The sequence below is a fragment of the Lepidochelys olivacea genome, assembly GCF_965140295.1.
Source record: "Lepidochelys olivacea isolate rLepOli2 genome assembly, chromosome: 4".
NCBI classification, from domain to species: domain Eukaryota; kingdom Metazoa; phylum Chordata; order Testudines; family Cheloniidae; genus Lepidochelys; species Lepidochelys olivacea.
Genome location: NC_140414.1, coordinates 101,159,458 through 101,231,546, shown reverse-complemented (window position 1 = coordinate 101,231,546; position 72,089 = coordinate 101,159,458). Strand labels below are relative to the sequence as shown.

The 72,089-nt window shown below is 41.9% G+C and overlaps 1 protein-coding gene across 1 annotated transcript; it reads right to left on the bottom strand.

The window, feature by feature from the left end:
• Nucleotides 1-31,152: 31,152 nt before the first annotated feature.
• On the bottom strand, nucleotides 31,153-68,355 carry YIPF7 (Yip1 domain family member 7; the record flags this gene model as incomplete). Its single annotated transcript, XM_084626950.1, has 6 exons — nucleotides 31,153-31,315; nucleotides 36,043-36,224; nucleotides 44,169-44,314; nucleotides 46,566-46,732; nucleotides 48,265-48,381; nucleotides 68,303-68,355. 6 exons carry the CDS (start codon nucleotides 68,353-68,355, stop codon nucleotides 31,153-31,155), a joined length of 828 nt encoding a protein of 275 aa, XP_084483076.1.
• Nucleotides 68,356-72,089: the final 3,734 nt, after the last annotated feature.

The window sequence follows — 72,089 nt, the reverse complement described above, 5'->3', positions numbered from 1 at the left end:
GTAACCAACAACAACATTTCATTCGTCTTCTAAATAAAAAACAATTGGAGAATTGCTGTAACATTCTCATGTTCCACATTGTCATCTACAAGCTGATGACTCTGAAATCTTCTAATAACGAGGTTGTGATTGTGCTGATCTGCATGTTTTCTGGGTGGGCCCATTTGTTGTTGTGCCTATAAGCTTTGCCTTGAGCCAACAATCCTTTGCATTAAGAGACCATTTCCCACAAGGAAAGCAGACAGTCACTGAAGTGTTGTCCATGTGTTACTTTAAAATGTTCATTAAAATGCAGAAAGTGCTAAGTCATTCAGCCTGACCCATTCAAACATTGTGCAGTCTTCTGCACAGGCCCTGAAGTTTCTACAAAAAGGTTAAAGTCTCATCTCAGATATTTCAGTAAAGATATTGATATCATGCTTTTACCGCTTCTGCTACAGTACTGTAGAGAACACTCTTACAAGTGCAGGGGGGTAAACAAGAACGCCTAATATGTATTTTCCATTTCTTATTTCTATAATTCTCCATCTCTGTGAAATACAGGCTGAAAACGAATTGCTCTCTGAAAATGCACCAGGAAACTCACTTTAAAATTAGCTTTTGTCGGGTCATTTTCTCCTTTAAGGGAAAAAATAAAACAAAACTGTAAAGGCCAGCAGTTAAATTGGCTGCACAATACAGTACCTGCAATTCATTCTTCCCTTTTTGGGAGAAGGATGTGGTGATGAGAAGAAGCAGAAGTTGAGAGTTTACACCTACAAGGAGCCTGAGGCTCCAGAGAGGAATCCCAATGCAAACCCCTCAGATCTTGGGACATCTGTGTGGTAGGTCTGTGTCATAAATACAAAGGGAAGGGTAAACCCCTTTAAAATCTTTCCTGGCCAGAGGAAAAATCCTCTCACCTGTAAAGGGTTAAGAAGCTAAAGGTAACCTCGTTGGCACCTGACCAAAATGACCAATGAGGAGACAAGATACTTTCAAAAGCTGGGAGGAGGGAGAGAAACAAAGGGTCTGGGGCTGTCTGTACGCTGCTTTTGCCAGGGACAGAACAGGAATGGAGTCTTAGAACTTTTAGAGTAACAGCCGTGTTAGTCTGTATTCGCAAAAAGAAAAGGAGTACTTGTGGCACCTTAGAGACTAACCAATTTATTAGAGCATAAGCTTTCGTGAGGAAGTGAGCTGTAGCTCATGAAAGCTTATGCTCTAATAAATTGGTTAGTCTCTAAGGTGCCACAAGTACTCCTTTTCTTTTTTAGAACTTTTAGTAAGTAATCTAGCTAGGTACATGTTAGATTATGATTTCTTTAAATGGCTGAGAAAAGAACTGTGCTGAATAGAATGGCTATCCCTGTCTGTGTGTCTTTTTTTGTAACTTAAGGTTTTGCCTAGAGGGATTCTCTATGTTTTGAATCTAATTACCCTGTAAGGTATCTACCATCCTGATATTAGAGAGGTGATTCCTTTACTTCTATTAAAAGTCTTCTTGTAAGAAAACTGAATGCTTTTTCATTGTTCTAAAATCCAAGGGTTTGGGTCTGTGGTCACCTATGCAAATTGGTGAGGATTTTTACCAAACCTTTCCCAGGAAGTGGGGTGCAAGGGTTGGGAGGATTTTGGGGGGGAAAGACGTGTCCAAACTGTTTCCCAGTAAACCCAGTTAAAGTTTGGTAGTGGCAGTGGAAATTCCAAGGGCAAAGGGTAAAATTAATTTGTACCTTGGGGCAGTTTTAACCTAAGCTGGTAAAAGTAAGCTTAGGAGGTTTTCATGCAGGTCCCCACATCTGTACCCTAGAGTTCAGAGTGGGGGAGGAACCTTGACAGTGTCTTTGACATGAAGTCCTGTTCCCCTCCCTCAAATTTCTAGAAGCATGACTGACATGATAGGCAAGCTGATGCGGGCTCCGTAATCACATCTCTACCGTGCTCTCCTTTCAAAAGAGAAAGCTACTATAAAAGGGGCATTCATGCCGCAGTGAACAGTATTAATTTATGTTACAAACACAAGGATTGTTGCTATGGGAACATGACATCCCCTTTCTGGCTGGCCACTTCCTGCAACAACATAATTTAATATTATGTTGCTACCTTGGAGGGGCTGCTTGTGGCTACATGGCAGGGGGTAGCATGGCACATAGCTGCTGTTCCTTGGGACTGTATTGCTGGGAACAGTGTGTGTACTTGCCCCTGTGCTGTGAAGAAAAGGTGAGCATATGGTCCATTATTTTTAAGTTTCACATTAAGAAAAATCAAGCTGACAGAAATAATTCAAGGCTCATGCTCACTATGGTTGCAGACACAATGAAAGAATTAGTTTTTCCTAAATACAAATATAGGTACAGTATTTTTAAATGGGCTTTGAGTGGTCTATTCCAAATATAGGTATAGTCTTATTTTAAATGGGCTTCCAGCATGGGGCATAGGGGGAGATATGTGGAACCATAGCTGTTGTGTCTGTAAGTCTTTGCACTGATCATTTGCCCCACACAGCCTTTAATAGGAAATAAGGGAACACGTAACGATTCCCTTTGCTTAAATGGATCTGGAAGCCTCTGCCACTAAGACCCCTTACACACAGAAGAGTTCTGAACCCATTTATACAAAAGAATATTAGGCAAGGGAAGGGGTACAGACCAAGACGCCAAAATGGGGATAGGGAACAGCAACAGTGATATAGTGAAACAATAGCACAATCCTTTTTTCCACCTCTGGAGAGGCCCCAAACTCACCACCGACAAGGACTCTGATCCTACCAGTGGCTCACAGAGAGGCGAGATGCACTAGCAAGTGAGGTGGCTGCTCCATCTGGGCCCCTGGCCTGCTGAGGTGCTGCTCCTTGGCCACCTGGCCTTCACCTGCCCTCAGGACACCCACGAGTCTGAGTCCAGAGTACTCACAAATCCCCATCTAGCAATAAGAAAAGGAGGACTTGTGGCACCTTAGAGATGAACAAATTTATTCGAGCATAAGCTTTCGTGAGCTACAGCTCACTTCATCGGATGCTGTAGCTCATGAAAGCTTATGCTCGAATAAATTTGTTAGTCTCTAAGGTGCCACAAGTCCTCCTTTTCTTTTTGCGGATACAGACTAGCACGGATGCTACTTTGAAACCTGTCATCGAGCAATGTCCATCACAGTCCTTTCCCCAGGCTCAGGCACCCCCTCCCCACCCAGAGAGCAACACTGTTCTCCTTCCTTCCACAGAGCCCCACACATCTGTGCACGCTACAGCCAAGATGGCTGGACTCCAACTTCTTGCCCTTCTAGGCTGTTGATCCTCCAGAAATGGGCTGCTCACACTTAGGATCCATCTGCTGGTTTATTACAATATGCTTGTTGCAGAGAAGTAACTAGGAGGTTTTTCAGATCCCTCTTTAAGGAAGATTTTCAATTCCAAGCAGAGTTCTTTGGTAGGTAAAATTACAGCTGCAGCATTTAGCATGCATCTTGTGTAAACTCTCAGTGATGAGAAAGTTTGGTATTGAATAATGAATTCTGCCCAAGTCACAAGCTCTCAGTCTTTTCCCTTTACATTGCTGATAAATTGGTACTACAGTATACTAAACAAATAGACTTAGAAACTGACAGCTTCTCCTCACAGTGCTGACCTCATTTTGCTAAGAATCACAAACTATCCACATATTCTTACTATTTTCATTAGGGACAAACATTGTTTTACGTCTCATTACTATTTATTGGCTTTTCAAGGACCTGCTTGGATTCTAACTCCAAATAAAACCATTTCCCCTAAGGTGCAGTGGTGATTTCTCACCTCAAGAAAGGATAAAAAAAGTGGAGGAGAATATGGTATCAGTTAATTTATTTACAAGTCCCTGCCTCTAGTGATTAATATCTGTCTGAACCACAAGGAATCTGCTTTCAAGCTTTTTTCCATTAAAAATGTGGCAAACTCTCTTTAAACACAAACTCTTGATAAAAACAATGAGGTGTCCTTGTGGCACCTTAGAGACTAACAAATTTATTTGGGCATAAGCTTTTGTGGGCGAAAACCCACTTCATCAGATACATGGAGTGGAACATACAATAGGGAGGTATAAATACACAGCATATGAAAAGATGAGAGTTGCCTTACCAAATGGGGGGTCAGTGCTAACGAGCCAATTCAATTAAGGTGGAAGTGGGCTATTCTCAGCAGTTGACAAGAAGGGGTGGAAACCACTTTTGTAGTGTTAATGAGGCCAGTGTAAACAAGGTGACCCATTTCAAACAGTTGACAAGAAGGTGTGTATCAGCAGAGGGAAATTAGTTTTTGTAGTGACCCATCCACTCCCAGTCTTTATTCAGGCCTAATTTGATGGTTTCCAGTTTGCAAATTAATTCCAGTCCTGCAGTTTCTCATTTTCTTTATTGTATGTTCTATTTTCTCTACTGTAAGTTCCACTCCATGCATCTGATAAAGTGGGTTTTAGCCCACGAAAGCTTATGCCCAAATAAATTTGTTAGTCTCTAAGATGCAACAAGGACTCCTTGTTGTTTTTGCTGATACAGACTAACATGGCTGCCATTCGGAAACTCTTGACAGACATTCACAGTAATTCTTCAGTCTACAGAAAGTTTGAAAGCCAATTTTTTGCTGTCCATAAAATGATATGGCTCTCTCTCGTCCCATTGAAATTGGCTTTGAGCCAAAAACTTCAGTCTTGCAGTTCCAGCCTTAAGATCCAATAGTATGGTTTACTCCCTTAGTTCAAATTTACTCATTTAACAGAGCAAAATCAGGGCCTCATTTCCCTTGTTCAAGCACAAGCAATTGTGTTTAATAGTGTTTACATACGTAGTAGGGAAGAATAATTCTCTCCACTTCAGAAATCACTGAGTGATTTCTAGGGCCTGTGTCATGCAGAGTATCAGACTAAAATGATCACAGGAGTTCTTTTTGTCATTAGAATCTATGTGCCAGATCCTCAGCTGGTGTTGAGTGGCATAGCCCTGTTTGAGTCACAGGAATACACCAGTTTACACAAGCTGAGGCTTTAGCCCTATGAATTTATGTATTGCACAGGTTTTATGGTGAGCGGTCAAGGCCTGACTCAAAAGACCACTGAAGCCAGTGGAAGGATTTCTAGTGACTCTGCTAGGTTCTTGATCAGGACCTAAATGAGAGATCTACCCACTGAACAGAGAGCTTAAAATGAATTACTGAAAAGAGTATCCTTATCCCCTTTTGACTCAATAGCCAAAGTTCAGGGTCCTGAGAGTTGTTTCCATTAGGAGGAGAAATTGATGATCGAGTCAGGTATTGTCTCTGATGTAATCTTGTTTATGTACAAAATATACATAAAGTTTGTTTCCCTGAACATAGTAGGGATTGATCAGCAGCATACAGTTTCTTTGTTTGTGTTTCAAGCCTGCATTTCCAGCCAGCACTCTGTGCCCTAAAAAAACCAAAACCAGCACACTTTCTTGCAGGACCACATTACCACTACTCCTGTTACTGGCTGCTTGGCTTTCTCACCTCTTCAGTCTGTCCAGCCATCCCTCTTCCCACCCCCACACACCCTGAGCCCCAGCCCACAGTGTTCAAATTCATGAGTGGTCCTGGGTGAGACCTTTCTTTTGACCAGAGTCATGGGCTTGTGTTTGGGACGGAGGCCTCTTAACTATTTCAACCACATTATTACATTTGGAATAAATGTAAAAAGCCATAGTAAGTTGGTGGATACATCTGACACATAAGAAGGTTTAACTGAATCCATAACATATTAAAACTTACATTTATGTTTAAGATATGTTTAAAAATAAGTCTATGATCAAATGAGTTTACATAGACAATTTTCTTTTTTTTATCATTTTGGATAGACAGCAAGTGCTTGTGGTTGGGGAGGGGTTCTTTTTTTGGCAGCCTTCCTATTGATTTCAGTTCCTTATTCTTTATGTCCTGTGCAACCTGCACCCTGACTGGGGTGAAGGTTAATGTGGAAATAGTATGCGATATTATTATTAGAGATAGTGGCCCAAATTCTGTGCTGTGTGCATACAAGAGGTGTGGAAGACTGCATTACACATGCAATCTGGAGACTCACTGTGCTAAATTACATAGAGATTCTGCAGTGATCTGGAAAAAATGAAATTAAGTATGTACCCAGGATTCTAGGCAGGCTGGTACACATGCAGAAACTCACACCACCACCTCTTCACTTCTATTTTTAGGGAGCTAGCTAGATGAAAGCTAGCATGGGTATGCGTACATGAACTGCAAGTCACATCTTCAGTGAAAACACAACTATACCTTCATGCCCTCCTTCTGGTTGCCTTGTCCCTCATACTAATGGTTGCCATAGCAGTGCGTGAGGAGTTGAATAGACAGAGGAGCTGTACATTAATGTTGATTTTGTGGTAAAGATGGTCCGCTAGAGACCATAAATGTGTATTAATTACATTTCCATTGTGACAGCAGCATCCAGCCACCAGTAATATGTTAAGGAGAGTGATTTGGAGGATAAATACATAGAATGGCTTTTAGTGTCAGTTATGGTAGTAGCAAATATCAGGCATCTGTAAAACTTTCACACTAGTTCTTAAGCTTTCTGATCTACATATGCATTTGTCAAGGTTCCTTCCCCACTCTGAAGTCTAGGGTACAGATGTGGGGACCTGCATGAAAAACCCCCTAAGCTTATTTTTACCAGCTTAGGTTAAAACTTCCCCAAGGTACAAACTATTTTTCCTTTTGTCCCTGTACTTTACTGCTACCACCACCAAGCATCTAACAAATATAACAGGGAAAGAACCTGCTTGGAAACGTCTTTCCCCCCAAAATCCCCCCCAAGCCCTACACCCCCTTTCCTGCAGAAGGCTTGATAAAAATGCTCACCAATTGGTACAGGTGAACACAGACCCAAACCCTTGGATCTTAAGAACAAGGAAAAAGCAATCAGGTTCTTAAAAGAAGAATTTTAATTTAAGAAAAAGTAAAAGAATCACCTCTGTAAAATCAGGATGGTAAACACCTTACAGGGTAATCAGATTCAAAACAGAGAATCCCACTCGGCAAAACCTTAATATACATTCCATTCAGCACAACTTATTTTATCAGCCATTTAAACACAACAGAAACTAACTAGATTGCTTATTAATCCTTTACAGGAGTTCTGACCTGCATTCCTGCTCTGGTCCCAGCAAAAGCAACACACAGACAGAGAACCCTTTGTTCCCCCTCCCCTTTCAGCTTTGAAAGCATCTTGTCTCCTCATTGGTCATTTTAGTCAGGTGCCGGTGAGGTTCTCTTTAGCTTCTTAACCCTTTACAGGTGAAAGGGTTTTTTCCTCTGGCCAGGAGGGATTTAAAAGGTGGTTAGCCTTCCCTTTATATTTATGACAGCATTTCTCACAGAAACCAAAAAACATGACTGTTGATTAAGTAGGATAATATAAAGCACAACAACATTTAAAGAAGGACAAAATACGCAGAACTAGAGCAGAAAAATGTAAATGAAAACAAACATTTGTCAGAAAATGTCTTGAAAAGTTTTGGGGGTTTTGTTGAAAACTTGAACAATTAAACCCTGCAAATTTTCATTTCTCAGGTTTTGGATGAAAAATGGTGTCAAAAACGGCAATTCTTGCAGAAAGCCATTTTTGGACAAAAAAGTTCCGAAGAAAAATTTCAACCAGCTCTAGCCCAAAGCGAAAATAAGCTCTTTTTTTGGTAAAGGGAAGCAGACTATAAATAATCAGTAATTGTCAGAATATGAACAGTGTATAGTGGATAAATAGCGGTATCAAATTATTGCTGACTATGGACACTGAAAGATGTTAGTTATTGAACCGCAGAGCAAAATTACTAGTAAAAATCTCTTCCTGGTTAAGTCTACAATGCATTGTTACTCAGAGATGTATGCTGATCAACAATAATCAAATGAAAATAACTGTTCCTAATGACAATGCAAACAGTACTAAATATAGTACTCACATTGCCTACATCACAATAATATTTAAGTGTCTTTAATACATTTTCCCTTACAACACCTTTCTGAGGTAAGCAAGTACTATTATCTCTATTTTTATTGGGGGACAGAGGCACAGAGAAAGGAAGCAACTTACCAAAGTCACACAGGAAGTGTGTTGTCCCAGGAAGTCCCAGTTTCAGGCTAGCATGCTAACCACCATACTTTTCCCTTAATAATAAAACCACCTCACTTAATCTATTAATAGTTCCTTAAATGTGACAGGATCTTAATGTTTTGTGAAGTATTGATAAACACCTGTATATAGAATTTTATGTGTGAGCTGATGTCAGTGGCTTCATATCATTCATACCTATATTAAACCATTGTGCATGCCCCTAGAACATTGTCAGTGACACACTTTGACCTGCATATGCAGAGGTGATAAAGCATATGTGTCACTTCCATTAAATTTGTAGAACTGTTTTGTCAGAGTACCACTATCACAGGTATTGCTGGAAAACAATGAAGTAACAACCACAACCAATTCCTTTACCTTAGCTAGTGACATAGCACCATATCCCAAAGATTATTGCCATGTATAACGTTTTCCAAGAGCAGAATCCATGCAAGATGCTTTCCCTGGTGCTTAACCCATGGTACATACAAGAACATATTTGTCATTATTTCATTTACTTGGCACTATAATAGGTTGTGCTTTGCTACAGTAGTTACATCTTGCAAGTGTAAATATCCAGTGTATAAAACAGGCTTTGTAGCTGTCCTCTAGCTTTTCTGTTGTACGATCCTCAATGTCAAATGACTAACCTAACAGCTCAAGAAAAAGACATCAGGCCAATGCTATATATGTAACATCTACACCACCTTTTCCCCTCCCCCCCTCACTTGTCCTTTAAAGGTGAGGAGCATGTCTGCAAGAATGCGTTCCATTGACATATGGGCTAAAATTCCAAAAGAAATCCTTGCTGTGATATCATCCAGCAACGTTCAGAGAGAGACACATCAGGTTTAGTTATCCAGAGGTAGGGGACAGTCTTTGAATCTCCTCATCCATTGTCAGGAACTCAGCTGGCTCTGGATGTGGTTGCCTAGCAACTTAATGAGCTTCACTTGGCCCAATAAGCCCTCACTAAGTGACTGTGTTCCCTGATTGGACAAAAGGACTGACTGATTTCTATTTAAGCCTGGTAGCAACAGCAGCCCAGTGGTTGCTCTATGTGGTCCATGCCCCAGGTCTGAAGCAGCTGTGGTCTTGTCCAGCCATTGCTTCACTCCAGCCCTAGTCCCTGCCTACTTTTGAATCCTCAATTCCTAACTCCTGGCGTTGACCACTGGCTTGTTTCCTGTCCCCACAAGTCCAGCACTGCCATTTGGTCAGACTCAGGAGCCAGAACAGTACCATTGGCTTGTCTCTTGACCGCACCCCAGTTCTGCCCTCCGATTCTACTCTGACCATTAGACAAGACTCCTGCTCCAACCACTAGGTCACATCACCTTCATCTCAGTGTGTGACAGTCTGAGCAGCCCAGTAGAAGGTAAGAAGGGACTCTACCCCGTGGCATGGAGCTCCCCTCTGGAAGGACCCCAAGCAAGAGCCCAACCCACCTTCACATACATTGGGAGTCTATAGGAACTGCAAGCTCATGTTGCCATGCTACGTGACCAGAATGCAGCCCTCCAGGCCCAGGTGCAAGCAGCATCTTCTGTCTGCTCATCTCTTGCATCCACTCTCTGCAAGTCTAAGCTGTCCCTACCTGATAAGTTTGATGGGGATCATGCCAAGTTAACCAATGTTGTCTTCAGTTCCTGTTGTGGCCACAGTCAGGACTCATCCACAGGGTATGAGTGGGGTTAGTACTTATTCTGCTCAATGGAGAGACCTTGAGCATGAGTGTTCCCCATCCCAGATGGGTCTGGTCCTGTCCATGAATAATTTAAGAACTTTGTACAGGCAATGGCAGGCATCTTCAATGTCACTAACTGAACATACTGCAGAAGCTGCTCTCCTCACCCGTAGGCAGGGAGCCAGGTCCATTGCCAAATAAGTGGTGGAATTTCATTGTCTGGCTGCAGACGCTGTACAGCTTCAGTCCAGTGGATGACATCACTTCAGGCAGAGACTCAGTGACCGTATCAAAGATTAAATTAGCACAGGTGGAACCTCTGCCTAGCCTGGGAGCCTTAGCCAATCATCAATCCTACTACAAAATCAACTAATGGAGAAAGCCAAATTAAAAATGACACCACCCAATCCCTGCTGGCCAGAATTCTTCCATCTCCTGAGGCCCCAATTGCCTTACCAGGCCCCAAAGCAATGTAAGTTGACCAAGCCCAGCCAGGCCTCACCTCTCCACTGACAAAGAGAAAACTCTCATTGGGCATTGGGGCTGTGCCTGTACAGTAACATGCTCAGGCACATTGCAGCAGGGTACCCAGCCAAAGACTGGACCAACTCCAAGTCAAGATATGCCAGAGCCCAGTAAGTGGGCTAAGGTTGGTTAGCACTCTATTCCTCCTCACGGCGTACCATGCTGCTTGCTATTTGCCAGAATCTTGGCAATCCCTGTCCAGCACACTGCCCAGCTCTGTCTCCCTCTTCCACTTAGAAGCACTAGAAGATTTGGGTGCCTCCAGCAAGTTCATCAACCTGGAGTTCATTGAAGGGCAGAGATTTCCCATCCTTTGCAAAGACTCCCCTGAACTTGTCAAGTCTATTGATGGGTCACTTCTGTCTTCAAACCCCATCACACAACAGACAGTCCCCCTGGAGGTTGTTACTCTTGGCGGCCACCAAGAGATCTAGCAGTTTGGAGTATCCACACTCGCTGGTTTTCAGGACCCCCAAAGCATCTGGCACTCACTATCTATACTTGTTTCCCACCGTGCCAACAAGCATGCCTCCCCAGTCCCTGACGAATCCAGAGTCACAAACTGAAGATTCATCAGCAATGCCTGGAATCCCTGCAAAGTACCTAGAACATGCCAAGGTATTTGACAAACAGAAGGTGGATGCTCTACCCACTCACAAGTTAATATAGTCCAATTGACCTTCAACCAGATACAGGAGGTCCCTTTTGGATGCATTTATGCCCTATCTGAACTCAAGCTGCAGGCCCTCTGGTAGTACCTTGAAGGAAATCTGCAGAAGGGGTTCATATGCCCTTCAGTGGCCCCAGTGGGAGTGTCTATCTTCTTTATGACTAAGAAGGATGGCTCCTACCAACTTTATGTCAATTGTTGAGCCCTAAACAAGATCACCCTCGGCAACTGGTAGCTTCTTCCGCTCAAACAAACTCCTGGAAAGACTCCATTCAGCTTGGATCTTCACAAAACTAGATGTGAAGCATACAACCTGGTCAGAACCAACAGGGGGATGAATGGAAGACAGTATTTCAAACAAGATAGACATTTTGAATACTTGATCATGCCATTTGGTCTATGTAATGCCCCCTCTACTTTCCAGCATTTAAATGAACAAAGTCTTCAGGGATATCAATCAATTTAGAAATCTACTTAGAAATTATTCTTATTTTTTCAGAAAACCAAGAAGTCCATGACCACCATGTGCTCACCATTCTTGATCAGCTTTGCCAAAATCAACTTTACTCAAATGCAGAGAAATGCAAATCTAACAAGAATTCAATGGAGTTTCTATACTATGTCATCTCTCCGGCAGCACTTGCCATGGACCCCCACAAAGTTACAGGCATCACTGAGTGGAAGGTGTCCTCAAATATACATAGTGTGTAGTGGTTTCTCAGGTTTGCCAATTTTTACTGATGATACATCCAAGGATTCTCTGACCTGGTAGCTCCTATTGCGTTGCTCCTCAAGAAGGGGGATAAGTTCACCTGGTCAATTGACAGGCAGGTGGCTTTCAACCACTGAGAGGGAAAAAAGCATTTATTTCTGCTCCCATTTTGACCCATCTGGACCCCACAAAGGCCTTCACAGTTGAGACAGATGCCTCAGATTTCATTATAGTTGTGATCCTCTCACAATTTACAGGCCCTTGCCAGTTGCTTCATCCCTCTGCTTTCTTCTCTCAGAAATTGACTCCTGCTGAGAGAAATTATGACATATGGGACAAGAAGCACCTGACCATCAAGACTGCCTTTGAGGAGTGGTGTCACCTCCTTTAGGGGCCCATACCCCATCCAAGTCTGGACAGATCAGAAGAATTTGGAGCATCTACAGAAAAACACAATAACACAACCAACATCCAATTCACTGGACCCTTTTCCTCTTTTAATTTGACTTTAGTGTCATGTACATCCTGGGACTAATAACAGAAAGGTGAACACCTTGTTCTGCAAGGACAAGTGCCATGAAGTGGAGCAGGAAGCCCTCACCGCTGTCCTTAATTATTTCCAGTTTGTCTGTGGGACCATCACTTGTCACCTGACGACCACTGTTCATTCTTTGCTTTCAAGTGACCTGTTTTAGGCACCAATCTGTCACACACTAAGAACCACCAATGCTTCCATGAATTTAAGATTTCATCTGCAACAAGACCTCCTTTATCACTGGGATCATCTCTACATTCCCAAGAGCAGCTTCTGGGTTCAGGTGCTAAGGCTGTGTCATGACTCGATCACGGTGGGACGTTTCAGCCAATTTAAAACCTACACCTTATCACTAGATACTTCTGGTGGCCGACCCTATGCACTTATGTTAAAAACTATGTTTGGTCCTGCAGCCTCTGAGTGCTTAGAAAGAACCAGCAAGCTAAGCCTTTGGGCCTTTTTAAGCCCCTACCCACATCTCTGCATCCTTGGTCTACCCTCTTGATTGGCTTTATAGTGGAGTAACTGTGCTCCCAAACACATGCTGTTATCCTGACTGTAGTGGACCTCCTGACCAAGATGGCCCATTATATTCCCACTCCCACTGCTGTGTATGAGAACCTGGCCAAACAACAACTCAACCCACACTTCAACCCAACGGACCCCCATTCTTTGCAAATTTTGGTTTTCACCCCTAATTCCATCCTGGCAGGCACAGACCTGGTCCTCCACCTCCATAAAACACACCAGGAATCCAAGGAGCACTTACTTTGACAGACACTAGAGAAACTTATAAGCATTACATGAACTGAAAGTGACAGGCTGCCTCTCATCTTGCAGTAGAGGTAAAGTTTGGCTCTTGACTCAGAACCTGAGAATGGACCATCCTTCAGCCAGGCTTGACCACCAAGCTTGGGTTCTTTTTATATCATTGAGCAAATAAACCCAGTGGCCTCCAAACTGCAGCTCCCAGAATTTCTCAAGATTTACTCTGTTTTCAATGTTTCTTTCCTCCAAATGTTCATCAACAACCCCTTCCCTGACTGAACAGACCCTCCTCCACCCCAGTAATTGGGCACAGGCAGGAGCAAATTAAAGTCTGTCAGGTCTTCAATTCCCAACAGGTCAGGGAAGTTCCAGTATTTAATTGACTAGAAGGAGTACAGTTCAGAGGAGTGATCCTTGGAACCAGAAGAAAATTTTCATACTCCTGATCTCCTGAGGAAATTTCACCAAAGATACCTTGACAAACCAGGGCCATTGGACCCCTAGGAAGAGTCCTCAAGGGTGGTACTGTCAGGAACTCATCTGGTTCCGGGCATAGTAACCTAGTAACCCAGTGAGCTCAGCTGGGCCCAATAAATCCTCACTAAGTGACTGTGCTCCCCGATTGGATAGAAGGGCCAGAAGATCCTTATTTAAGCCTGGTAGCAACAGCAGCAGAGTGCTGCTCAAAGCATTCCATGCCGTACAGCTGCACAGACCTACTTCCTGTCCAGCCCTTGCACCATCCCTTGACTGATCTGCTCCAGACCTAGTCCCCATCTACCTCTGAAGCCCTTATTCCTGACTCCAGGATCTGATCACTGGTCAGCTTGTCTCCCGCTCTGCCCTTTGGTTCTGTTCTGACTCCTCACTCCAATTGGCTTGGCTCACGGTCATTCCTCCAGTTCTGCTCTGACCACTAAGTTACACCACCTACACATTGGTGCGTGATACCCATATGATAAAATGAATGATCAAGTAATACTTCTGGAGTGTTTATGAAAAACGGCCATTGCGGGAGATGTGGTCATGATGAGAGAAATACAGTTCTTTCAGTAATGAAATACAGCCATGCTGTGTGCACATGTGCCATTTTACATATAACCACCAAGGACAGCTGGGGTAGAGTCAACAGCAATGTAAGTGTTATATGCCTCAGAAAACAGTTTTGCTATTTTCTGCATTTAGCATAAAAAAAACTGATGCTCTGAAGGACACTCCTGTGCATTGTGTCTTTGCCTTTTCACTTTGGGAAACCCTTGAGCGACAACTCACTGCTTGAGACGTAATCTATTCATGGGGGCATTTCTGGACAATTGCTCTTATAGGCTGATTTCTAACTCTACTCCAGCAGGAGCCACTGAATAACTTAACCAGCAACCTGGAAAACAGCAGTGCTAATGCAGAGCCAGCTTGTAAGTAAGTGACCACATTAAGGGACTCAGAGTGGTGTTTAGTGTAGCAACCTGTGAAGTAGTAGACAAAAAAATATATAACCCTCATTGTTGCTCTCATGAATTTGCTATCCTTTAAGATGTACTTATTTTTTTTCAGACAGGTGGTCCTCGCATAGCGCGGGAAGCCTCAGGGGCATTCCAATTTCAGTCATGGGACTACTTATGCAGTGCCAACGATTATTCAGTACACACCTTACTATGGAATTTTAATGCAGGTGGAATGTATCCCTGTGTTGTTACTCTGCAATGCTTTGCAGATTTATATGCACCATTTGCACAAAGATTGAAAAGTAAACAGATGTATACTGTACTCATCCTTTATTGTAGATTAGTGTTATTTAGTAATACCTTCCTCTGGTAAATTGACTCTCTGTGCAAAATGCACAAGAGCATTTTAGAGAAGATCACATTATCGCTCCTACTTCTGAAAACCAAAGTGCTATTCCTGCTTTTCATAAGGGACAACTGCCTGTAGCATTTTCCATTCTGCAGCGTGTCAAAAGTGGACTCCCACCATTAGGTTGGCAATTCAGAAGAGCTAATGAACGTTAATGCATGAACACATACAATCTAGTGCATCAATTTATGACCCCAAATTTTCAGGATATTGTTTCCTGGGACTGTTTCACTTTAATATGCCATTGTACACATCCTGTACAATAGGGGTCCCGATTCTCTTTGGCACCTTTAAGCACTACTGAAATACAAATAGTACTTGTATTCATATTTACAGCTGGGTGAAATTTTTCAACCAACATTTTTTGGTTAAAAATTTTAAATTCAGCATCACAAACATTTTGTGAATTTGGGTGAATTTCATCAAATTATTTTGGTCAAAAATTCTGAAAAAAAATCAAATTTCTGTGACAGATATGGCAATTTCCTACAATATCCTTGAAAAACCTTGATGAATTAAGTTTAATTATCTTTGATGTCCACTGTAATAAATGTCTGTTGTTCCCAGCATCTGAGTATCAAAGGCCTCACCTGAATAAAGGAAAGACCGAACTACTCATGGAGGTGTGAGTTCTGAGTGTAGGTAGGGTTGCCAACTTTCTACTTGCACAAAACTTAACACCCTTCCCCCACCCCCTTCTCTGAGGCCCTGCCCTCGCTCACTCCATCCCCCTCCCTCTGTCGCTTGCTCTCCCCACCCTCACTCAATCATTTTCACTGGGCTGGGGGTTGGAGAGCGGGAGGGGAGAGTGCTCTGGCTGGGGTGCGGACTCTGGGGTGGGACCAGAAAGGATGGTTTCGGAGGCTCTGGGCTGGGGCGCCGAGGGCATGAGGGCTCTGGATGGGGGTACAGGCTCTGGTGTGGGGACAGTGATGAGGGATTTGGAGTGAAGGAGGGGGCTCCAGGCTGGGGCGAGGCTCTGGGCTGGAGTAGGGGCTTGGGAGGGGAGTGTGAGGGCTCTGGCTGGAGGTCCAGACTCTGGGGTGGGGCTGGGGATGAAGGGTTTGGGGGGTAGGAGGGTACTCTGGGCTGGGACCAAGGGGTTTGGAGGGTAGGTGGAGGATCTGGGCTGGGGCCTCCAGCTGGGGGTGCTGGCTCTCATGTGGGGCTGGGGATGAGGGGTTTGGGGCATAGGAGGGTGCTCTGGACTGGGACCGAGGGCAGGAGGGGGATCAGGGCTCTGGGGTGGGGCTGGGGATGAGAGGTTTGGGGTACAGGAGGGGGCTCTGGGCTAAGATGGGGATGGGAGGGGGTTAGGGGTGCAGGCTCCAGGTGGCACTTACCTCTGGCAGTTCCCAGAAGCAGTAGCATATCCCCTCTCCAGCTCCTATGCAGAGGCACAGCCAGGCAGCTCTGCACACTCCCCCATCCACAGGCACCACCCCTGCAGCTCCCATTGACTACAGTTCCTGGCCATTGGGAGCTGCAGAGCTGAGGCTTGGGGCAGGTGCGGTGTGCAGAGCCCTGTGGCTTCCCCTACCTGTAGTAGCTGGAGTGGGGACATGCTGCTGCTTCCGGGAACTGTATGGAGCCAGGGCAGGTAGAGACTAGCCTCCCATAGCCCTGCTTTGCTGCTGACTGGACTTTTAATGGCCCGGTAAAGGCTGACGAGACCTGCTAGGGTCCCTTTTTGACTGAGCATTCCAGTAAAAAACTGGACACCTGACAACCCTAAGCATAGGCTGTTATGAACATGCAGCCATAGAGGAAAAATAGCCAGCACACACATACCCCTTTGCAGTGTTTGAAGAGCCGATTCCTACCAGACCCTTCGTTGGAGGTTGATCTCCGATAAACTCATTACTGTGCATGCAGGTTCTTTTACTATTTAATAGGTTCTCTCTAATGCTTTCACTTTAAGAATAAATGTGCATGTTTATAAGTTACCACACAGCCCTTTATAACTGCTGGCTATTACAGCTGTTCAAAGCCTTCAAAAGATAGGCTAGTGTCTGTGCTTTGCCCTGTTTAGGCTGACTGGCTTGCTGAGGAGATCAGAGTGTTGGCATGGAATTCTGTTAGCTGCACACTGATCAGGTGTTTTCAGAGAACTATCCACGATGATGCCAAGATCTTTCTTGAGTTGTAAGAGCTAATTTAGACCCCATTATTTGGTGTGTATAGTTGGGATTATTTTTTGAACTCTGAATTTCCCAGTTTGTTGCCCCGTCATCCGGTTTTATGAGATCCCTTTTAACTATGCAGTCAGCTTTGGACTTAAGCATCCCAAGTAATTTTGAATAGTCTGCAAATTTTGCCACCTCACTGTTTGTCATTTTCCAGATTATCCATGAATATGTTGAACAGCACTGGTTCTAGTACAGATCCTTGGGGAACCCTATTATTTGCCTCTTTATATTATGACATCTCTCCCTACTGATGGGTTTTGCCAGATCTTGGCTTCAGTACTCAGAATTTCCCTTCAAGTCAATAGGTCTCCTTCTTCCCCTTGGGCAGGAGGCTGTCTCCTGTTCCCTCTCCTCAGCTATATAGGGAGATAATTTGATTCCTCTTGGATACTGTGAGTAGACACACACATCCTCTCCCTATCAAATACTACATTACAAACTGGTAACCAGAGAAAAAGCCCTTGGAGGGATTTGAAGGACTGACTGTGACCAGAGCCCTTGCTGGAGTTAGGAGGTGATCTCTGGTAAGCTAATGCACGTAGGTTTTTATGGTCTTTAATATGTTCTCTCTGTAATGGTTTCACCTTATGAATATATGTGCTTGCTTACAAGGAGTTGTGTGATAACTTAACTAGGGGCAGTTACAGCTTCATAGCCTTCAAAACGAGAGCAAAGGATAGACCGTGGCCAGTATTGGCAGTCTGGCTTGCTGGGGATAGCAGTATAAGAATGAAACCGTATAGCCTGGAAGAAATCACAGTTCGTAGGGAGACAGACATAGGTCTCTAGCCATGAGAGACTACCCATAAGGAGTTAGGAACCTCAAAAGAGTGCCCACTTGGTGGACCTCGGAAGGTGAAAATATAGGTGCAGCTGCCCTGAATTGTGACATTTTCATTTTGATATTTTCAAAACAAAACATTAGGAACCCTTTAACTCTGAAGTTTCCCTTAATTTTAAAAAAATTAAATATTCAAAATAAAAATGTTTAGCTTCAGTTTTAACAAAAACATTTCATTCAACTGAAGCTTTTTGATTTGCCAAAACTTAACTTTTGGGAAAATGTGTTTGACAAACATTTTTCCAGAAATCCCAGGAACTGAAAAATCCCTTATTCACCCAGCTGTCTTCAGAGCACCCTTTAGAGGCTCTCCAGACCAGTGCTATTCGAAACAGTGGTCCATGGACCAGTGCCAGTCTGCAAGCCATCGGCTGCCGGTCTGCATGCACATGTGGGGGAACTGACAATTTTTTTCCCCACATCAGATAGCTTGAGAAGCACTGCTCTAGAGCACTCCTGCTGGTCCCCTCTGCATTCCTAAGTGGGGTGAGAGAACCTGGATTTGTGCAGGAAATGGCCCAACTTTATTATCATGCACATTGTGTAAAGAGTTGTCACTTTGGATGGGCTATCACCAGCAGGAGAGTGAATTTGTGTGGGGGGTGAGAAAACCTGGATTTGTGCTGGAAATGGCCCACCTGATGATCACTTTAGATAAGCTATTACCAGCTGGACAGTGGGGTGGGAGGAGGTATTCTTTCATATTCTCTGTGTATATATAAAGTCTGCTACAGTTTCTACGGCATGCATCCGATGAAGTGAGCTGTAGCTCACGAAAGCTCATGCTCAAATAAATTGGTTAGTCTCTAAGGTGCCACAAGTACTCCTTTTCTTTTATCTGACTAGAAGAACAGCCTCTCTGCCAGCCTCAGGATCAACTGAAAACTAAGAGATGCAACTGCTAAGCATTGGCAGGGATTTTCATTTGATAACAATGTCTATTTCTCTGAATATTAGCTTTGCTACAAATTAGCGGAGGTGTATTAAAAAGCTCAGAGGCATTACAGTCGCACCTCCCAGCAGCTCTCACTAGTATTTAGGCACTTAGCTGCCCTGTGCCTTTGAAAATCTGCCCTTGGCTGCTACAAAAAGAACTTTATTTACTGCCACTCTTATTATTGTGTTTTAAAAGTGTGTTTTGTTTTTCTGTGTTCACTTCTTGCTCAATATCATTATATTTGGAATTATGGCAAAATAAGTGATTGTTTTCTTTAATTACAGATAAAGTCTTTCTGTTGCAGTGTGTGTTGTTCACAATTTTTTATTACTGCAACAGTGTAGCAATCACTATGAATTGCATTGTTCATTTGGTTCAGTGATGCAGCACCAAGGTCACTGGGTTTCTTTAAGCTAATGATGGACTATAACTCTAGAAAATGTGCATGGAAATCACAGGGCCACAGTGAGCATATTGTCATGGTCACAGATGTTATTCTTCTGAAATCACTTAGGGGCATCCAATATAGATAAACTACAACCATTGTGCACCTCACTGACTTCTAAAGATGGGCTAGCAGGAATCTCATGCGGGTAGAATACTGTTTAAACAGTTAAATCAAGGCTTGTAAGTAGAAAATCAATTATTGGCCATTGTTGGCTCTCCCTTCCTGCACAGCATTTCTAGCACCGTTTATCTAGCATCACTGGTGAGAACCTGTACATCACTGATGCTAAAGAGGTAACAGGAGCTCCTGTGAGCCTTCAGTTAGAAGGCAAGAAAGTGGGAGAAGTCAGCACATCAGCAGTCATTTAGCATTAGTTATCTGAGATTATAGCTATTTAGGGTAGCAAACAGTTATAGAATATGTTAGTGTAGCCAGGTTGCTACTCACTGCTAATATAACTCCTTGTGTTTCAGGCTAGGAATGCAGCTCTTGTTGCATTAGGTGCCCCCAGCAGCTCACTCTGCAATTGTCTTTTTTCTGGTAACTTGGCCCTCCAGCCAGGTTACCACATAGTTCACCCCTTCTGGTATTACAAAAGTGCTGTTGCCAGACAGCATTCACCTCCTCAGGCTGTGTAACACTATACCAGTGCTTGGCAGGGGAATCCAGGCCTACCTGCTACATCAGGCCTTAGCCCAGGGACCCTACAGCCAGCAATCCATGCCCTCAGTCCCCATGTAAGCGGGGGAATAGTCCAGCTACTGTGGGGAACTTTCCTGGCTTCTGCACTACCCCGGTGAAGTGGGCTAGCAAAAGGATCAGAGTCCTTGCTCCCACTTCCTTTACCCAGTGGCCTCCCTGCCCTTGAGGGCTCCCCTTCCACTCTGTCTGGCAGAGTCCTCATAACCCCAACAAGGCTGGGCCCAGGATTCCTGGGGGCTTGACCCCCAACCCTGCTGTGGACACCTAGGACAGGGGCTAAGGTGTCCCCACTGCGGGGTACTCTCTCTGCACTGGGCACTTCTCTGATCCACTGACCATTACATACAATTTAAAGCAAATGCCCGTTATTTAATCAATTAATTTTAAAAATAAGGAAAAATGGAAGAGGTTAAAGGAGACATCAACCTGCTCTGTGGCAGGGAACATCACAAACAGTGTCTCTGGAATGTCATGGCAGTTCATAGTCTGTTCCTTGTAAGTCCCAGGCCTTCTTCTCAGGCCCTGGCTGTGCTACAGGTTGGACACTTGCTCTGGTGGTGGCCACACGCTCTCAGTAGTAGGACCCTTCTTCCCAGTGTCGCCCCTGCCCTGTTGGGGTTATGATCCAAGCCTGGCCGCAGAGCCTCTTGGCTGAGGCATCTCCCTGTGCTGGGCCCACTGCCCAGGGTCCCCCTCGCTCTCCGCAACTGCTTACTGCACCCAGCTCTGGACTGCTAAAGCCCCAGCTCCACCACTCTGTCTCAGCACTGCTGCTGCTCTGCCTCCAGATCCCTGGGCTCCTTCTTTGGCTCCTCTGCTTCTGGTTGCTACAGCTCTGCTCCCAAGACAGGTCTGCTCTGCAGGCTGCTTCTATGACTCTGCTCCCAGCACTGACCTGCTTCCTGGGCTGCTTTTCTGGCCCCCCTGGATCTGGTTGCTGCAGCTCTGCGCCCAGGGCAAGTCCTAGAATATCAGGGTTGGAAGGGACCTCAGGAGGTCATCTAGTCCAACCCCCTGCTCAAAGCAGGACCAATCCCCAATTAAAGTCCACTCTCTCTGGGCTGTGCCTCTAGCTTTAAGGCTGCAGCTCTGCTCCCAGGACAGGGTCTGCTCTCTGGGCTGCTTTTCTGGTCCCTCTGGATCTGGCACAGCTCTGTTCCCCAGCTTAGCTCAGGCCCCTGCTTGCTCCTTAGCTCAGCCCCACTCTGACTCAGGCAATTCCAGCTCACAGGGAAGACGGGACCCTCCTGGCCTCTTGACTCCCCAATTAGCCTGCCCACCCTGTCATTCAGGCTCACCTGAAGCACTGGGCTCTCCCCATTGTTCCAAGGGACTGGAAGTCTCAGTGTCCCAATTCCCCATTGACCCATCCCCCTTTTAGTACTGGGAGCTAGCAACTAAAACACCCCCACTGAATGTTAGTAAGGGGCAACAGTCCCCTTACATCCATTCCTGTTGCTATTTCTCTGTGCTCCTTCTTTCCATCCCTCCCTAGCTTCTCTCTCCTGGCTCTGGGTTTACCATTGGAGCCTATGGTGCTCCCTGTGGCTACTTCACCTCTCCTCGTCTCTTGCCAGACTCCATACTGCAGGGAACGATTCCAGTGCTTACGCTCCCCTGGGCTTGCTCCTGACAACCACTCTCCTTCCAGGGACTCACCATAGACTCCTTCCTCTATAGCCCCCTTCAACTGTCAGTCTCTTGGCTTGACAGTGCTGGCCCAGCTCTTCCCAGATGGGCAGCACTCTCAATTAACTCTAGCCCTCCTCTCAGGTGATGCTGGGTGACCTAATTGGCCTCTCAGGCCCTCATTACCCCCATCAGGGCTGGCCAGAGTGGTGCACACCCCATCACAGCTAAGTCAAGTATTTAACATATATTTAACACAGTACAGTGGTGATCTGGGCTGGCTGCTTTCTGATAAGCATAAATGCTCTAGTTCTGCAGTTACATCAACATTCATATTTTTCCATACATTGTGTGCTTTACAAACTCAATAATTAGAAAACAAATGCAGTTTTCTTGGAAGAGACATGCAAGAGGTCGAATTAGCATGGAGTAAATGGGAGATTTGCAATGCACTTTGCCCTACTAGTCAGTGTATGCTGATCCAGGACATTTAACAGGATACTTTATCCTTTGTAACCCTGATGCATGTAAGGTGACTTAAGTGTGTGACATACAGGTGCTCATTACAAGGACCATGGTAGTACCACAGATTTCCACAGACCTGTTTTCAGAGCATCATTCTTGCACCAATGCTTCCCCTTTTGCGTGGAACAGCCACATATGCTTAGACCACCACAATACAGTATTTAAGCCAGGATTGTTTTGAACAAGAGGGCAAAGGGTGCCCGTACAAACTTAACTTTGGCATGTTTTGATTTTGGGGTTCTTAACTTTGCAACCTTAGCATTTCCTTAATGTAGATTTTTTTGTATCTCTATTCAGGGCTTTTGCTAGAGCCTTTACACTTTTTTTAATGCCCTTTAGTAGATAATCTGGCTAGACAGCCTTGGGAAGTCAAAACTGGAACTGGCTTTATTTACCATCACACTGAAAATAGTATCTGTCTTATGCTCAAAACTGATAGCAGTGCCAGGCTCCCATTACTTCATGTGGAAAACTTTGTGAAGGAAGCAAGGGCTCCTCCTTTAGAGAGTGTGCACCTAACTACACAGTGCAAGAGATAAAGGCCTGGCTTTGCAAAGGTACTTACGCACTTAAAACTGAAACTTAGGGACCTAACCCACAGACTTAGGTGTCACGGTGATCTGCCCAACTCCCACTTGGCTGCCTCTTAAGACTGTAGGCACCTAAACTCACTCAGCACCTATATTTTTGAAGTAAAAGTTTCATCACCACCCTGGGCATGTGCACTCTAGGTATCCAGGCACCTATCTTCTGCCTAAGGCCCAGAGCAATCCACAAACAATGGGGAAGAGAGGTGTTCATCTGCATAACTCATGTGTGGGACCCAACCCAGTAGGGGTGGTCAGAGGCCACCGAACTCCAAACAAAATAGCCAGAGGGTGAAAGCCCTCCCTTATAAACTTTAGTCAAGCGATTAGCACCTTCCTACAGGAGGTGGGAGACCCCTAGTTCAATTTCCCCCTCTTCCTGAGGAGTAGAAAGGGATTGGACTAAGGGGTCTCCCACCCTTTAGGGAAGTGTCCTAATCACTTGGCTATGGAATGCTCTGATATGGGGTTCCCCCAATCTCTCCTATTGAGGTTGTTGCATTGTAATCAAATAATTGAATAATTAAATCATAATTTGATCAGACAAAGACTGAGAATGACTTTATAGTCCTCTGGTTAGGGAGCTCACTTTAGAGGTAGCAGATTAGATTCTAATCTCTTCTGATCATCAAGAAGGGGGGCTTGAAATGGGGGTCTCCCACATCCTGGGTAAGTGCCCTTACTGCTGAGAAAGATGGTTATTAAATCCTTGTCCTCCTCCAGCTGTGTTGCATGGAGTTAGATGGCCTCTAAGCACACCTACTGTATTGGTCCTAGGGTCCTAGCACATGACATAGGTAGCAGAACGCCCAGCTTCTCCCAGTTTGTGGGTTGCTAGCAGAGACAGGTGCCTCCCTGTAGCCTGGGCATAAGCCCCTATCTCTAGGGAGGGGATGGAGCTTAGGACATATCCCTCTCCTCTGCATCTCTCATTGGCTAGCATGCTGGCTTTGTGGATCACATTCCAAGATGCCCTTCTCTCCCTATTCACTTTACCTGGAGTGAAGGCACCTTACTTAGGCTTTGTGGTTTGTAGTGTTGTTCCTGTGGTTTTGCTAAGCACCTAAATATTAGGCAGTGTAACATCTAAGCCCCTTTTGTGGAGCTGGGCCAATGGCTACTGCAGAGCTCTTGCCTCATTCATAGAGTGCACTTATTGTGCATTTAAAAGTCCTAGAAATGTGTAGTGAGTAGTATGGAGCAATTACTGATCCACACCTGCACAGTAACCAAAAGTTGCACTTATCCAGATTTTTTTAATATGCAAAAAAGATCTGACATGCCCATTGCAACACTGTTGGTATTGGCAGTTATTAAAAAGTGCTATTATCTTTAATCTACTGCAGATGTGCCATTCAAACCCTCCTAATTTAGCAAAGTCAAATGGGTTTTCATTACAAAATGAAAGGCATCTTCCACCTCATTTCAACTTTTTGTCCCCAACTGGTTCAAAGCTAGAAGTATTAAAAAGGTTGCAAATTTGTTTTCGAGTGGAAGAGTGTGTTTTTTTACTCTGTGTGCTCCAAAAGAGCCGAACAGTTCGTCAAACTTGGAAAAAGTAAAATCACACGACACTGTTGTACCAATAAAATAAAAACCAGCAGGATCTTATTAAAGGGAAAAGGCAAAATGCCACATTTATTGTAAATATAATAAAGAAATATAAAACTCACACTGTCCTATCGTTACTTATTCCTTCCTTCATTATATATATATATATATATATATTCATACCAGTTCTGCATAGGGGTTTATAGTTACCAGCCTAGAGGTTGCTCGTGACAGGGTACTGGCCAGGTAACCTGTACACGAGAGTGGAGCGGAGTCCGTGTCAGATGCGCATCCGATGCTCCTGAAGGGTAGTGGCAGAACTGGAGACTCCAAGTTCTCAGCCCTTAGTGTCCATTTTTATAGGACTTTCTTCCTATGCCAGTCCGTGGAATTTCTTCATCATGCTGTTGCTGAATCAATCAGCAGATAGCACATTCCTGACGGCTCCAAGATGTTATCTTGTTCTTTGGTTCTCCCATCCTTGAGGCTGTTGGGTGGATTCCAGTCTGCCCTCCGGGGGGGGGGGGGTCGTCTGGTTATTTCCACTTGATGCCTTCTTCAGCCGATGGACACTGGATTCTTAGGCTGGCACCTCCCTGATCATTCAGTTATTATCCACACCAAGCATCCATCCACATACATCCTCTATCTCTATTTTAATCACAATTGTTAATACAACAAAAGGGTGGGGAGTCTCTGGGTGCTGTTTCTGTTGTTAGAGTATTGCTTTGAGTCTCTCTCTCTTGTGAATTGCTTTGAGAATAGACTCTGTCTTAGAATGTACTAACACAGTTAGCAGCTTGCAAGTTTCACACATAGAGGGAGAGAAACAATACCAAAAACCAAGAGACCTCTTAATTAGTAATACCCTGGAATTGAAACTATGGGGAATCAAACTCATTTGTGATTTTAATACAGAACTTCTTTAATATGATCCAACAACACCAAGGACCTTTTTTCCTACCACCAGTCTGGTAGTATTTTACACTCACTTTGCTATCGTCACTTTACACAGGTGTAATTAACCACACAAGGCTCAAGACAGTGGAGAAGCAGGCCCAAACCCTGGACAATTCAGCACAACAGGTAAAGTTTCAGAAAATTATAAGCAACTGAAAAAGGGGTCTTAGAATGAAAATGCTTAGGCAACCTTAGCTAAACCTGTTGCTCCAACTGTTATTTTTATCTCTCTCTCCATTACACACACATCCCCCCCAATAAACAAACAGGTCAATAAGAACAAAGGGCATGTTCTATTCCAGAAGCAATTAGAACACAGAAGCTTAGGACTTCAATTTAAGAGCTTATTACAGAGGCACAGTAAAACCTCTATATTATTTAAAAACTAATTATGCTTTATGAGTTTGCAGAAGTTCACTGAGAGTATGCAGGCAAATTAACATTACCTATACAGTAAAATATTATGGGCCAGATTTTGTGCTGGTATAAGCTGACAGATTCTTTGAAGTCAGTGATGTTTTCTCAAGTTACAAAAGCAGAAAATTTGGCTCTATCTACAGAAGGACTAGAAAACAATTCAGGTCAATATCAGCACATCTCACTCTCTCTACTGTGGGCAAGTAGTCTGACTTTCATTAGCCTCTTGTAAATAAAACCATAGTCACTGTGATCTTAAACAGGATGAGACAAACTTCTTCTCTCAGGGGCTTCCCTTGTTCACTCTCTGAGCGGTTCTCTGGATTCTCTTTACACTCCATTCTATTTTAGAGGAGTCTCAGAATCATTTAGGGGAAAAGTAAATCAACATGCGCTTTTTGGACAGCAGGACACTCTAAAATATTCTTGGGCAGCATCAGCTGTAACAAACCTTTCAGTTTCTGGCAACAGCATCATTCACTTAATAGTCTGGTCTGAAGCCTCACAAGTACATGATAATTTCTCAGTCTAGTTGACCATACCTTCTACAGAATCTTCTGGAACCTTTCCTCCATATCCCTGTAACATGACTGCCAATTTGCCTCTTGTACACCATATGTGCCCTGTTGAAATCATTGTTTGAAATGAGAGAAGAGAGGCTAAATAACCATGCTTTTTGTGTGTGTGCAGTTTGTAAATGTAGTAGGATGGCCACCACTCCTGCCTCTAAGGGCCTAAAACAGCCCTGGGAGAGGGCTGGGGCAAAGCTGGGCTGATTGGCAGAGCAGCCACAGCTGGGGCCACACCCTAAACAGACCCAGCAGGCCTTATAAAAGCCAGGAGTAGAAGAACTCTCTCTAGCCCCGAGAGGGAGGGACCTGGCTGCAGAGACCTGAATACAGGATCCAGTTTGGAGCAGGGCTGAGGAAAGGCCAAGGGAGCCAGGGAGCTCCAGCTTAGGAAAGCCCCAGGCTGCAGGCCTGGGAAGGCCTATTAGGTACAGGGGTTGCAGGGGCAGCCATGGATAGGCAGAGGCAGCAGTCCCTTGCCTATGATGAGTGGCTTATACTGCAGTCTGCCCCAGGGAGTGGAGGCTAGTTGGTGCCTCAGTCTTAGGCTACTGCCAGTCAAGGTGAGGCTAGTTGGTGCAGTGGTTCCCCTGGGAAGGGGGAGACCCAGAACTGTGGGGTACTGCCAGGGGCAAGCACCCAGTAAAAGGGGCACCAGGGTCCTGGGAGGGACACAGGAGCCAGCAGCAAGGTGAGACACCAGCCGACAGAGGGCACTCCAGAGGCTGGAAAGCTAATTCCCTGAGACAGCCAGCAGGAGGCACTGCCAGAGAGTCTGTGCCCAGTTACAGTAAATATTCAAGCTTGAATTTTCACATTCATAGTGAGGTGTGGCAGGTCTGGCACCACAGCACCCCTTTGTGGTAGGTGTGGGTGAGGTGTCGGTACCTCACCACTCGAGTTCCCACACCCACCCTTAAAAGGGTATCCTGTTGTGGTCTAATAGCCAGTCTCCCCACATTCATCCCTTGGTCAGGGTGGTGGGCCCCAACAGCCAGAATCCATACTACTTCCCTGAGTCATAGGGCAGTGAGTCCCAACAGCCAGAGTCCATACAACTCACCCCACATGTCAGGGAGGTTAGTAGGGGGACCCAGACCCATCCGCTCTACCAGGTCCCACTAGTAGCAGTGTTTCCCTTGCCCCAGCTCAGTGGGAATCCACCCACAACACACCAAGCATCCTTACAGCACCAACACTATTCATCTCTAGAGTTCCCTTGGGGCACTTCTTACCAGAACCACTGGGTTCTCCACTTCAGGGGGTCCTCCCGTCTGCTCTCCTCCCGTGGCATCTTCCATCCGGGCGCATCCTGGCTACTGGATCCAAGAGTACCAGCAGTTGCCCCTCAAGGGCTAGCCACGCACCTCCTTCCCCTCCAGTGGTTAGCCTTGACTGAGGCAGCTCTGCAGGCTTTTATACCTGTTCTCCAGTTGGAGCATGCCCAGCAGGGCTTCCGGGGCATGGCTTCCTCTGCATGGAGGGAAGGGTTAACACCTGCGGTACCAGTGTGGGGCCACTCTGCCCCATCACATGAGGGTAGCGCAGAAATCAGAAGATAGACCATAAAAATGATTTTTGCTACTTTTTAAAAGTTAATGATTTTTAAGCTAATCTAATGAGTGGCTGGGTTCTGACTCATGATTATTGAACTATTAGTGGCAACGCTAAAAAAAACAGTTAAAAATTTGTGTGTGTATATATGAGGAGAGGAGAAAACATGAATTAAAAATCACAGCGTGACCAATTATTATTTTATAATCTTCTCTTTAGCAAGTTGAAACTCATGGCCTACCACACTTTTCTTTAATCTTTCATGCAGGGATGTGAGGAAATGAAATAGCCTGGTACAAATAGTCCAGGGGGGGAAGAGTATGGTGCTGTTGGGTTGGTTTTGGGAGAAGCATGTCCAAAACAAAGCAATGTGATGGTGATATCCTGCCGTCACACATGCGTGTTTTGTAGTGATTTCACTTGAGGCCTGATCCTTTTCAACCTATTGTCTCTTTACATTTCCGTTCCACTACCGTTACATATTGGAGAGTAGCACAGTGATGTTGTTACTAACTAAAGGCCCTTTAGAAGTCACCTTGGTAAAACTGACTAGAGAACCAAAGATGATAAGAGACTAGAGGAATGCTAGCACCTTATAATGCTTCTTTCAGGTGGAAAAGATCTGAGGTATCATGAGTAAATTAGGGGGGTGGTCACCAATTCATGTGTTTTCAGTCCCAGCCTGTCTCAATCTGTAGGAGCCCCCACATCCATGGACTAGTGGCAAAGAAGCTTTTGCAGGTTCAGAGGAAGGGGAGGATTCTACAGAGTCACTGCCCCTACAACACACATTCACTGGCTTCTGGTCACACTGGTAAAGAGGAATATAGACCTAAATCTGCAAAACTTTGAAGCACACTGAGATGTGTAAGAATGAGACACTGCATTATAGACACACTAACTCCTCTAACAACACACTCTATTTCATGTGCTTAGCCAACTGTGATAACAAACACAAGTACAAGCAAATGCCAAGTTATTCTTTCCTTGGGTTCCCATTGTCATCTTCTGCGGGTTTTTCTCTTGGAATTAAGCTATTTGGGTTATGTTTTGTCTTCATTTTGACAAGCACATATTGGCGCTTAATAAGTAGAATTAAATAACAACAATAGTTGCATCACTTCGCATCACACATTTTCTCTTCTCGTTTGCATTTGTTCTGTCAATGGCCGTTTGATGGCAAAGTTGCAAGGTGTCCTTTATTTCCTTAAGTTATGCTTGTTGTTTATTAACATAAAAACATAATATGGAGGGCTTGTTTCACTGCTGCCCTGTACCTTCTGTAGTCATTTACCCTAATGCAGAGTGAGTGGAAAGTGGGTATAAAATGCTGCCAGGTCAGAATAGAACATTTTACACCTCTTTTGCATTGGTGGAAATGGCTATACAATGTGCAGGACAACTGTGAATCAGGCTTTGTTTAATTTTTTAAAATGGAAAACCTCTAAAACTCTCTCAAAACATAAACGCAGCCCTTAATAATTTATTTGAGTTGTCTTCTTGTTGCTGTGTTATGAAAAGTAAGTGAAGCTCTATGTGTATCTTTCCCTCTTGGTGGAGGTGGATGAATACAGCAAATATTTTTCCATAAATAATCAGTGGAATTTTTAAAAGAATTTGGTCAGTTCATGCTTGTGCCCCTTTTGCGTTTGTTCCCTGACAACACTAGTGTGATCAAGGTGTGCTGAAGTTCAGCAAAACCAAATTTCAAAGTTGCCCTCACAAGCATTCACAGCAATCAGCTATTAAATTTTCAAAGGCAAGTATTTGCGCCAGAAGTGGTTGTGGGGCTCCTTCAATAAGGAAGTAGAAACACATAGCATGTGGCTCATCTGAGCAATCACTACTAACCCGGGCCCCAATCCTGCAAAGACCTACAAAGGTGATTAGTTTTACACACTCTGAATAGTTTCACTGAGGTCAGAGGGCCTACTCACCCAGCACAGAGTTAAACGTGTGCATAACTCTTTGCAGGATCGGGGCCCTCGTCAATTCAGATAGTGAACACTGAATACCTACACACAACTATTCACTATCAATCCACAGGAGGTAAAATACTTAGCAGAAAATTCACTGAATAGTTTTCAATAATGAATACACTGGAAAAAATCAATGAATATTCCTCAAAGAAAAAAATGGGTAAAAACATTTATTACAATCTAGTTTATCATTATGTTTATTATTCAGTTCTGCCTTTACAGTGTTGTTTCTGGAGCCTTTTTATGACTGCATTCTTCAGTTTTTTTCACTAATAGAGGATTCTGCCTCTTAAAATGTTAAAACATACCCAAACATTTTATTCTCTTCTGATGGCTTGATACTCCCAATAGTACTTTTTGAAATATTTTATGCATTTTGTGCTCCAGCATTGTTACAAAATTGTTGGGTTGCTGTAATACTAACAGCAGTGAATAGATTTTTTTTTCCTGTATACAAAATGGGTGAGATCTGTACTTTGCTGGCACAAATGCAGTTCTGCCTTTCAGGAGACATATTTAGTAGTTACCTTTGCTTTGAGCAGTGTTTTTTTCTGCAGTGACAGCAGGCAGTGGTTTAGTGGCAATTTTAGACTCTAGCATTACTGTACATTATGTACAGTACAATGAGGCTTTGCAGAGCCACATTTATTTAAAAAAAGAAACCAAACAGAATGAGGTTTCTAGTTTGCTTACTTTGTATTGTAACAACTTTGCTCTTGCTGTCCATCTTTGGCAATTCTTCAACATTATAAACAAAGGCTGTTCAACCTCTTAAGAAAAAGGAAAGACTTTTTTTAATGTTCATGTAAAATGCCAAATTGAACATTACTTACATTAAAACAATGACTTTAAACTTTTCACTTGAGTTACTATGCCTATAAAATACTGCATTGTTATTGCTTTTCACTTACCCCTTCCACAATACGTTATCCCCATCGAAACACTGCAAGTACACAAAAAGAAAAGGAGTACTTGTGGCACCTTAGAGACTAACCAATTTATTTGAGCATGAGCTTTCGTGAGCTACAGTTCACTTGCTGTAGCTCACGAAAGCTCATGCTCAAATAAATTGGTTAGTCTCTAAGGTGCCACAAGTACTCCTTTTCTTTTTGCGAATACAGACTAACACGGCTGTTACTCTGAAACCTGCAAGTACACAATCATTTTTTAAAATGACATTTTATTTTGCAGATTTCCTCCCTAAAATACCTTATTTTTATTAGTATCGGAGCAAAATGTTTAAGATTTGAGACTTTTAGAATGTCATTATTAAAGTTATCACCCTGTTTCTATTTCTTTATCCATCATCCATTAAGAAAATAAAAGGTAAATCACAATCTATTTTTTGTTAATGGAGTTTAATGTGAATCTAGGAGGACTAAAAGTAAAAACACCCACACAGATAGAGTATAATCAGGCTTCCACAAAGTACATTTCAGAAAACAGTCAGAAGTGCAAAGAGTCCATAAAGTAGAGCACAGGGATAAGCCACAAGAAGCTGCTGGCCTTCCATGGCTAATGCAGAGATAAAAATTTTGGAAGCTGACAGACTGCACCATCCAATAATAATCAGAGCTAAGGAAGTTCCAAGTATCCCCCTATGAAGCAAAAATAAAACAAGGGGAATCCACTGGTTAACATGTGCAGAATGAAATCTTATCAGAGTCTAGTTCATGTCTAAGATCTTGTTAATACGGCAGTAGTCACTGGTACAAACAAGGAATGACTTATGTAATGAAAGTCAAGGTTGAGCAGTGAATTAAAACAATAAAACATCAAGCAAAATGGCATTGATCCATTTCAGATGGCAACAACAGCTCTGTCAATGGTATTACTTGGAAGACTAGCAAGCTTCCAACTACTTTGTCCAGGTCTGTAAGCAAAACTGGGCTCTGAGCTTTTAAATTTCAAAGTGAACAGAAGTCCCCAGCAGCTAAAAGCAACATGCACAATATGTTATGATTTAAATGGAGCTATATGGATTTGCACTTTTTACCAAGGCAGCCTCATGGTCTAGAGGCCATGTGTGGTAGGGAATATGAGCTTGAGAAAAGACAATGTCTTGTATCACACACTTGTGATCACTCACACTGGCTCTTACATAATTCCTTCTCTGCCCCACTGGCATAGAGCACATACTAGAAGCATGTCAGGAGAAGGAAAGGATGTAGCAGGTGCACGCTGTGCAGTAGCAATTCCCATCTAGCATAATAGCACTTTGGGGGGCGTTGAGAAATTGGTGCAATTTAGAGTAGAACTGTGGCTGCTCTGCTTTGCACTGGGGTCCAAATTGGCCACTCCAGGCTGGCTCCAGGATTGATAGTGATGGAAAGATGGCATAAAGTCACCGTTTCCCCCAGTCAGCCAAGAGCTGCTTAGCTGCACTTAAAGATTCAGTTCTCAGTCTAACAGCACATTTCTGCTGGAATAAATGGTTTAGCACCAGTATGGCCCTGGTGCCAGTGGTGTCTATGAAGGTCAAATCCTCAGGCACCTTCCAGGAGCACAAAAGTCTCAAAATGCAAGGAAAATGCTGTGCTTATGATGCATTGAAGGACTGGACAACAGAGCCTATTCAGGTAGGCTGCATTTGTGTGCCATGGAGCCAAACTCGGAGGTAGCAATTTGCACAGGAACATGGAAGGGGATTTGTGGTTAGTACCAGGATAGGTGCTTGGAATCTGCACACAGCATGGAGCTACTGACCAGAGCACAAAGTTGGAGAATAATTGCTGACCACGTCTTCACATACCCTGTAGATGGGCCCACATCTGTGCACCAGTTGCTGCAGACTGGGCCCGAGGATTCCATTCTTCAGCCTCATGCTCACTTACCTTAGCACACAGCCCAAATAAATGGGATATTCACTCTGTTCAAGGATTTTGTCTAAAGAAGGGTTTTCGGGGTGGGGATGAGGAAGGGAGATCAGCAAACTGCTTATTTAAATCTATTCTTATCAGACACTATTACCCCTAGAAAATGTAATCAGCTTGTGATTAGGCACATTGCCATCTTAGATTGACATGAGTAGCCCTGTGAAAAACTGAATTTTGTTTCACAAATATTTCCATGAAAATTTTGGCCATTTCTTTTGTGCCATTTTGCACCCTCCTTATCCCAAATTTTATTTCATTCAAAGATAAAATGAAATTGCTAATTTTGCATCAAAAATATGAAAAAATGACAATTTTCATGTTTATGACCTAACAGCTATCTTTGCTAAGAGAATGAGCTCAGTTCCAATTACAGAATTCTCTCTGTAACTTATCTTAGGTAAATTTTCTGTGAAAGAGAGACCAAACTAAAGCTATTCACAAAATTTAAAATTAGAAATTGACAAAATGCTTAATCAAAATTTCAAACTTTGACCAAAGAAGAAAAAAAAAATCACAAAACATATTATAATGTTTTCTCTGATGATTTTGATCAGCTGTATTTAAAAAACAAATAAACGCTTCCTTGAAAACTGTCAGTTGCCTTTAATAGCTTGCAAATGGATGATCTCAGTATTTGTAGTATTGAAGGCATTTCCTATTGTAAGTAAGGACGCACAAGGGAACATTGCAGATACTGATGTAATCTTATCTATTTCTGATAAAATTGGCAAGTTTTAAGAGCTACCACTGTAAATATTTTTGGATTTCTAAAGATAGACTTTTAGTAGGTTTACAGCGTATTACAAAGGTACTGTATGTGCTTGGGGATTTTCTGAAGCAGACACCAGCACCCTGATCAACTGTAACAGCTGCTTTGGAGATAGCCCCATCTGTACTGTAAATACATATGTGCACCTTTTATAAATCCAGATTATTAAACAGGTTAATCAAGTAAATATATATATTGTTGAGACAACAGAGGGTTCCCTGACTATCCATCATGTCAGGGAGAACATAGAAACTCTTGAATACATGGATTATGGCCAGGATAGACCATAACAGATCCATGGAAATGTGAGGCAAGGACACTGTCAGTGTGCTAAAAATGCTTATGCCAACAAAAACATTTGTTGAAAAACAATATTTAGACTTAATTGGTGCTTTTCTAAATAAAGTAACTGAGAGCAGATTTACATTTTCTAGCTACAGTCTTCTAACTATGCAAGGCACATTCCATATTTTTTGGTGTTAAAAACAAAATAGAAATAAAATAGATCGGCTTTAAGTTTAATAAGTGGGGAGATACTATTTATTATCTATTTTGCTGTGGTGCCCAGAGGTTCCGGTCAGGGCCCTGACCTCCTTGTTCTTGGCACTGTACAGAGGCAGATACAGACCCTGTCTCAAAGAGCTTACAGTCCAACAGGCAGTCCAATATATGTATAGTCATACTATTTTTTTAAACCTTGCAATTAGTTTTTTAATTATAGTACTTTTTTGCTGAGTTGCCTCAACTACCCCTCAGTCACCTGCTCTATTGCACCTTAGGTTAATCGTTAAGGGTTTGCTGATTTCTCATAGGTGTAACAACAGAGCTGGGTCATGACAAGGGATGGCAATGAGAGGATGTGATGCTGTCTGGAGTGGTTCACAACCATGAGTGCGCACTTCAGGGCAATATGTGTGAGGTAATATCTTTTATTGGACTAACTTCTGTTGGGGAGACAGATAAGCTTTCGATCTTACACAGAGCTCTTCTTCAGGTCTGGGAAAAGTACTTACAGTGCCACAGTATGATCCCCAGACCTGAAGAAGAGCTCTGTGTAAGATCGAAAGCTTATCTGTCTCCCCAACAGAAGTTAGTCCAATAAAAGATATTACCTCACCCACCTTGTCTTTCTAATATCCTGCGATCGACAGAGATACAACAACACTACTGACCTCAGGGCAGACTGTTAAAACACAGGGCAGAGACCCCAAACTGGTTGTATAATCTATAATTAGATTTCACGAACCCAGTAACAAGTGTGAACTCCTAAAGCAGTATAACAATCTTACCATGGAGTCAGAGACAGTCCCCTTGGGCACTCCAATCTATCTTGCCACCCAGGAAAGATGGACTTAGTGATAGATGGTTGCTCTACACCAAAGATCACAAAATATTCAGATTATTCCCAGTCCCAAATGACTAGTCACTCACCCCAGGTCAGGTTGTACCTTAGATCTCACACCAAAGACAATGTTTGTTGCCAATCCTATAGTAAACTATCAAAGGATTTATTAACTAAGAAAAGAAATGAGGATCATTACAAGGTTAAAGCAGGCAAGCATAAATACACAAATGAGTTAGTCTTATGGTTTTAAAAGGTGAGAGAGTTACAGTAATCTGTCAGCTCGGAATGTCTTTTAGGGCTAACACAGACTGACCCCAGGGATTTCTGCTTCAGTTTTGTAGCTCCCGCCTTGTGAGAGTTGAAACAGAAAAAAAGATTAAAATTTTTCTTTATCAGTTATTTTTATTTCCTTCTTCCAGAATTCAAGCTGATGGGATGAGCCCTTTTGCATATAGTCTTTGCATGGGTGCAAAAGGGCAATTAACAAAGTTTTTGTATTTTGATGGCCCATTTAGTTTTGATAGGCAGGAGACACTCCCTCCTGACTGGGTTCACAGTTTAAGAGCAAACATTTTTTACAGTTACAAAGCAAAAACTTAAATATTACCTTATAGCAGGTGATGAAGAAGTTATAAGCGAGGTTAATGTATGCAGCAACTTAATAAATTCTAAACACATTGTTATAAGGCCAATATCCATCTTAACCATTCTAACACATAGGTGAAACAGGCTAGTTTCCAGCAATGAATTTGTCAGTGCTTGGCTGAGGCCTATAGCCTTGGCAAGAGTTGGCACCTGGACTGCCAGTGTCACAGAGGATAGTAGATTTATGTTGCTGAAGGCAGTTGAAATTAGAGATGGGCCAGTACTAAAACCATTTACCCAAACACGGAGGGTTAGTACAAAAAAGTTGAAACCTGGATTTGAACCAGTAGTGGTGTGGTTTTACCAAACAAAAAACAGAGTAAAGGAGATCTGTCAAATCAAAGCCAGCCTCGGTTTTGAGCACAAATTTATTTTAAATAAAGATAATTCCAAACTGGAACTAATTTATCCAAATTCACCAAACTTTGGGGCTCATATAAAGTGGGACAGATCTCTGAACCATTCTAGAACTAAAAGTACACACACCCCCTCTCTCTCTCACACACACAATTTGTCCATTTCCACCTGAAAATACTAACATTGTTTTTCGTTCCTTCATGTACTGATATTTTCCTTCCAATTTTTAGCGATATAAAGTATCCTCTAGTCTTAGCATTAAAAACCTTTGTATAACGCTAGTCTAAATTATAGTAATCCTTATGGGTTCTGCCATAATACTCTGATACTTACTGTAGTGAGAAGAAGACTGCACAGCTGGACAGGACCACCATGGGTAGCAGGCAGTAGCCCAGTACACTGGCAACACAGCCATACGAGACACCTGCTATGCTCATCAGGTTCAGTAAAGCATGTATTCCTAGGCACCCAACAGCACTGATGCCATATACATAGCCAAAGTGAACTTTTCCTGCCTGAAATAAATATGAGTAAGTACAAAACAGCACACATGTACCATAAATCATGAAACACTGGGAGGAAACAGAATGAAAGCATGAGGTGTGATCCTCTTTCTGCTTATACATATTTTACACTTACTTCAGTTATGCCATTTTATGTGTGATCAGAATCAAGGCCAGTATTTTGGGATTTTTTCTCCCCTCAAATCAAAATACCCTAAGATAAATCTTTCATTAATAGTTTATATTTTAATTTGCATTGAATGGATAGAAATACAGAACTCAATTCTCCATTTCCTTGTACTAATCAGGCTCCAATGAAGGACAGGAAATGGTTAGGGAGACTCAGGAAGGTGTTAGGAGTCCGAAGATAAAAACAACTAAATTAAACTTTTGGTTAAATATCAGGAAAATCTGTCGGATTAGGAGATGTGAGGCTGTGGGCCTCCCAAGAAAAGTGGTGGGAGGCCCGTCACTTCAGACATTTCATACTAGATTGGTTAGTGGGGATGCCGTACTACTTTTTTGTAATTATGTATCATTGTTTTCTTAAAAATTACCAAGGACACAATCTGTTTAGTAGATAGCAACACTTCTGTTTTCCTTTGTGCATTGGGGACATCATGTACCCTTTCATTACAGCAGTTTGAATCTTTCATAACAAAACACCATACTTGGCAAGACTTGGAGTCTCTTTCCCCTACAAACCCTAAACTCTGACCAGGCTTGATAAGTTTGTGAACCTTTGGGGGATGTATGTTGAATTTCAGGGTGAATTTATCCCTTCCTTCCCTTGGCTACGATAGGAAAGTCACTGTTTGCTTCTGAACCCAACCCTAGCATGTATAGCACAAAGTATTGTGACTCCGCTTCTTCATGGTATATGTTCTCTGCCACATTAATCTTTCCAGTAACCATCAGCAAATCTTTTTTTGCTCCATTTAGAGAGTGATTCTCCAGCTCTTTTTCAGAATTTCTTTTTAGTGAATGTAATGCTTGTGAAAGGTACCTGGCCTGACAGCTCTGGAGACATATCTTCTAATTTATCCACAAAGCAAGTACAATACAGGCAGCCGCCACAGGACAAATTTACTCATGACATTCCAATTCTAATTTTGATGAATCACCTCTAGCTGTGAGAGAGTAGCTCAGTACCCATGCCACATGAAATGTTTGACCTCTCAGGCTGCTAACAAGTGGACTGAATGCTGACAGTTGGGGTAGTATTGAGATTTTGACACCTGTTTTTTTAGGAATTAGAGTTCTGGGTTGTAGCCCAAGGTCATCAACTTTGCGCCTCTGGCACAATGGAACTTCTTACCATAAGGATAAAGCTTGTCTACGCAGGAGGCAGAACTTTCTCAGAGGCTGGCTCAAGATTGTAGAACTAACTCCTCAAGGAACTAAGGGCCATCACAAACCACACCACCTTCCACTCCAAGTGAAAGGCACATTTCTTTGACCTTGCTTTCTAAATATAAACATACTCCAACATGAGTATACTATATATATATATATATATATAAAAAAATAAAATACATTTGTATAGATCGTAAAAAAATCCCAAATAAGATATTCTACTGAACACACAATTCTCCCCCTGGAGAGACTATGAAAGAACAAACATGAGAGATGTTAGTCATTTTGCTTAACACATTCCGGGAATGTGCTCAGATACTACGGTGATGAGCATGGTATAAGTACCTATATGGATTAGATTAGAATAGAAATTGCACTGACCTCACCACCATCATTTCCAATAGTCCAATCAACAGTCTTTAGATTAGGTAGCAACAAGCTGCAGGCACCACTGATCTGTGCCAGATTTGAAACAGTGACCAAGAAGTAAAAAGCTCTATATCTCATTACTGACAGTATATCTACATGGGAGATGGAAGGTATAGTTTCCAGTTCAATTAGACATACCCAGATTAGCTCGCATCAAGCTAGTGTGCTAAAAGTAGAAGTATAGCTGCAGTGTCACAGGCAGCTAGCCTTCTGAAGTATGAGTCTATCCAAGAACTAACCCAACTCACCACCGCGGCTACACTGTTATTTTTAGTGCGATAGCTTGATCAGAACTAGCGCAGTTACGTCTACACCAGCTGGAAATTACACCTCTGGCTCCAGTGTAGAATACTGTATCTTTCTCCATCCTGATATAGACCATGCTGATATTGCTTAGGGCACCTTACCTCTTCTCAAGCTTCTGTTATAGCCCTTTCATATTAACCTAAAATATATGCATATTTTTAAAACCCTAATTGTTACATCAGATTACTAACAACTACCATTGGAGTCATTGCAGGTTTTTAATAGGTTTAACATTTCCAATTGGTTTGGGCAATAGTTTTTAGAGATCAACTGATACATGCTGTATTGCAGACAGATGCAACAACAATCATCAACTAATATTTTATATTGTTTCAGAGTATTTAATTAATTGACACAGCCCTACTTAGAAGCTTAATCTAAGTTAACAAATTACTATGACAGAGACAAAAGAAGGGAGGTTAGCAGCTAAATGAAAATTCCACTTCAAGCACTGTTTGATTTACAGAGAATTTATGTCTGGTGCAGTAGAAAGGAGCGAAAAAAAGAGGACATAACTGAAGGTGATGGCCCTGATTTTCTTCTCACACCATTTTTGCACCAGTGTAGCTCCCCTGACTTCAATGGGGATAGTCCCAAAGTACATGAGATCAGAATCAGGCCCTACTAGTTTGGCAGAATTTGAACTGGGATGTGTTAAATTTAGTGCACTCAGTCTTGTGGAAGGAACAAAATTAAAATAAAATAAAAATCTTGGGCCTGGATTCTCCACTGCCTTTCATCTTGTGTTCTCAGACCTGTGTAAAGTGAGTATAAAATGCTACCACTTGTGCAAGTGAATGCAGAAGTTTGATTTGGTGGCATTTTATACCCACTCTCCATGAATGTGAGTACGCACGGTGCAGAGCAGTGGAGACCCAAGGCCTCTGGGTCTGATTCTGCTGTCTGTCACCTCTAACTGTAATGGAGTTGCCTGCAGGACAGGAGAATCAGGCATTACTCCCACTCTCACAATCCTTACTAGTGTCCTTCCTTTTTTTACTAATCTTCAAAAGAAAGGCTACTATTTGAAGAACTTTTGCATAGCAATAAGCTTAAAACAAAATGTAATTTATAAATTATTTTCTGGAACAAGCCTTCAGTTAAATTATGTTACTATTCCTATTATAAGAGAATTATTTCATTTAGAGGTATACCACAGCTTGCAAGGCTGAAAAGCCAGTTCAGCATTCAAATATATCAGAGATAAAACCAAACAACTTGAAATTGTTAGATGGCATATGAAATCCTGCATTCTTACAGGTCAGAAGTTTTGACAATAGTCTGGCACAGCCATATGGGTTTGAACCATTTTTTGTTTACTGAACCTTATCATTAGCATGACTGTAATTCCTAGGAGCCCTAGTCATTGACTAGGGCCCCATTGTCCTACACACTTTACACAGAACAAAAGGATGGTTCGTGCCTCAATCTGCCCATTGGTCCTGATTCACTATTGCATTATTACAGTTTCATTCATTCATTGGAGTCACAGCAGGGGTGAAAGTAAGTTAAAGGACTTACCGGTACGCCAGAGTCCTGAGCAGGGGGCGTGGCCTCAACCGGAAGAGGCAGGGCTTTAAATCCCTGGGCCCTTTAAATCTTGATTTAAAGGGCCTGGGGCTCCAGCTGGGAGCCCCAGGGTCAGGGGCAATTTAAAGGGCCCAGGGCTCCAGCTGCTGCTACCGCAGCAGAACCCTGGCCCCTTTAAATCACTGAGGAGCCCTGGGGGATCCCAGCTGCCACTACCCCAGGGCTCTGGGCTGTGGCAGAGCTTTAAAGAATTAGAATTCTATGATTCTAAAGGCCCTGGGGCTCCGCTGTGGTAGCGGCTGTTGGAGCCCCGAGCCCTTTAAATCCCCGCCTGAGCCCAGTTGCCCAAGCCCTGGGGTAGGGTTGGCTGGGCTCCATCAGGGATTTAAAGTGCCCCGGGGCTCCAGCCGCCGCTACCGCCCCGGCCCTTTAAATCCCCGCCGGAGCCCCGCCGCCGCTACCCCAGAGCTTTAAATTGCCATCTGGGAAAGCCGGTCCCGGTACGGCGCACCGGTATGCCGTACCAGGGCGTACCAGCTTACTTTCACCTCTGAGTCACACTGGCCTAAAACTGGGGTAACGGGTGAATCAGGCCTCGTATTTCTACACCTCAGGATGAGCAGTCTCAGTGCCTACATTTCTAATGATGTTTTAGAATATAGTATTTTAGTAACATTTGCTATAAAAAAAGGTGGGGATGCAATAACTGAAAAAAACAACAAAATAACGAATATTTTCTTTCCTCCTCTCCTTTTTTCTGGCATTTCCCACCAGTTTTCTGGGTGTAATCATAGGATTTAATAGCATTTCTCCTATGGCCTTCTTCTACCTGGCCTCCACTCTCTTTTCCTGTTGTTTCCTTACTTTCCCTCCTCACTCTTCTGCCTCCTTCCCTTCAGCTTTTTCATTGATATAAATAACAATACTCGCTATTTATATTGAAGTTTGCATGTTCAAGGCACTCCACAAATATTCCTAGGATCTGTAAGAGTGTTCTGATTCAGCAGTTTATCACAGAGGAAATAGAGAATTAGAGCCTCCCTGCCACCCCCTGAATTAGAGTGCCCCATTGCTAGGGAAGCACTCCATTCCTCAAAATTGCCACGCGTTTTCACTCCCTTTCTGATAAACAGTTGCCAACAACCAGTGCAATGCTTTAGTAGCAAAGGGGATCCCCATTGTCTCTGATCAATGGTTGAATTAGGAGTCTTTGGTAGCTTCTTGTTCAGCTTTCCTGCTATCAAACAGCTAGTTAGTAGAGAGGGGTAAGGCAGGAGATGGGGGACGGGAAATAAGAAAGAAGGGAAGAAGTTTAAATACAGCCCATTTTTTACGCTTGCAAGGACATCTGAAAAAAAGTACTACCAACATTAATTGACAAGTATGGCGAATTTTTAAAACTAAGATATTTTGAAGATTGTTTACATTTTCATATTGACTGACTGCTAGCTGCACAAGGAGAGATTTTCAAGAATTCTTTCCTTCCCCACAATAATAGTGACACAGGTCCATTTTGCAATAGCAACAAAACTGAGGGTGTGTGTCATGCTGGAATATCTTCCTAGTCTCATTCCAATTTCAGTGTGGCCCAAACCCCACAGATCGAAAATCATGAGTCAGATTCTCAAAAATCATGAGACTGGCCCAAAAAAAGCATGAAATTGTAAAATAACCATTATCAAATCACATTTTTCAGCTGTCTTTTGACTTTAACTCTCCTCTATTCCTCTGCCAATGTGTGTGTGATAACTGCAGGCTGAAAAGCCAACCTTTAATGCACACAAAATTGCATGCCTCCCTGGCTGCTCAGATATAGACTTCACTTACCCTCTCCTCACCCCTAAGATAAGGGAACTGCCATCTGTTTCCTATTGCTGCCTCTTGCTGCCCCCTGACTTCTCTACCTGGGACCCAGCAGCACCCTTTCTCTGACTTCACCCTTCCCCTGCCTCCTTCTGCCACAGGACCCTTTCTTTGCTATAAGCTCACACAGGAAGGCAGGACTCAGTGGCAGGACAAGTCTGTGTCCTTAGCTCCAAGGCTTTTACACACAACTCTGCCCAGCTCTGAAAATCACGGGATCAGAGGAGCTTCTCACATCATCCCTCCAAAATCCTGTGATTCGCGAACAATCTACATGAGTTGGCAATGCTGACTTCCCCTGGCTGCTCAGAGGGGACTCCTCTTACCTCTTACTCCTCTTACCCTGCCCTGAGGCTGGGGGAGCTACCATTCTATCCCCTCAATCTTCCACTCCATCACTATCCTCTGCACCTCCCCCAGCCTCCCTCTTCCCCCCAAACCCCTCTTTACCCTATTCCTTTGCAACTCCTAAACCTTCTTCCTGTTTTCCGCAGTGCTCTGCCTCTCCTCACTCTCCCCATCCAACTTTCACAGTGTCTCTACTGCTCCTCACAGTCCCTGTGTCTTGTTTAGCTTCTCGAACCACAAAGTGGCAGCTATTTTGCCTGTGCGGATGGCTTCAATCTCACTGGAAACAGGGGGAGGTGGCAGCAAACCTTGTTGAGAGAAGTCTCACTTCCACATGCAGACAGACTGTAGGGAAATGGTGGCCATCTTGCTTTTTTCAGCCCCTTTGACAGTAATAGAAGATGGTGCCATTTTGAATAAGGGGGAATTCGTGACTTGGCACCTTTCATCATGTTTTCATGAGACAGCTAAAAAACCCCAATATCGCTAGAGTCACGTTAAAATTGCTAGAGTTGGCAGTATTGCAACTTAGGTCTTGACCCTGCAAACTGCTCCATGTGGTGGATTCCTTGTGAGTGAGCGGAGTCTCCTTGACACATACATTGTATAAAATCTCTCTCTCTCTCTATATATATATATTATATATAGGCATATATCAAGCCTCCAGAAAATGTGCCCTGCTCTTATACTTTTATTGAAAGCATTTTACCTGTGTTACATCAAAGTGTAATTTTATATTTAAATACTGTATATACAAGCTGTACAGCAAAAATGTGTTCTTATATCCACTCTCAATAGACGCTGAAGAAACATTTCATAGAATCATAGAATAGAATCATAGAATATCAGGGTTGGAAGGGACCCCAGAAGGTCATCTAGTCCAACCCCCTGCTCAAAGCAGGACCAATTCCCAGTTAAATCATCCCAGCCAGGGCTTTGTCAAGCCTGACCTTAAAAACCTCTAAGGAAGGAGATTCTACCACCTCTCTAGGTAACGCATTCCAGTGTTTCACCACCCTCTTAGTGAAAAAGTTTTTCCTAATATCCAATCTAAACCTCCCCCACTGCAACTTGAGACCATTACTCCTCGTTCTGTCATCTGCTACCATTGAGAACAGTCTAGAGCCATCCTCTTTGGAACCCCCTTTCCGGTAGTTGAAAGCAGCTATCAAATCCCCCCTCATTCTTCTCTTCTGAAGACTAAACAACCCCAGTTCCCTCAGCCTCTCCTCATAAGTCATGTGTTCCAGTCCCCTAATCATTTTTGTTGCCCTCCGCTGGACTCTTTCCAATTTTTCCACATCCTTCTTGTAGTGTGGGGCCCAAAACTGGACACAGTACTCCAGATGAGGCCTCACCAGTGTCGAACGATCACGTCCCTCGATCTGCTGGCAATGCCCCTACTTATACATCCCAAAATGCCATTGGCCTTCTTGGCAACAAGGGCACACTGTTGACTCATATCCAGCTTCTCGTCCACTGTAACCCCAAGGTCCTTTTCTGCAGAACTGCTGCCTAGCCATTCAGTCCCTAGTCTGTAGCGGTGCATGGGATTCTTCTGTCCTAAGTGCAGGAGTCTGCACTTGTCCTTGTTGAACCTCATCAGATTTCTTTCGGCCCAATCCTCCAATTTGTCTAGGTCCCTCTGTATCCTATCCCTACCCTCCAGTGTATTTACCTCTCCTCCCAGTTTAGCGTCACCTGCAAACTTGCTGAGGGTGCAATCCACACCATCCTCCAGATCATTTATGAAGATATTGAACAAAACCGGCCCCAGGACTGACCCTTGGGGCACTCCACTTGATACCGGCTGCCAACTAGACATGGAGCCATTGATCACAACCCGTTGAGCCCGACAATCTAGCCAGCTTTCTATCCACCTTATAGTCCATTCATCCAGCCCATACTTCTTTAACTTGCTGGCAAGAATAGTGTGGGAGACCGAGTCAAAAGCTTTGCTAAAGTCAAGGAACAACATGTCCACTGCTTTCCCTTCATCCACAGAGCCAGTTATCTCGTCATAACTTTTTCATTTTGTACCTGCTCAGCATCTTCCAAAACTGCACATAGTTGTTATTTTACAGTTATGAACTTTACAATCTCATGACTTCTGCCTTACTGTACCAGTAGCAGTGTCGCTCCAAGGGCCAAACAGAAAACCATGGGCCCAGTCAGGTCTGTCTCATTCATAATGCTGCCATCCACTGGTTTTATTGGGTTTAGAACTGTTAATGTTTTCTGCCATATGTGATCAAAATTAATCCCAAGTTCTGCAAAAGGAAAGTTCCATAATTATCCATGATTTTTAGAAGCCTTTATATACAAATCCACTAGATACCACAAGTCCAAAGTAACAAAATGAGCCGTTTTTTTTTTTTCCCCACAAGGAAATAAGAGTGCAGTAGAATGTATTCTGATTCCAGCTTCTCATACAGTGTCTTTAGGACTGAATTCTGACTTCAAGCTGGGATAATTAATTTATTAAATTGAATCTTATGTGATAGAATAAAAATACTGACAACACTGTCCACATAATGTTTGGTTTTCCTATTTTTACAATATATATGTTTCTAAAATCTTATTAATGGAGACCTCAAATAATATGCTGATCAGCAGTAACTGCAGAATTCAAGGCTTTTTAGAACATCAAGGACATCAGAGATACATGCTTTAATTGTGGAAATCTGACAAGAGAAGTGTCTTAATGCTGTATTGCTAGAGGCATTTAAAAACATGACACACTTCCCTTGGAGGAAAAGTAAAAATAACTTATGTATGGTTTTATGGGCTTTTTGCACTTACACAATTATTCCTGTGGATTACTCAATATTGGATGAAATCCTTCCCCGTTGAAATCGATGGGAGTTTTGTCATTGACTTCAGTGGGGCCAGGATTTCATCCTTAATCTCTGCAGAAATATTCAAACTCTCAGGAATAACTTTTTTCCTGTAATGCTCCAGTGCGGGTTAGGACAATATTGGAATTGGATAGCCAGCATTTGTGGGACCAACACCCAATTCAAAAAGCAGATGTCCAAGTCTTGCACTCTGCCAGCCCATTTTTTTTTTTGAGAGAGAACACTGAGACCAGATATACCGTCTATGCTCTTTCTAATTATGCTACTGTAAATATAAATTTTAACTGGAAATGGGCCTGACCCACACCCCAGATCTGAACACCTCTGGAACTTTGTGGATCAAAACAGCCTTGTTAACTGCGTGTGGTGCTTGCTGGTTTGGGACTTCTACATTCTATTTACAATAGGCACAACAATCTGGCTCTTATGGAAGTCAATGGTAAAAATCCCATTAACCTCAATGGTGCAGGATCAGGCTGAATGTGCCTAGAATTTACTTTGCTTCATTATGTTGAATCAGTGACAAACAAGTCCAGTTTTACCCTTATCTATTTGTTAGTTATAAAGCAGCAATATTTCTGTAAATAGAAAGAAATCTTCACCTGTTCATTAGCTAAAAGTATTAAGACTTGAACATACCTTGTTTATAATAAACAGCACCTCTTTTACAGTCTAATGGTCAACTAGCTGAAGGTATGCAGGGTGCACAAACTTTCTCCAGTTTTCCACTGAAATAAGCAGCCTTAAGTCTTTTTAACTAGTAAATTTATTACTAGGTATGCAAACTATATTATAATACATGTTTATTAATTATAAGTACCCTCACATGATGTCTTATTGTGGGATATAAATACAGAGGGGGAAAATTGCTATGAAGCCTGAATACAAAATTTATTGTTATGCTGTCACCTAATGGTAGTAAAGGATATGATCTATGGGCCATAAAAATGAATTAATACTTTTGTTTTCTATGCAAATTGTGGCACTGCCCTTCCAATCATAAACATGTGTCTATGTTAGAAATACAAGATAACAAATCAACAGTAAATTTTTCTGATTTGACAGTCTAGGATTGATTATTATTTCTTAAAATGCACAAGTAAGGATTTTGATTGTGTGTTGTCAACTAGCCAAAAGTTACAGTTCTTATACAAAAGCTTACCAAGTGAATTTGTAAAAAGTCTGGTTTTGAGACAAGGTATGCTAATACAAATGTAAATGAGGTGAGGTTTGGTTGTTTGTATTTATTTTGAAGAGGCTAGGGGATTTAATATTACTTCCAGTTTAGGACAATACCTAATACCTATTAATATGTGGCTTGGATCTGGGCCCTGGTACAAAGATCTGCCTGCATGGATGCAATGCAAGACCTTGGACACACTCTCCCTTTTTTCTTCTCTAAACCTGATCCTGAAATCCCCACTAATGGGTATTTGGAGTGTGCAAGAACTGCAGGATCCAGCTTCTGGCAGATGTCCATCCTGCAGGATTCAGGGATCTTGGTTGAAGTGATGGAGAGGTACAGGCTAATATCAAGTCTAACTATTGGGGGCGGTGGCTCTGCTGGATATTAATATTTCTCTAGTGACTTTCATGAGTTAACAAAGAGAATGATATATATATATATATGTAGCCACACAAAGTTAATATTTTAATTCTTTACCTTCTAGCAAAGGAGGTTCTTCATCAAAACTGTCAGCATAACTAGAGTGAGATAAAAACTCTGGATTGTATGTTGGGTGCAAAATCTGGCCTATGTAACTTTGAGAAGACGAAAGCGTTTCTAGAGGGACAAAAGCACCAGGTTGAGGTGAATCCTGTGCCTGGCACCTACAACAATAAGTACAATTAGACATCTGGGTAAGTACTAGTCAGTCAAACAGGCAACTTGTGACAATCAACCTCACAATAACCCAAAGCTGTCCACTGGTGTATTTCCTCTGTGATCAGACTACCAACTCCCTCCCTACCTAAATACACTGCACTCCTTCCTCTTTCATTGTACCCTGCACACTGAATAAGGAAGGGGTCCCCAGATAAAATTATCTTTAATTTCATGATTACAAATGATCATAATACAGGCACACACTAGGGCATTTAAAGTTGCAAGGTCAACCTGATTTTTTTTTTAAACTTTATAGCCTCAATGACACCTTCAATTTATTTATCTATTTTAATGGAATATATATAATTATATCTGAATGTATGTTTTTCTTAAACACCTGTAAAAAGTTCTAGCAATGTGTGATTAAAAATCAGTATTAATAACATGAAGCCTAATTATTTCCTAATTATTATTATGTAGTGTACTTGTATTCCTGTAATGCCTAGAGGCCCCAGCTAAAACTAAGCCCTCATTGGGCTTATATATAGCACTGCACATATATATATAGTGTCCCCAGAGACCTTACGCTCTAGATAGTGAAGATAGACAAAAGGTGGGGAAAAGCCATGTTGCTCATGTGGCATGAGGTACAGAGAGAATAAAGTGATTAGCTCAAGGTCACCCAGGAGGTAAGTGGCAGAGTTGGGAGTTGATCACAGATCCCCTGATCCCCAGTCTTAACCCACAAACCATTCTTATTCCCTGTGAATTTCAACATAGATTCATAGATATTAAGGTCAGAAGGGACCATTATGATCATCTAGTCTGACCTCCCGCACAATGCAGGTCACAGAATCTTACCCACCCACTCCTTCAATAAACCTCTCACCTATGTCTGAGATATTGAAGTCCTCAAATCAAGGTAGAGGGGGCCTGATCCTTGGATCACTTGTGCAGACTGGGGGACTTAATTGTTTCCCTGGCATCATTCCATTTAGCTGCAATAGTGTTGGGGATATGGAGATGGGAAAATGATTGGCTGAAGGCAGCAGGGAAAGGGCTTGTGGGGTGTGTCCCATAAACAGTGGCGGCTAGGGGAATCCAAAGGAGTTGTGCTGTCAGGGAGCCCAAAGGGAATGGGGGAGAGTGATTAACCTGGCTTTTAGTGGATCACCTTGCCTCTACAAACTCTCTGATTAAGGGGGGACATGGGCAAAAATCCCATCTGCTATGACAGCATCAGTTTTGGAAAACTTGGTGATGGGAACCTCCCAGAGTTTTCCTTTTATCAGAGCCTCTCTCTCTAGGAAAGACTAAATAGTCCCACCTGTGCGGGAGGAGCGGGGGTGGGGAGGAGGAGGGAAATGTTCTCTGTCTTTCTATTGCTACTGCATCCATTTGGCTAGTCACATGAGACCTTAAATGCCATTGAACATTTTGACATCATTTCTGGCAATTAGACATTGTACTTTGTTGCTAAATGAAAACCCCCTTTTTTAAAATAAATCAATATTTTCTTCTTACATGGAGTACTTACTTTTGGCTTCCGTAAAGATTTTCATGGGCCCCTGAATTGCTATAACCTTGATCTTGAATATCAGTGGCATAGTTAGACTGGTAAAAGTCTGATTCAGATTGCTCAAAGTTTGACATTCTGGGGAAAAAAAGATTTATAATATTGATTAAAGTAAATCTCTATTTTTTTTTGTTAGAAGTACTAAATTGAAATAACGAATGGTAAACTCTAGAGCCTCAAACTTAGATGTGTAGTTTCTCAAGGTGAACTAACATTAATTTGAAGTGACAGAAATAAATACAATTTGAGCTCACTTTTGGTATCACCATAGAAATAATTTCTTACCTGCCAGCTCTCATGTGTGCTAGTGTGTATTACTTTAAAAACTTAAGGAGATTTAAAAAATTACTAACTCTGAAGAAATCTCACATGACTGCCTGCCTGGCAGCATTATCAAAAGTGACTTCAGAGGCAACGTCTCAGTCAATAGTGGTTTAGAAGGATTCATTTTCCTATTTTAAAACAAAATGATGACCATGTCTGAGACTTAGTGAGATGACCTATTACTTTTTTAAAAAGAGTGGTTTGGGAATTGAAGACAATAACTCATTGACTTTCAGGCCAGAAGGGATCATCATGATAATCTAGTCTGACCTCCTGCATATCTCAGGCCATATAACCTGACCCCCATACACACTCCTGTAGTAGGCCCAGAACCTGTGGCTGAGTTAGTGAAGTCCTCAAATCTTGATTTAAAGACTTCAAGTTACAGAGAATCCATCATTTACTCTAGTTCAGTGGTTCTCAACTGTGGGCCACTGCATGTTCAGGGAAAGCCCCTGGTGCGCCGGGCTGGTTAGTTTACCTGCCACATCTGCAGGTTCAGCCGATCGCAGCTCCCACTGGCCGCAGTTCGCCGCTCCAAGCCAATGGGGGCTGCGGGAAGTAGTGCGGGCCGAGGGATGTGCTGGCCGCCCTTCCCGCAGCCCCCATTGGCCTGGAGTGGCGAACCGCAGCCAGTGGGAGCTGCGATTGGTTGAACCTGCAGACACAGCAGGTAAACAAACTGGCCCAGCCTGCCAGGGGCTTTCCCTAAAGAAGCAGTGGACCACAGTGGAGAACCACTGCTCCAGTTCAAACCAGCAAGTAACCCACACTCCTTGCTGCTGAGGGGGGCGAAACCCCCCAGCGTCTCTTACAATCTGATCTGGGATAGGATTCCTTCCTGATCCCAAATATGATGATCATGTGGGCAAGACATCTGGGAAAGAATTCTCTGTAATACCTCAGAGCCCTCCCCATTTCCTGTCCCATCTCCAGCCATTGGAGATTTGCTAATAGTTCATGGATGGGCCATATGCCATTATAGGCAATCTCATTATACCATTCCTTCCATAAATTTATCAAGCTCAATCTTAAAACAAATTAGGCTTTTACCCCCACTGCTCCCTTTGGAAGGCCTTCATCTAATTTCTAGCTTTAACTTATTGATGTCCAGTGTGTATATATAACTATTTTCTAAGTATTGCTTGTTTTAATATACTGCATGAGTATCATAAAATAATGGGCTGCTTAAAATTGGGAAATGGAAATTTTACAGAACTTGGTTATAGGATTTCTATATATCAGCATTCCAATTGGAGTATTGAAGTTGCAGGAGATGTACTTATTTTAATTGGTGATCTAAAAAGGGATGAAATATTGTATAATTTGGGTAATAAACTAGATATACAAAACCATTTACACTGGTTTTACACTAGTTCTCCTACCAGCCACTGCAGATGTGGCACAGGCCAAGCAGAGGACAGCAGGCTGCCTGGGACAGTTTGTCAGAGAAAGATTTTGTTACATCACCCCAGGAAGAGGAATACATATGGTGACCCACTCGGAGGGCCGAGTCATGGAGAAGGCTGAAGTTCCTGGAGTGAGGGGGCAGCAGGACAAAAGACAATGAGAGAGATACCACCAGAGGAGGATGCAGCAGCTGGAAGAGCTAATCCCAAGGATCGCCAGGAAGAGGCACAACCAGCAGTGAGTTGACCCCAAGACAGGGGCCAGCCATGTCTTATTTGTTCTGTAAAGTGACATACATGTTTATGGCATTATAGAAATTAATAAAATATTCTACACACTGTATACATCTTGCATTAGTAAGTCAGTAGCACTCCCAAATTTGACTGAGGTGCCTCTCTTATTCTAATTACAGGTAACTATGGTCCAATATACTGGTTCCAAACCTGCCACTCTTACTCACATATGGAATCCCTTTTTCTTTAATGGGGCCACCACAAGATTAAAGACTGAGTCTCTTATGTACAATTAGTACAAATATGCTGATACCCCATGATTGGCAAAGATGTTGACCCTTGTGCAGCCTCTCAAAATCTTGCAGTTCCTGCTCAGAAGAACTGCATTAGTTCGTCTGCATCCAGGGACTTAGGCAATGCAGAGCCAGTGGGTGAGCAGAATTTGCCCCAAATGTGTAAATGAATATTCATTTGGCAAGCAGTCTAGAAAATGCCAGCATTTAAAAGGTTAAACTCTTTAAAATATTTATAGAAGTTAAGCAGCCTGACTTATAACCATGACTATGTCCAATTTGACTTCTTGCTGGATTTTAATATTTGACTTAGGATTCTGTATTATTTCTGCATTCCTTACCTCGCCCTGCTTTCTGTTGTCATCCCACATTCCTGATTCAAAATATGCTTTTCACCTAGACTACTGTACAATTGCTGCCTAGCCTTTACATGTCTCAAGCACATCCTGCTCACAGAAAAACTCTCTGCCAAAACAACTTATTAAAGTTAAAAATATCAGTAATTCCTTGGGGTGCATATGAACTGTATATTCAAAAGTTTCATATTACATCCCATAATCAGACTAATCTGCTAGAACCTGATCCCTTCATTTATCAGAAAAGTTTAAAGTAACAGACACATCATATATCAGTGTTTTCTTAACAGTAAACAAATCATATAGGTTTCCCTAATTTAGGAAAAACTGATTTATGTTTGCTAAATTGAGTAACACATGGTTTATTAGAAACCTGACACTAGTTCTGAGTTATGCACAATAAAAAATTAGGAGCGCAAGTGTAATAAATCTTAGAACACAATCTAAATCTTTTAAAATTTAATTTCTAGCACATCTTATGCACTGAGGTGCTTTTCACATTGCTCTAAAGTACGAAACAACATCACAAGCCATTATTTTTCAAAGTATACCAAAATTCATGTATTATAGAAGATGTAAACTCAATTTCTTAAATGGTTAGGAACTAAATGTAGGTAACATACCTCTCATTATATTAAGTAAAAAATCCTCCTGTACATTGAACTTATATGTTGGAAAAACAACTACGATATCCTGGTGCATTAACAGAGATGAGCTTGTGCTATTTATAATGTTCTAAATTTGTCCTTTGAACAGATGCAAATGACTGAAAAGAACCTGTCAGTATCATGGACGACATTTAATACCACATGCAAGAGTTTACTAACAACAATACTAAGCAATCATTGGTGGTGGGGGGTGGGGGGCGGAAGTTCTAGGATTTTTAAAACCCAATTTTAACTTAGATTGTAAAATCTTCAGGGGTAAAGTCTGTTTTTTTACTACATGATTATATAAAACGCAGTAAAATGAAGTCCTCAACTAAGCCTCTAGGCGCTACTGTAATAGTAATAATATATAGCATGCATATAACATTAATAAATGCTGCATAAATTAATATACATATGGATGCGTGTTCTATAATCTGGGTTGCTACAAAATGTCTAGTATGGTAAGGATTTACAAATAGGGTACTTTAGCAATCCCCAAAGATAACTCTCAATTGGCATGCATTTTAGCACCAGATATTTAGCCAATCATAACAATCTCTGCCTTTCTTGAACCATTTACCTGATTGTGTCTTGATAAGCACTCGGGCGGATTACGGAACAGGACATTAAATGGGATGTATTACTGGGTCATTAATCTATGCCTCAGGTGCATTTTAAACTATTCAAGGTTAAAAGCCAGATTACTTCAATTTCACATGAGGTGTATTAATGGTCCATTAATACATGCCCTACAGTGCTTTAAAACTAGCATAATATAGGTTCCATTTCATTTGAAAAAGAAAGGAAAATACTGACATATTACACTTTCGCTGCATATACACCTCCAGAAAAATAGTTGAGAAGTGAAGGATAGGAGAAAGTAGGAGAAAAATATAATGTCAGTTTCAGCTAATTAAAAGGGTTTTCAAAAGTAATTTAAACTGTAATATTTATTAGGGCTGCTATTCAGGGCTTGTCTACATTGCCCCATGGTTCTGATCATGGGAGTGTGAACAGCAGTGTGCACCAAAGTACAGTGCTGTAACTCCATTGTGTGGATGCTGCAGGTGTGGTTCCTAGTTTGCATTTATGTAATCCTCTTCAAACAGGATTACTGTGGGTGAACTAGGAACCTTTTATTTTGTGCCTCCACATCCTTGTGGGGGAGTTACAGCACACTGCTATTCACACTCCCATAGTCTGAACTGTGGGGCAGTGTCGACATAGTCTTCTTAGACTTCCTCTTGTGATGCTAGGCTCCTTTTCTGCACTAATAGCATTCACTAGTGCTTCATCGGTCAGCTAAGTGCCTTTTCAGTTTCAATACGGAGTAAAGCAGTAAAAAATCTAATTGGAATGGTCCCAGCTTTGGTAACATGGACTTGATCCTGTTCCGGTTCAAGTCAATGAAAAAACTGCAATTTACATGAATGGGGCAGAAAGGAGTCCTATATTTTTAAGATGGTGAAAGTTTGAAAAATAGACATGGTCCTATTATGGGATGATATTGAAAGCCATGGTCCCACCTCCAAATCTTTGTTTAAATAAGAGTTTGTGTTTTCAAACTATTTCTTTCCTCATTTTCTTATTGGTGTGCCCAAACTTTTTTACCTGCGTACCTTAAAACGGTGTTGAGACTTGTATTAGAGAAATCCCAAATTTTACCTTATCTTATTGAATCCCACCATAACTAGAGCTTGCCAAAGCTCTACAATTTTGTGGTTAAAATTAATCTCACAATGACAGTATTTTTATGAGGAAACCTTCCAAGTTCTGGGAAGCCAAGTGGAATTTCACATTGGACATCATCAATAGAAACTTCATTATTACATGACTAAATAGGCACACAAGCACTGTACTAATTCATGGGAACAGTGCTTGCTTGGTTAACATTGTCAGTTTGAGGTTGAAAAAGATGACAAATTCCAGAATGGCATCAGCAGATTAGAGCAGGGCTCTTATGCACTTATACCAAGTCGCCTGATGTTGAAACTCTAGAAGTCAGTTTATGCTGAAAAGTTGAAAAAATAATTTGTGTCAATCAAAATGGGACATTCCCTTCCCCCCCCCCCCAAAAAAAACCAAACAAACCAACCCACCAACAACAAACCTTCAAGTTAGGAGTAAGGATTGACATTGATATAGACTGAGAGACTTTGCCACATTGAGGAGTAACTTACGACCTGCTGAGAAGTGCTGAGCACCCATAACTCCCATTAAAATCCACTGGAGAGGCAGGTGCTCAGCACCACTCGGGACCTGTAACTGTGAGAATTGGGCCTCAGCTATGAAGGATTAAGGGGAGTGGTAAATAATGAAGGGGACAGGATGCAATCAAACAATATGCATTTAAATGCACTCACCTCTGAAATAAAACCTCTAGGAACAAACAGTGCAGGCCATACTTACAGGAAGAGAAACACTATCCTAGGAAACAGTGACTGAAAAAAAAAATAGGGGTCATGCTGGATGATCGGCTGAACATGAGCTCCCAGTGAGACACTGCAGGTAAAAAGGCTAAAGCAATCCTTGGATATATAAACAATATCAAGTAGTAATATCAAGTAGGAATAGGGAGATTATACTTGGTATTTGGCACCAGTGTGCTCACCAACAGAATACCGTATCCAATTCTGGTGCCCGCTCTTCAAGAAGGATGTTGAAAAATTGGAGAGGGTTCAGCGTAGAGCAATGAGGATGATTAAAGGATTAAAAACATGCCTTACAGTGATAAACTAAATAGATTGAGCTCCTTGAGTCTATCAAAGAGAAGGTTAAGGGGTGACTTGGTCACAATCTATACATATGTAAATGGGCAACAGCAGTTTGGTAACAGAGGGCTCTTCAGTCTAGCAGAGAAACGTATGACAAGATCCTGACTAGAAATAAAGTGCAAATTTTTAACAGTGAAGGCAATTAATCATGGGAACAATTTACCAAGAGTTATGGTGGATTCTCCATCACTGGACATTATAAATCAAGATATGCTCTACAACCACAGCTACCGGATATGAAGCAGGAATTAAATCAGGGAAATTCTATGTCCTGTGTTATGCAGGAGGTCAGATTAGATTATCACAGTGGTCCCTTCTGGCTTTAAAATCTAAGAAAAAGAAATTAGAATACTCAAAGAGGTTAGAAGACATGGAGAACCATTCTTGAAAGAATAATCTTAGACGAAGAAAGGGATCAAAGAGAAGTATTAATCAGAAGATGGGAGTCAGAGGTAAAATGAATACAATAAGTTATCTTGTTACAAATGGCTCCAAAGCAATGAGCCTGAGTGATGGGATGACTGTACCCAGCAGTTATACAAATATTAGCTGAATCACTAGCTGACTTGCCACAACAAAGGAGGCCATGATACAACTGGATGAATTTGAAAACAGAAGTAATTACCTGTGTAGGCCTCATAACAGAATACCTATCTAATCTCGAGACTTCTATTCACAAGTATGAAAAATGTTAATAACTTGGGAACAGACTGTCATGTATAAGGATGAAAATTTTATTGTCTGTTCCAAGGGAAGGTGACAACTGGAACCACTAGAAAATGGTAAGCATGTTTTGTGGGGGAAAAAAAAAAAAGATCTTTTTTCTAAGGGAAAATCAAATTGGTTTTCAAAATCAAAATTTGTTTTTGTTTTCTACCTTCTCTCCTCCCCCAACCCTTTCATAAGTCACAAAGTTAAAAAGAGAAAGGGGAAAAAACAAAGTATTTTCAGTTTTCAAAAACAGACATTTTAAATTTTCAGTTTTTTGTGGGGGCAAAGGGCAAAACAGGGAAATTTTCAAAATGAAAATGTTTGGTAAAAATATCTGTTTTTGAAAATTTTTAATTAAAAACATTTCTATTTGCTCTAGTGAGAACAAGAGAGAGCGATGGCAGAAATGGATTGTTTTGGTTATAAAGCTGCTACATTATACTATATTCAATATTGTTCTTTGTTAGCACAGAGAATCAGTTATGATTATCAGAGCAGTTATTCTGTAGGTTTTTCAAATGATTCAATTCATCATATTAAGGAATAATTCAATAGTGAAAAGTAAGCTTAATTACTTACATTTACAGGCAAAATTGTAATTTTATAAATGGAGCATTATGAAAATATGTCACCATAGAAAATAGGGTAATTTAATTATTTAATAGTTATATAGTTTAATACTGCTATTAAATAATTATTTACTGAATTATTGATTTATCATATAAAGTGCACACTAAATTATTATTATTTATTCCCAGGATATGCCAGCTAACTGGGTATATGCTAAGGGTCAAAAAATTATTGCAGAAATACCCAAACTAATAACTTCACACTTATGGATATCTACAGAGCACAAACAGTTTGATAGACTTTGAACACACAAGTAGAAGATACGGGTTCCTGCCCCAAAGATCTTATAAAGCAAGGCAGACGTATACACAAAGGATAGGGGAAGTTATGGAACAAAAATTAGATGATTGACTAGCGATGCTTAGCAAGCCTCTTAATGTACATCTACACTGTGATAAAAGGCCCGCGGCACGGCTGCCGTTGGCCTGGGTCAGCCATCTCAGGCTGGCAGGGCTTGGGCTGTGGGGCTAAAAATTGCAGAGGAACCACCTGTTGTTAGTGCTGCTGTGTGCCTTGTGTTGCTCCTCTGCTGTTCATGTTATCTGCACCAGCGTAGTTTGCAGCTTGTTGATTCAGCAGACCTTGATGTTACTCCTAGAGAAAGACCTCAGGCTCAGTTCAGTGGCAAAGGTACTCGACCATGTTTATTGTTGTCAAAGCATGGTCCTAGCGCGCCATAGAAGCTACACTAATACATGTATGCCTGTGACAAGATACCAGCTCAATCAGCATAATATGATGTTGTCCCCTAGGCCAATACAAAAATTACTTCTTTTATACATTGATACAAACAAGTTACATATTACACTCCAGATGTTGTTACCATCTTGTACCTCATAGTTCTCAAAAAATAGCCTCATCCCTTATCCTGTCATCCCATCCTTATCTTTGCGAGGGGTTGTGTGTTCTTGTACCATCCTCTCCTATCAGGAATTTTGTGGTTAGCCAATATCTGGATGTTACTATTCTGACAAGGCCTATTTTGGTTCACTCAGGGCATGCAGAAGAATAAAAATTTGGCCACTTTTGGGGGTGCACTTTCTGTTCCCCTGAAGTGGAGAAGCTGACTTTCCCCCCATCCCTTCCCCAGCAGCCACAGGAGATGGATCTCACCCCACAGCTCCATGGTCAGAGGAACTGTCATCTGCTGCCTTGGTCTGGGGCCAGAGGAGTTTGCTCTTCCCACCACAGTCCCAGAGGAGTTCTGTGCCCCCTCTGATTGGGATGCCTGTGTCCCTGCTCGCCCCCCCTTGCACATACCTCTGGTTCACTGCCTTTGGTTCATAGTGTTAACCATGCCTAGGGCTCCAGCAAAGCCTAATACAACCATTAACAACTTCAATTAAATTGGTGATGAAGACTTTTCTGCTGGATTCTTTTCCTTGTGCTACCCCCTTAGTGTCTACCCCTTTTGGCTCGCTGAGAATGTATTTCTTTCTGTGATTTGTAGATGTGTGATCCATACCAGCCTCTACATTTGAGGAAATTAAATGACAAATGATCACATACATCAGTTTGTAAGCATATAAAGGAGAAAGTGAATATAAACCCCAGAAGAACTTGAATGCTTCAAGGCTTCAACCAGCTACTTGCAAGAGTTGGGAGGAGATTCCCCCCTCCCCCCCACTATAAAAATTTATTCTGTTTTGGGTTTTTTTGGTGGGGGGCAGGGAGCTTGGTCTCTTTCCTATGAGCACCAGGGATGGCCACAGCTGGAGATGGGACACTGGGTGGGGAGGACTGGGAAAGTCTCCCCACCCAGTCTGAGGCAGCACTGAGCATTCTCTGTCTCAACTGTTTACCTGGCTGGTTCTTGCCCACATGCTCAGGGTCTAATTGATCACCTTATGAGAGGTTGGGAAGGAATTTTCCCCCAGGTCAAATTGACAGAGACCTTAAGGGGTGGTTTCCCTTTGCTGTCTAATGTGTGACTGTGGGTTGCTGGCCCATATTATTTGGCTATATCTCATTTAAACATTTTCCTGCCATTGCAGAGGCCTCAGGCATTGGTGCGCCTCAGTCCTGCCTATTCTTTGCCTGTGGCACATAATAGTATCATCTCCTGTGTGCTTGTAATTCTTTGGTCTACTTTTGGTTGTTGGGTTTAGTGTGCAGGTGCTGGGTGCTGTTGGTGGCCTTTAATATACAGGAGGTCAAAGTAGATGATCCCTTCTGGCCCTAGGACACTATGAATGTAAAACAGAGATTTATATCTAGGGAAGAAAAGAACAGCATGGTTAATTCATAGATATTTAGGCCAGAAGGGACCATTATGATCATCTAGTCTGACCTCCTGCACAATGCAGGCCACAGAATTTCACCCACCACTCCTAAAAAAGACCTCACACCTATATCTGTGCTATTGAAGTCCTCAAATTGTAGTTAATATTTGAAGCGTATTTGTTTCCATTGTAATTGTTTTCTCTTTATGTTGTATATACATGTATATTAAAATAATCAGTAATAAAAGGAATATTTCAAATAGATTCATAATAAAAGTAAGAAGGGCTTTTCATCTATAGATCTCAACGTGCTTTCCAAATGAAGTAAGTATCCTCTCTGTTTTACAGATGGGGGAGCTGAGGCACAGAGAAGTGAAGTGAATTGCCCAAGGTCACTCAGCAAGCTAGTGGCAGAGTAGGAACAGAACCCAGGTCTTTTGAGTCCCAGTGCAGTGCTCTCTCCACTATTAAAAGGGGTATGGTGTTTTACCAAATAATCTATGACTGTTTCTAGAAGAAACCTTGAACAAACTCCTGGGACTGTTTGCAGGCAAAGCTGTGACATTATTTTGAAAAACGCTATTAAGAGACTCAAGTTAATGTTTGAAAAATAGGCTGCATAGTATTTTTGCTTTTCACGACATTCTTAGTGGATCCACAACTGCTCGAATCACACATCCTACATAATCATCATGGTCCCACTGAAATTGTATTGGGATCAAGAGACTTGGCAGCATTTTAATGAAAGTTTCTTATACCCTTCCACTGAGGTTAAGACTTCTAAGGTAGCACTGTAATGATTTCTTTACAATAGCATGCACAAACACTATATACTACATTAGCTAGAAAAGAGCAGGTACAGGATTCTGTGTTAATAATCAGTGGATTAAGAGTTGCCTAAAGGGAGTGTAAACTACAGAAGGTTTGTTCTAATTTTTGGAAAAAACAACACATACCCAGGCCTCATACCCCTAAGGGGAGGCACAGCAGCATAGCAATTTTGGAATAAAATCTCAGCTTCCTACCTGAACTTAAGTAGGGGCAGATGAGCATAGTTGGGCTCAGAGCCTCATAAAGGAGGTGGACTGCTTTCAAGGAAAAAAGACAAACTGGTTGTTTGTAAATGAGGACAGGGAACTCTGGAGACATAAGTTGCTTTGTATATATTGTATTGCTTTGGGTTTGTATTGCTTGCTTAGAATTTAAACAAACAATGTTACACTTTGTGAACCAAATATGGCTAGAGACTGTTGGTTGGTGTTGTTTTGGTTCCACCTGGTGGGGGAAATGAGGAACCCAAACCTTGTGAATAAACCTAAAACACCAGAGACAGTTTTCACTGATTAATCTGGGACTCCTGGTGAATTTCTGTTTAGCTGAGTGGATCCTGACCTTGTCAAAAATTGGAACACACAGATACAATGCAGGTTACAGTGGAAGGAAAACAGTCAGCCAAAACTGAATCACTGGTAGGAGAAATATGAACCAGGGAAGGCCCATGAGCTGCACATATGTAGTTCATGGCTACTTTGTCAGCTAGTCACTAGAAAGAATATGTCAGCTGGGGTGAAGTCTTCAAGCAAACAAAGACATATGCTGTGTTCCTCCCTTCCAAAGGAGTAAGAGAGGGCCAGTAGGACTGTGTAAGGAGTTACATGGACAAGCACTATGGACATGAAAAGAAATGGAACCACATACCAATCAAGAACCAAAGTCTTTAACCATTATTGCACAGTAGGGTACCAAAACAGACACCAAGGAGAGCAGAGAGCAATGAAAGCAGGAATCTGACCCTCCAGGAATGTGATGGAAAGGGCACGGCCTTATCAGAAGTAACATAGGTCACAGAGTGTGTACCCATCAATCATATTTCAAATAACAGATTGGCATTGAAGCAAGACACACTGTCAGTAAAGGCATAGTTGGTAGCACCATCTATAGTTAAAGTTGACCAACACTCTCCATTATAAGAGCTGGTTTTCTGTTACTTTTAACTTTGCCAAATCTTAAATGCTCAGGTTGAAACTTTCCATACCAGGAGTCTGCCTCCAGGTGAATATTTTTTTTAAGCTTCAGCAAGAATAATTCACCCATTATTGAGAATGGGTTTAGGGAAAAATATGTTGTGGAAAAAACGGTATGTGATCTTGCAATACAGGCTATATTACAATGCATACTCACAATTATTGTTATTTATTATTTGTTTTTATTATTTGTTCAAATTAAGGTTGCATGGAGAAACGTAAATTCTGACATTTCCTAACTTTTGAATACTTAACATGCAATCTTAACATTTTTTATGTAGTTTCTTGTGTGTATTTATCAATCATTTATATTACAGTAGCACACGTAATTTGTTAGATGATATCCATACCGTTAGGATCACACCAATTGGCCAAAAGTCAATAGCAAAAGTTTGACAGACAATTTTGTCAGAGCACCTACAGAGCAGAGACGAAGTTATCTGCAGCAAAGGACAAATACCAGGCTTGTTGTGTGAATATTTAGAGGCAAAACTGGCAGTGGGAAAAATGCACTTAGGAGTGTTTATTAAAATGATCATTGTTCAATGTAAACTTTGCTAGAGTTGGTTCCAAATGAGAGAGAAATCAGTCTGAGTTTAAACTTTGCCTGGCAATTAAAAGAAGAGGAAGAGGTAAGAAAGTTCAATTTATGGTCCAATTTGTATCAGTTTACCACTTCCAAAACAGGTATATCTGCTAAAACATAGTTATTTTAAGAAAACATGTCATGATCTATTATGTTAAACAGTTCTTGATTATTATCATTTAGGGCTCCAGCAATGCCCCCAAAATGTGCTGTTTCCCAAAACTGTGGCAGACAGAGTACCTGCCCTGAAGATCATGCAATCTAACCAAAACAGATATTGCCCTCTTGTAGGAAAGTCACCAATCATAGGCCAACCATCATAAACTTGAGAGACTGAGTGAGGGAAATCTTTGCTTAAACTTTCTCTGGAAAAAAAAACAAAACAGTGTATTGCAATAATCATCCACAAGATGGTAGGATTTTTAGAATCAAACCACTCTGGACAGAAAGGATCCTTCAAGCCATTCCTTTGGGATATCTTTAATATTTATATCTCTTAGAAGCCATCCTCCCTCTTCAGAATGCTCAAAAGCATTTGGTTTACTTGCAACTCATATCTGAGATTACCAGCAATACAAGATTATAACTGACCGCCTCTCCTCCATTGGCTAAATCTAGCTGTGTAACACAGACAATTTACTCTGAGAGAAAAGCAATTAAAATAGGGATTAATTAGCTTGACCTGATCTGTGTCTGGAGGGAATTAAATCGAAATAGCAGGGAACATGGATTTTATTCCTTCAGACATGGATCATATGCACTCATAGATTACTGATTTGATCCTCCCAAATGTCCCACATAATGTGACCTCACGTACAAGCAACAAAATGAAAATCTCTGATCATGTCATAATGTGTCATTTATGTTTCCATTTCAGGCACAGAAGACCTAAAGAAAAGAAGGTGTGACAATACTTTCCTCTTCAGTAACTTTGGCTGGTGAATTACTTTAAAGATATATTTAATTAATAGAAGCATAGTGACTATATTACAGGAACCAAATTGTGTTATACCATGTGACTATTGCACTAAACGACATTCCCCAGTATGGGAAACTTTCTTATGTGGATGGGCTCTTGGCCACAGTAATGAAATCCGAAGGCCATGGTTTTTCAAACTTGAATATTTAAATTTAATTGCCTAAATCCATATTTAGGTACCCAAATAATTAGCCTGATTTTTCAGAGACAATGGAGCTCCCACTGATTTCAATATGTCCTGACACCAATGCATGTTGTGTTCATGGTTGTAACATTTATTTTGCTGTCTCTTGACAAGCCCTCCTCAAAATCAACCACCCCTGGCTTAACAAATGGTTGAGTGTAAAAGCCTGTTGAAATGATATATTTGCAAGCGGGTAGATGAGAAAGCTGGATTCCTTTGTGGGCTTGAAACCTGTATCTGTACTGCACAAAATAAACACCTATATTCTGCATGGGCCACCATAATGCCAAGTGTCATGCACAGGTCTGGGATTGTGGTTGACTTCCCCACTCTTTTCATTCAAATACTTCTTATAGACCCACTTCCTCTGTGAGGCCCATGTATTTAAAAAAATTAATATACAGATTACATGAAACCTTCTTGTGGCCATTCAGTGCATTTTTTTCTATGTCTGTGTCTCAGATGGTGGTATCTCTTGGGCTGTAAACTGGGACACAACTTCCGTACAAGATTCAAAGTCCTTGAGTCTCAGTGGTGCCATAAAACAGGCATGCTTGCTGTGTATGTGCCAAAGGGTCAAAGTACCACATCAGCAACAGTGATCAAAGGACCACCCTTTAATGCCACCAAAATATTCTGTGCAAAGTGACAGAGAATAAGGACATTACCATACCCAGAAGCTTTGCAGAATGACAGGTGTGTGCGCTACATCACTGCTGTGGGATTGTCAAGGTTCCTTCCCCACTCTGAACTCTAGGGTATAGATGTGGGGACCTGCATGAAAGACCCCCTAAGCTTATTCTTACTAGCTTAGGTTAAAAACTTCCTCAAGGTACAAACTTTGCCTTGTCCTTGAACCCTATGCTGCCACCACCAAGTGTGTGTTAAACAAAGAACAGGGAAGGAGCCCACTTGGAGATGTCTTCCCCCCAAAATATCCCCCCAAGCCCTACACCCCCTTTCCTGTGGAAGGATTGATAAAAATCCTCACCGATTTGCATAGGTGAACACAGACCCAAACCCTTGGATCTTAAGAACAATGAAAAAGCAATCAGGATCTTAAAAGAAGAATTTTAATTAAAGTAAAAGAATCACCTCTGTAAAATAAGGATGGTAAATACCTTACAGGGTAATCAAATTCAAAACATAGAGAATCCCTCTAGGCAAAACCTTAAGTTACAAAAAGACACAAAAACAGGAATATACATTCCATTCAGCACAGCTTATTTACCAGCCATTTAAACAAAAGGAAATCTAACACATTTCTAGCTAGATTACTTACTAACAAGTTCTAATACTCCATTCCTGTTCTGTTCCCAGCAAAAGCATCACACAGACAGACAGACCCTTTGTTCCCCCCCCCCCCGCCTCCAGCTTTGAAAGTATCTTGTCTCCTCATTGGTCATTTTGGTCAGGTGCCAGCGAGGTTATCTTAGCTTCTTAACCCTTTACAAGTGAAAGGGTTTTGCCTCTTGCCATGAGGATTTTATAGTTCTGTATACAGAAAGGTGGTTACCCTTCCCTTTATATTTATGTCAGGGACTGTGTGCCTTTATTCATACCTTACATTACAAAGCCTTCAACTGTCATGATAGTCAGACACTGATTAGTTAGTTTATGTTGTTTTTCCAATACAGACATAGGAGGGTCACACAGAGAGAGAGAGAGTAAGCACAATATAGTTTGGGGAGAAATGCTCCTGGGACCAACAAGCAAAAATGCTGTTAACAATTTTCTGCACCACGGGTGTCGAGTAGGTAGGGTGTTAATAATTGTATGAGTATGCAGTCACCAAGGATGGCTCTCTCTGAACTAACTACCATCAACCAACCCAACAATTATAGACTTCCATGTAAAAAATGACTGGCCTCTTGTCATTGGCTACTCCATATGAACGAACCTCAGTTCCTTTGTCCTTTCCCTTCACTGCTACCAACTAAATTAAGGTAGCTGTTCCCAGTGGATCAGGAGAAATTGCTGCCATGGGCCACCATCTGTGGCATGTATGGCTTTGTAATGGTTCCCAGTCCATTTCTTTATGGCATCATTTATGTTGTATCTCACTGACTGATAGAAGTCCTTCCTGTAGCATTCATAGCTGGCAAGCGAGCTCTCCAAATGGCTCTCTTCACATATTGTGAGACACTGCTCAAACCTGCGCAGACCAGAGTACTCGTTTTGTTTATCACCTTCCCCATGAAGATGTTACACTCATGACTAAAATTGAGGTTTCTACACTTCTCCTTCTCTGCATTCTCCCCAGTTTGGCCAAACACAACTGGTATAGAACCATTCTGGATTGTGCTTGGAATTTCTGCGGGGAGAGTATTGTACACTCCCAACAATGGATTCTTTGAGAGGCCAAGTGCCTGTGGAGCCATGGATGTCTGTTCCATAGGCTCTTCCACTTACTATAGCCTGACACAACTAGGTGATGCAAAACTGTGGGATCTGAACATAGAGTTTGCAACAGCAGAAAGTAATGTTTTTACATCTTTCACGAGGAAATTGCATCACTTTTTCTCAGATAAGGACCTAGACATTGTCATACAAACTTTGATGTACATCTTAGACCAGTGGCTCTCAACCTTTCCAGACTACTGTATCCCTTTCAGGAATCTGGTTTGTCTTGCATACCCCAAGTTTCACCTCACTTAAAAACTACTTGCTTACAAAATCAGACATAAAAATACAAAAGTGTCACAGGTCACTATTACTGAAAAATTGCTTACTTTCTCATTTTTATCATATAATTATAAAATAAATCAATTGGAATATAAATATTGCACTTACATTTCAGCGTATAGTATATAGAGCAGCACAAACAAGTCATTGTCTGACTTCGGTAGTGCTTTTTATGTAGCCTGTTGTAAAACTAGGCAAATATCTAGATGAGTATCCCCTGGAAGACCTCCGAGTACCCCCAGGGACATGTACCCCTGGTTGAGAACCACTGGTTTAGACTACTGCAATTCTCTCTACCCGATGTTGAACAACCCCCCACACAAAAGTTGAAGTTGGAATAGCATATACACCTCTACCCCGATATAACGCTGTCCTCGGGAGCCAAAAAATCTTACCGTGTTATAGGTGAAACCACGTTATATTGAACTTGTTTTGATCCACCCGCCCCTCTTTCCCCCCGGAGCGCTGCTTTACCGCGTTATATCTGAATTCGTGTTATATTGGGTCACGTTATATCATGGTAGAGGTGTAGTAGCATACTTCATATGAAACAAAAGCAGGTGCCAACACATTACACGTGTGCTTCACAAACTCCGCTGGTTCCCCTTTCTCTTCAGGGCAGATTTCAAAGTTCTGGCCTTAATTAATAAAGATCTTAAATGGATTATGATTGATTACCTGTGGGCCTGTCTCACCCTGCAAGACAAATACAGTTCACAGGACAATTCAGATTGAAAGTCCAAGCTTAGACTATCGGGGTCTATGGGCATGGTCGGATAATGCACTTTATGGGGTGTGATTTCTAAAGCACACTAACGTGCATTAATTGGTCTGTGTAGAACCTGCTGGTGTGTATTAAAGGCTCCCTACTGTACTTTAATATAGTACTACTTCAAATATCACTATGTTAAAGAACACCAGCAAGGTGGACCAATTAACACACAACATGTTTGTGCACTTTAGAGATCGCACCCCGTAGAGCTCATTACTCCATGTAGACAAGCCCTAAGTGGCAGGACAATGGCTATGGAACTTCTTGCCAGTAGATGTCAAATTGATATCAAGTCTGACTGTATTTATGTCTACACCTTTTAAAGAAAGAATAGCACCTGTAATAGGGCCCAAAGAATAGTGTCTATACATGATGTTCCCAAAAAAACCCACCACCACCAAAATAACATAAAACCTTACCATTTAAAAATCACACACTCCTGTTCATTGGAAAGAAGGAAAGAACATCATTTTCTCTATAGACTCTGACACTTCTTAATCTTGGATATTGGGAACCATAGTGACAGGCATTTTAGAAATACCTAAAGTAGATAGATCTGTAGATTAAATTAAAACAGGATGCATCACTGAGCAGACCTCTGGTATCTTCATGATACAGCTCTGGACCTTGCCCACCGGTGACAGCAATGATGCTCAAAAGAACAATAACCCATTAGAAATATTTGCTCTTGCTGAAGGACAGGTAATTACAACAATCAGTAGGTACACTGACAGAGGCATCCCTTCTACATGGAAATTTAAAATAGCAACATCCATATTGCACAGTAAAATGACACTCAGAATGTAGAAGATGTTTTCATTTTGTTGGTGCAGATTCTGTGCAGCAAACCAGAGATCTCCTTACCAAAATATTTTTAACTGGTTGGCCCTCAATCTCTTCAGCTTCTGGGCAGTCTATGGTGCTGCCACTTCAATAATTAATGCACTCTGCAGCTGAATGGGGTAGAATTATTAACTTTTAAAAAAAATATTTATTGAGATTCTATCTAGCCACACTTGCAGGACTGATCTCCTATTCCATTCCTCCTTTTCCCCCTTCCTATTAACTTCTGGAACATCTGCTTTCCAATTGTACAGTCAGTAACTGTGATGACATTGGTGTGCAATAAAATTAGTTACATCTGATCTGGAAAAGATGCTTTTAAAAATCAAAGAGACAATTTTTTCTTTAGAGACATAATTCCCATTGACATCACTTGAGATTGGATACCTGTATGTAAAGGTAGAATTTGGTTCTATAGCTTAGGTTAATGCTAGCCAGTTTACAGATGTCATCAACAACACTTTGTTGTACATCTTTTTCTTATCCTACTGCTTGAGAGGATAAGGAAAGGTAAGTGCAATGCCAAGGCTTTGTGTAATAAGTCCCCAAATAGTTTTAAAAAGTTTGACATGTATTTATTTAGTGGCTAAAAGAATTGGGATGTGACCGACAGAGATGGTTTTGTGGTTTAGAAGCCAGGAACACTAGCATTCTAATTCAGGATCTGAAAATGAATTTCCTATAGCGCTGAGCAAATAAATTGACTTGTCTACCTCAGTTTCCCCATATGTAATAACAGTACTCTTTCCCACAGCCTTCTTACTGTAATGCTAACACATAATTGGTAATCACCAAACTGTTACGAGAGCAACACCTTATTTAAAGCAGGCAAGTTTTTACAAAGGAAAGGATAAGGAAAAGCAAAAATTATTTCTATTTTAATTAAATTGCAGTATAGTTTTGGGTGTCCAAGTTCATACTGAAATGGAAGTAAAATGTTAGCAAGTAGCATTCAGCTCCTTAAATGCTCAAATGTCTGGTTAAGGAGCTCCAAAAAAACCTTAATTCTATATCTTCCCTATCTCTAGGATTATTCATAATCCTGCTAGGCTTTTTTATTTGTTTTCCTTTCACCATTCTCCAGCAGTAATAGAGTCTCAGGACTGCCCTATATATTACTTATATCAATGACTCTAAAATCCAGAAGTAGAGTAAAGGCAATAAATTGTTTTTTTAGTTTATTATTTTTAACAGGCCCATGGAAGAGACTGCATTCTTTTGTCTCCCCCATCTCTATTTGTAACAGTAAACAGATCTACACAAACTATTCAGACTGAACCTACTATAAGTTAATTTTAGAGGTTTGATTTTTTTCTGGGGGGTGGGGGCAGTGGCAAGGATAGCCATTAAATCAAAATAAAATAATAATTAATAATTAATAAAGAACTGAAAATGTTTTACACTAAACCACTAACTGTAAAAATCTGTAAAAGCCATCTGTAAAATTTAGAACCTTCTTGAAAGATTAATCCAATAACACAAGGATGAAAACACACTTTAAAATGTCACATTACTATGCAAAAGAAGATTCATAAGCAATAAAACTCTTCTAATCAATAATGTTTACAGGGCAAATATTCTCTTCAATATGCAGTTTGTTAAAATGATGCAGCCTATAAATATGTTTGAACTATTTTGAAATCACAAATCCAGAAGAATATGACAACGCTCATTAGGCACACCCAAGGAATTCTAACCAGTTCTAAACCAAACTGGTTAGCTCATGTAAAGCCACTATGTCAAGGTTGATTCCCCACTCTGGCACTTCGAGTGCAGAAGGTGGGGGCCTGCAAGGATTTTAAAAATTAATACTTGCCACTCCAGGCTTGTATTAAACTCCCAAGGTTACAGCTTTTCTCTGACCTTGGCTTGGTAAATGCTGCCACCACCCAAATGCAACCCACCCCCCTTTTTGGAACCCAGGAAGGTGCACTTGGGAATTCCCTCCTGTGAGGTACCCTCAAGCCCTTTCACCACCAGCCCCCTCCGGGGAAGAGCTGAGAAAGAAAACAAAGGAAATTAGCTGTTGCCCACAGCTAATTAAACATATACACAAACCTCTTCGGACACCAAAAATATCCAATCCTGTTCTGAAAAAAGGTAAATTTTCTTAAAAACAGAAAAAGAAAATACATCTGGAACTTAGGCTTTTGCTAGATTTAAAAAGAGCACTTCCAAAAACTAAGCAGCCAAAATAGCTCTCTTGAGGTTCAGCTTAAAGGTTACAAGCAAACATAAGCATCTGGGGTTAGCACAGAGGAGTTCACTAGCCAATAAGAAATAATCCTAATTGCATCTTCTTAGACATTCCCTGATTACTTACATATTTGGGGTTTCAGATAAGCAATCTTTAGGTATGATCTGATGATTTCTCATACCTGGCTTTCAGCTTCTCAAAGCATAACTGCTCCCTGTTCCCCTCTTTCCTGGAGAACCACACAGACAAAGGGAAGTTTTTTCCCAATTTTAAAAAGTTCTAGCCCTCCCATTGGCTCTTTTGGTCAGGTGCCCACTCCTTTCCTTTTACCTGTGGGCTTGTTAGCCCTTTACAGGTAAAGCAAGTAGAGAACAGCTTCTAACAGGGGTTTTATAGCTAACTGGCTGGCTGGGTGTCCATAAAAGGGAGCTACCCCCCCACCCTCCTTCATTTATCACACACTAATTATACTTTACATCCTAAGAACTTAATTTGGGGTGTGGGGAAGAAATAGCCTTCCGTATGGCTGACTAGGATGTGTTGGAATTATGAATGCTAGAAAGTAAATTAGAAAATAACTCTGATACACTGATATTCCACCAAATGGACTGTAGAGGATGAATGCCACATAAGGAGAGACCTTTCTGACTTCTCCTTTTCTTATCAAATACCGGATTTTCTTAATTTTCTCTGGTGTAGCTAAGAGGATTTTTGATGCCTAAAGGGTAAAGCTTCTGCATTTAGGGATATTACAGTATCTATTGATGGTCTCCCATGTGGGAACTTGGTACAGTCTTGCATTTTATAAGTAGCTAAGTGACACTCTCATTTTGGTACCCAAAACGTTGTGCCACTCCTTCCTTTTCACATATGTTCACTATTCCCAGAGGCTTTCTTTAATTAAGGTGGCATATTCATGCTGATCAGCAAGATAAAAGACATCATAGCCTTGTCTTGCAAATTTCTACTCATTTACCTTTCACACTGACAACAGGGTTCTAACAATTAGGGCACCATTAAGATACTCTGGCGCCTTAGCACACAATGACATGCCCCCTCAGGGCCGGCTCTACAGTTTTGATCGCCCCAAGCAGTGAAAAAAACTGCCACCGCGAATGGCAAAATGAAGAAGCTGCCGCCGAATTGCTGCCACGGCGGGCGGAACAGAGACGCTGCCACCGAATTGCCGCTGTGGTCGCAGGAACTGCCGCCCCTTTCTAACTGACGCCCCAAGCACCTGCTTGGAACGCTGGTGCCTGGAGCCGGCCCTGTGCCCCCTCTTCCCATGGTTCTGTCCCTGTGATCCTATCCTCCCTCTTAGATTGGCAGTGGGATCCCCTCCTGGCAAGGCATGGGGAGAGGTGCGGGCCCCTACTTCCTCTGGAAATGGCAGAAGTCCCCCCCCCCCTCCTCCACACACACACTTGAGTAGCTGAGGAAGAAACATTGGTCTTTTCTTCCCTACTCTGGAGACTGAAGAGCAGCAACAAGAGAGCCCCCTGCTAGAACTTACCCAACAGCCAAGGTATTTCTGCTGGGGTAGGTGGGTCAGGCACATTGCATTTTTCTTCTCCTGCTACACAGTGCTCTGTTGGGAAGGCATTGGCATCTGCCCCCAACCTCCAACCACTTTTGGTGTGGTTGATGTTCTATTAGGATGCCCGGGGCAGTTCACATTTCCCACAGTGATTGTTTCAGGCTTGCTACACTCATGTTTTCAAGCATTTCTTCACAACCACAAGGGCTAGAGAACTTACCTGTTTTTTAAAAAATGAAAGCTAAGATTCTTGACATAATCACATGACTCCAGAAACTGAGGCCGTAGGCACTGGCCTATATTATCTATGCCTTATCCTGGGCCTGCTGAGAAATGCACCTTTTACATTGATCAAGAGGCATCCCTCCCTTCATCCGTAACCTAAAATGTGACAAGAAAGCAATCCTGCATGCACTCAGTGTGGTTAGCCTTAAATTTTAACTGGAAAGAACAGGAATATTTAGACTTACTGATTGGCATTTAGTGTGTTTTGGAGCAGCAAAAAATTGGAAAGCAGCTTCCAAAGCCTTGATTTCCCAATGGATTTACTGAGCTCTTCTTCAAGCACACTTTATTGAAAGCATCCTTTGTTTCCTATTAGTCAAAGCCCATCAGATCATGGGTCTTGATCCAAAGGGGCCTGCCTCTGTAAAAGAGATTTGCAAAGTGGTCTCTTGGCATTCCACCTACTCATATATTAAAAATTAGAGGATATATGTTAGTATCTTGTCTCACACACTGCATGGCCGGGGTGTTCTAAGGGCTGAAATTCAGTAGTCTTTCAAGACTCAAAAGGTATATGTTCCCCTCCTTAATTCAGCTCCTTGGCAATGCTGTTTAAAGCCTATGAATATGGATTTGGAGCTATCCCCAGCTGAAAAGGGTATTTTCCCTTTACCTGTTATATCACTTCACTGTGAGATTAGCTCAAGTTATCCTTATGCCTGCCCAGTTGTTATTCTGAACAGCTGACATTTGATGTCAACTCATTTTGTGAGTGTTAGTTGTAGAGAAGTGACTCTCTTTTGTGTGATGCCCTGTGGAGAGGGCAGAATCCATTACTCTCACAGAAACCCATTTGACAGATTAAAAAGAAAAATACTTTTCTTTTTACTGGCATCCTGGAGACTATTTCTATTTTTACCTTTTCATCTCCATAGTTTCACAGTACTACGACAGATTGCTCCCAAATACTTGTATCTGATTGAATTGAAAGTGGCATGTTTTATACTATGCTTAATAGATACCATCAGTTACTGATCTGTTTGTTGTTGTGTATGCATCTATATCATGCTAAGCAATTTTGACTGCATTTAATAAGCTTGTATATTTCCATCAGCGGAAAAACTTGTTTACTTTTTATAGGTTTCAGAGTAGCAGCCGTGTTAGTCTGTATTCGCAAAAAGAAAAGGAGTACTTGTGGCACCTTGGAGACTAACAAATTTATTTGAGCATAAGCTTTCGTGAGCTACATCATCCAATGAAGTGAGCTGTAGCTCACGAAAGCTTATGCTCAAATAAATTTGTTAGTCTCTAAGGTGCCACAAGTACTCCTTTTCTTTTTACTTTTTATGTTATGTATCACATTACTGTGTGCTATTTTATCTCATATACTCTTTGACTAGTTGCACTTATGAGCATTTTGTTGATGAATAAGATTACTGGCTTTTATAAATGCTCACTTTTGCAATGTGGTCAACTTGTTGAAAAACAAAACATAACACTTCTTGTCAAACCTGAGGTAATTCAGGGTATGACAGCATTTCAATTAGGAGCCATATTTGCTTCTATTGCTTTGCATTGCCAATACCTCATGAGAATGAAATTGCAGTGATGAGCACAAAATTGAATGCTAATTGATTTTAAACTCTGTGATAAAAACTTATTAACCCTTTGATTCCAATAATTATTGACAGTCTTTTCAACATTTCATCAGTGTGTAGTGTGACGGGGCAAGGCCAGATGGCTATAGAAAAGTAATGGGAGAAAGATATATTAGCTCCAGGCTACACAAATCCCTGGTACCAGGATAAGTTAAATGTCAGCTGCTCCAGGTCAATTAAGACACTTAGGGCCAATTAAGAACTTTCTAGAAGTTGAGCTAGGTTGATTGGGACACCTGAAGGCAATCAGGGACTGGCTGAAACTAGTTAAAAGCCTCCCAGTTAGTCAGGTGGGTGTGGATGTCAGGAGCTGTGGGAGGAAGTTGTGCTGTTGGAGAGACTGAGCAGTACACATCATATCAGGCACAAGGAAGGAGGTCCTGAGGTAAGGGTGAAGTGGAGCTTGAGGAAGTGGGGGGCTGCTGTGGGGGAAGTAGCCCAGGGAATTGTACAGGTCATGTTTCTAAAAGGTCAGCTACCATAGTTGATACTA